The 59,069-nt window shown below is 42.0% G+C and overlaps 1 protein-coding gene across 1 annotated transcript; it reads left to right on the top strand.

The window, feature by feature from the left end:
* Positions 1-7,447: 7,447 nt before the first annotated feature.
* LOC132536454 (cyclin-dependent kinase 19-like) lies at positions 7,448-54,472 on the top strand. Its single transcript, XM_060184355.1, has 3 exons — positions 7,448-7,519; positions 53,252-53,362; positions 54,170-54,472. Exons 1-3 carry the CDS (start codon positions 7,496-7,498, stop codon positions 54,455-54,457), a joined length of 423 nt encoding a protein of 140 aa, XP_060040338.1. The 5' UTR covers positions 7,448-7,495; the 3' UTR covers positions 54,458-54,472.
* The last annotated feature ends 4,597 nt before the right edge of the window (positions 54,473-59,069 follow it).

Below are 59,069 nucleotides of genomic sequence, written 5' to 3'. Positions count from 1 at the left end.
GGGGGATAAAAATTTCGTTTTAGGACAGTGATGTCTACAATATGCAATCATATGTGTTTGTAATCTTTCTGTTTATAGAATTGCTTGCAACCAGAGTTTCTCAAAACACTTTCAGATGGAAAACATACTAGAATCAGTCTCTTGGCGATTTACTTTTGCTGTTTTTACTACATAATGTTCCTGCTGAACATTTGCTTTGCTTTGTTACTGCGGACTTGAGCTTGAAGTCTATATGGTTTTGGCACGCGTTAGAGACATAGAGGAGAAAGACCTTTTAAAAGTTATCTTCAGCACACATCCCTGTTTATCCTGCATCCAAGTGCTTTAAATTCATCTGTATTTATGTAGAAAACTCCCATCTTTTTAAAAAGTATTTAGTCCCTTTTGTTGCCCTTGTTGTAGTGATTATTGTTGTTACTGATGTCGTCATTGGATAGGACAGAGAGAAATGGAGAGAGAAGGGAAAGACGGGGAGAGAAAGACAGACACCTGCAGACCTGCTTCAACGGCTATGAAGCGACTCCCCTGCAGTTGGGGAGCCGGGGGCTCCAACCGGGATCCTTACGCCGGTCCCTGCGCTTGGCGCCACGTGCACTTGACCCACCATACTACCGCTGGACTCCCAACTTTGATCTTTTGACATGTAGCTCTTATCATTGGATCTGATGTGCTCTGAAGTTCAGAAAACATTTTCCTTGTCTATGGAATTGCTTTGTCAGGTTTTGTTACAGTAAGTGATGACTTTTATTTAGAAATACAATTTCTTTAAAGATAAAATGATTTAAAGAAAGAAATAAGAGCCAGGCTATTGCAGCAGTACCGACGATGTTCCTAAGCTTTTCTGCCTTGTTATGTAAGAAAACCAACGAAACTTTGTGATGCTTACTTCACATCATGTACTTCTGAGACATAAATGCTGAGGGGCATAATTTACCACTGCCACTTGTGGGGGCCCTCCTGGGCTGGGGCAATTATGTGGACTGTCAGCAGCAAAGTTTCCCTGCCTCGTGTACTAGTCAGAAATATGTGTGGACATTGTGGGAAAGGCTTGAGTCTTTAATTTTCGTCACTAAGGTGTTGGCACCTGCCCAGAGATTGACATTGGCAAAAGCAGAATCTCATTTCCCATCTGGAACTGTGTCACTTCTTCCTAAGGTGACCCTCAGAGGAGCCTTCTCTCCACTCATCTGACACGTTACTACAAAAGAGAGACGATAGTGACATGCTCTTGTTTTCATTCTCATTTCCCTTGCTGCAGGTAAATCTTAGCTTTGCAGATTTTTTTGTAGTGTTTTGCTAATTTAACAGATGGAAGTTATATTTAAACTTACTAAGTGAAATAATTACTGCATTTGTAGCCAGATCCTGTCCATATAATTCAGAAAAGACGTCTATGCTTCACTCTTTTCTGCCCAAGCTTTCAAATCTCTTTGACAGCCGGGATGTGAAATCCGAAAGCCATTAATGTGATGTGTTAATTTTGCACTTTTTAACTTAACGCAAGGATCTTACAGTTTCCATAGTGATGATAACCTATCCAGATTGTGTAATATTCTTTACCGTATTAAAAATAAAACTGCAATTACATGAGTTTCTGGAGCACTTCATTTAAGGAAGCTGGGAATGGAAACAGTTGTATAAAAAATAGATTTCATATGAAAAATTTGTCAGAAACCTTACATACTTTTGTCCCAAGAATTTATTAAGCTTATTTGGAACGAGACATCTGGCAGTTAATCTCATCATGAGATGTTTGAAGTTTACACTGTAAGCATGTGTTAAAATCATCTCAGACACTAGTGTTCTCGTCTACATGCTCAAACATACTCGTAAGGCAGGGAGAGGGTACTTTTGACACAGAGAAAAACACCAGAGCACTGCTCAGCTCTGGCTTATGGTCGTGCTGGGGGTTGACTCTGGGACATAAGAGCCTCAGGCATGAAAGTCTTCTGCATAACCATCATTTTGCCTCCCTACCCCTGTTTTTGCTTTTTAAAATATACCTAAGATACTGCTTTGAAAACAACTGAAAATTGTTTTAGTAGGCAGCTTTTCAGAATGTCAAATTCTTTTGGTTCTTTTCTCCTTTAATTTTAATTTCAAAGATAGTATAAGACAGCATTAAAGTTACTGAATGTAACTTCCTTCATTTTAACACGCAGTTCTTTATTTTTCTTTTCATTGTCAACCTATGTAATATGTGCTCCTATATAGTATAATTTGTAGGTTTTCTCAGTACCTGGTAATTTCCATTAATGTTCAGAAGTACTTTAATAATTATATAACAGTATGCATTCTGTTGGCATATCTGGTATGTTTGCTACTTATCCAAATGCTGCTTAGTTATTTCCTGAATGTCATCTATTGGCAGAAAATTGAATATAATTTTCAAACTGATGATGGGAGAAAGTAACCATCTCAGTCTGCCCAAACCACAAATGATTGTGCAAATCTTCAAAGGACAATTGGAATGATCCATGTTCCTTACAGCCTCTTAAACTGCTCTGTCTGCCAGTAAATAGTGGGGGAACATCAGAAATAGAGCAGTAGGAGGCGAGTGGTACTATGTAAGCACTATCATTTGACCTGGTGATGCTTTGGCAAGGCAAAATTCAGAGGTCTTGTATTATACCTCTTTTATAAGGACCCATTTGTTATTACATTTATCTGTTTATTACAGTGAGGGAGGGAGACAATGAGAGAGAGAGAGAGGGAGGGAAGGGGGAAGGGAGGGAGGGAGGGAGAGAGAGAGAGAGAGAGAGAGAGAGAGAGCTATTAGAGCACTTTTCCGCTCTGGTTTATAATGGTTCTGGAGATTGAGCCTAGGACTTCTAGGCCTCAGGAATTAAAATCTGGTGCAAAACTGCTGTGTTATCTCCACAGCCTCAAATCATATTTATTTATTTTTAATGAATTATTTATTTATTAGGGACAAATTGAGAAGGGAGGGGGAGATAGAGAAAGAAAGAGACAGAGAGACATCTGCAGCCCTGATTTCACCACTTGTGAAACTTTCACCCTGCAGGTGGGGACCAGGGGCTTGAACCCTAGTCCTTTGTGCACTGTAATGTGTGAGATTAACCAGGTACAGTACCACCTGGCCCCCTAAATCACATTTATTGCCGGGCTAGCGTGGGGGTGCCTCTTCTCGGGCATGTACTCTCTGGGTTGGAGAACACATCTGGAGCCAGCCTGGGCTGCTACTCACTCAGCGACGTGAGAGAGATGACCCAGGAACAGAGCTGGTGGTGGCGACGTGATTCAATTCTTTATTGATCTGAGAGCCCAGGCTTTTAAGAGTTGGACCCAGAAGTGGCAAGTCGCAAACGGGAATGGCTTGACATGATTTGGAAAGGGGTGGAGAACGGCAAAAGGGGCCGGGAAAGGTAGGAACTTCCTTAGCAACCGTTGTGAGTGTTTTAACTGATAGGATTAATAATACCCTGCAGGCAGGGGGGTCTTTAGGGTAGAAAGAAGATAGATCAAAGGAATGGAATGGGTGGGGATCTTTCAGGCAAAACAATGATTATGCAGATAATAAGGGAGCAGGCCATAGTATCAGGAATGCAGGGTGCTTTGTGAGGCGGGGAGTCTGATAAGACGAGTCAAACCTTGGGGATTCGTGTCCTTCCTTGCTTGACCTCTCATTAGAGAGAGAGAGAGACTGACAGGATGGACCTGGCCCTCAGATCAAGCCCTGCCAAACTCAACCACATCCTCACAATTTCCCTACAATTGATGACTTTAAGCTGAAACCTTGGACTCTGGTGGCTCATTCTTTTGGCAGTTCCCTGCGCTTACTGTGTTACAAAAGCAATTCACCTATTACTCAAGGATATTAGGAACTACATGAATCACACTTATAATATTAATATTTTTTTGGACACTATTGCCATTATTGAACTGTTGTCTTGATTGAGCATCCTTGGTATCTTCTGGTGTTTCCCAAAATTTCTAATCATGCCTCCATTATTTCCCATTATCAATCCTAGACTTTTCCTAGGATTCTTGAGCGTGAGATGTTTTGTGCCTAGAGTTCTGTAGTCATTCGGGTGAGATCCTGAGAACTCTTGAACGTCTTGTATTCTAGGTGGAAGCTTGGATGTTCAGTAAGTCAGCATTCTTCTGTTCTTGTGCTGTGAACCTACTTTAAATGAATACAGTCGCTTACACCTGCCCCTTATTTTTGTAGTTAATGTTTATAACAGTACTTTCATACAATCTAGATAATTAAGAGAGGAGTAGAGTGCTTGAATTTTTAAAAAAAAATATTTATAAAATGGAAATAATGACAAGACCATAGGATAAGAGGGGTACAATTCCACACAGTACCACCAGAACTCCATATCCCATCTCCTCCATTGGAAACTTTCCTATTCTTTATCTCTCGGGGAATAAGGACTTAGAGTTATTATGGGATGCAGAAAGTGGAAGGTCTGGCTTCTGTAATTGCTTCCCTGCTGTACATGGGCACTGGCTGGTCATTCCATACTCCTAGCCTGTTTCTCTCTTTCCCTAGTGTGGTAGGATTCTGGAGAGGTGGAATTCCAGGACCCATTGGTAAGGTTGTCTGCCCTGGGAAGTCAAATTGGCATCATGGTAGCATCTGCAACTTGTTGACTGAAAAAGCATTAAGATATAAAGCAGAACAAATTGTTTAATAATCAGGAACCTAAAGGCAGAAGTATAGCAGATGAGATTTGGGGTCTCCATTTTGGAAAAAATTAGTAGGTCTATTCTAGGTATATTCCAAGGGACCCATGACTTTTTTTTTTTCTGAGCTCAACAGTTAACATGCTGGTGAACCAAATGTATTGTCTGGGTAGATGGTGTCAGAGTTGGGAATAGGGCTAGAAAGCTGGGTCAGGGAAGACAGTAGCTCCCAAATATGAAAATAGTATATACATATTGTTAACTGTAAACCCCATCGATCTGATCTGGGGCCCATATTTGGCACAGGAGCCTATGTAACCTCTGCATCCCTGTAGATCTGAGCTGGCATACTGTGGTCATGGCTAGGAACACATTCTAGGCCACACTAATTTCAAGACCTGTCTTCCTTCAGTGGTAGGATATTTTGGCCCAACATCCCTTCAGCAAATGGGGCAGTTCCTACTGTTGTTGATCCACACTGAGGGTAAGGTCCTGTAGGGGCCCACCAAGAGGTCCATTAGTTGTTCCTGATGGAAATGACCAGTGATAGTGGAGAGAGGGATCTGTTCGAGGTCTAGGCTCATTAAGTCTGTGTGGGAATCCCAGGATTCCCTGACTAGGATCCTGGGGGATGGGGTAGCCTGGTAGTAACCAAAATAGCCATCATTAAAGTTGCTGGTCCCTTGCCCTTATTCAGCTTTTGTAATCCTTACTTTGTCTGCTTAGCCTTGGCGTGGTTGAGGGAAGTGAAATAGGAGGTAGAAACTAAGTAGAAACTAATTGGTATGCTTGACTTTGTATTTATACTCTTGGAAACTAGTGGTGTGTGTTTAGTATCCTGTTGTGTTTGAATTTTGTTTTTTGGCTTGGTCTGGTGTTTTTATTATGATAGGAATTTACTTTTTTTTAAGATTTATTTTTTTATATTTATTTTCCCTTTTGTTGCCCTTGTTTTTCATTGTTGTTGGATAGGATAGAGAGAAATGGAAAGAGGAGGGGAAGACAGAGGTGGGGAGAGAAAGAGAGACACCTGCAGACCTGCTTCACCACCTGTGAAGCGACTCCCTTGCAGGTGGGGAGCCAGGCCTCAAACCGGGATCCTTATGCAGGTCCTTGCGCTTTGCGCCACCTGCGCCTAACCGCTACACTACCGCCTACACTACCGCCTGACTCCCGGAATTTACTTTTTTTTTTTTTTTAATTTTTTATTTAAGAAAGGATTAGTGAACAAAAGCATAAGGTAGGAGGGGTACAACTCCACACAATTCCCACCACCCAATCCCCATAACCCACTCCCTCCCATGGTAGCTTTCCCATTCTCTAGCCCTCTGGGAGCATGGACCCAGGGTCGTTGAGGGTTGCAGAAGGTAGAAGGTCTGGCTTCTGTAGTTGCTTCCCCGCTGAACATGGGCGTTGACTGGTCGGTCCATACCCCCAGTCTGCCTCTCTCTTTCCCTAGTAGGGTGTGACTCTGGGGAAGCTGAGCTCCAGGACACATTGGTGGGGTCTTCAATCTAGGGAAGCCTAGCCAGCATCCTGGTGGCATCTGGAACCTGGTGATTGAAAAGAGAGTTAACATACGAAGCCAAACAATTTGTTGAGCAATCATGGATCCCAAGCTTGGAATAGTGGAGAGGAAGTGTTAGGGAGGTACTCACTGCAAACTCTAGTGTAATCCTGCTTTCAGGTATATATTTTGCAGTAGTTTATGGATACGTGTGCACATAAGCTCTCTCTCACAGAAACTGGTGTATATCTAGGTTATGGGACTTTGTCAGAAAGTGAACTACCTGAGATGAAATTAGAGTGTACTATTAAAGGAAAGGTCTCACCCGAGTAATGAAGCTGAAGGGTTGTCATTCCACACGTGAAGTCTCTGGATACAGTCTGAGGTGAAGCATGTTGAGATGGCAATCGTTGCTTTGGTTAGGTTGTGATCGGCAGATGCAATATTATTTGGTTTGGATTGGGAGATGTATACGGGAAAGTGGGCCCTATCCAAGGGTTCCAGGACTGGGGGAAGTAGGGGCTCTATAGTGAAGATGTGAGGTTCCTGCTGTCTTAGGGTTCAAAAAGACAATCAATAGTTAATATTATCATCACATTATTTGTTAATTGGGTTAACTTTGAAAAGTCCCTTTGTTATGGTTTGCTGTACAGTACCCAGTATCTTGTATATAGCTGTGCTATTGGAAGCTTCTAATCTACTTGGTCTAGGCTTTTGAGAGAGTCCGTATATCAAGTACATAGCCTATATATTAAAAAGATTCAGTTTGTGTTTTGAGAAACTTTGAGACATACAATTGATTCCCCCTCTCATATTAATTAACTACTGATTTATATGTCTACATTTTGCTAGGAGTGTACATAAACACCATTCCCACCACCAAAGGCGGAATTTACTTTTTTTAATGTAGGTTTTTTTTTTTTAAATCTTTATTTGATAGAGACAGAATTCGGGGGGGGGGGAGAGAGAGAGACATCTGCAGCCCTGCTTCACCACTCGCAAAGCTTTCCCCTTGCAGGTAGGGACTAGGGGCTCGAACCCAGGTCCTTGCACATTATCACATGTGCTCTCAACCAGGTGCACCACCACCTGGCCCCCCTATGAATTTCCTTTGATGTTTCATATTTCTTGTAGTTGAAATATAATGAAAAATGACCAGCAGTGGATGCAGTGAGAATCTTCACATACCACCGAGAGACGAGTATGTTTTCCTCTGATTTATAGAGCTGATTTCTGAACCTGAAAATAACTAGAAAAAATGTTTTGTTTTTGTTCATCTCCAGAAAAGATGAAAAGGAATATGCACTGAAGCAAATTGAAGGCACCGGAATATCCATGTCGGCTTGTAGAGAGATTGCAGTAAGTAGCTGTACAGACAGTTGATTATCTTGTTATTGATAATGCATGGTGATTGATATTAATATGAAATGGTTACAGTGCATAATTATTTCAAAGATGTTAATTAGCTTAAGAAGATTTTATAGAAGATGAAAGAAAGTGAAAAAAAAAACAAAAACCTAAGCATTTTTCAACTGGTTGATGGTGGTATTGGGGATTGAATCAGGGACGTTGGTGCCCCAGGCATGAAAGTCTTTTTGCATAACCAGTGTGCTGTCTTCTTGTGAATAAAAAAAAATTTTTTTTTAAAGATTTTATTTATTTATTCATGAGAAAGATAGGAGAGAGAGAAAGAACCAGACATCACTCTGGTACATGTGCTGCTGGGGGTTGAACTCAGGACCTCATGCTTGAGAGTCTAGTGCCTTAGCCACTGCGCCACCTCCCAGACCACGTGAATAAAAATTTTAATTAACTTTGAATTTTTCTTTCTTTCTTTTCTTTTTTTGCCCTCAGGGTTATTTCTGGGGCTCCATACCTGCACCACAAATCCACTGCTCCTGGAGGCTATTTTCTTTTTTCTTTATTGGGGAATTAGTGTTTTACATTCAACAGTAAATACAATAGTTTGTACATGCATAACATTCCCCAGTTTCCCCTTTAACAATACAACCCCCACTAGGTCCTCTGCCATCCTTTTTGGACTTGTATTCTCCCCACCCACCCACCCCAGAGTCTTTTACTTTGGTGCAATATGCCAATTCCAGTTCAGGTTCTACTTGTGTTTTCTCTTCTGATCTTGTTTTTCAGCTTCTGCGTGAGAGTGAGATCATCCCATATTCATCCTTCTGTTTCTGACTTATTTCACTTAACATGATTTTTTCAAGGTCCGTCCAAGATTGGCTGAAAACGGTGAAGTCACCATTTTTTACAGCTGAGTAGTATTCCATTGTGTATATATACCACAACTTGCTCAGCCACTCATCTGTTGTTGGACACCTGGGTTGCTTCCAGGTTTTGGCTATTACAAATTGTGCTGCCAAGAACATATGTGTACACAGATCTTTTTGGATGGGTGTGTTGGGTTCCTTAGGATATATTCCCAGGAGAGGACTTGCAGGATCATAGGGTAGGTCCATTTCTAGCCTTCTGAGAGTTCTCCAGACTTCTCCACAGAGGTCGGACCAATTGACATTCCCACCAGCAGTGTAGGAGAGTTCCTTTGACCCCACACCCTCTTGGAGGCTTATTTTTTTCCCTTTTGTTGCCTTTGTTGTCTTAGAGTTATTATTATTATTGCTGTTGTTATTGTTGTTGGGTAGGACAGAGAAATGGAGAGAGGAGGGGAAGACAGTAGATACCTGCAGACCTGCTTCACCGCTTGTGAAGCGACCCCCCCCCCCCCACAAGCGGGAAGCTGACAGCTCAAACTGGGATCCTTATGCCAGTCCTTGCACTTTGTGCCTTGTGTGCTTAACTGCTGTGCCTGACCCCCTGAATTTTTTCTTAATGCTATTTAGGATTAATTAATATTAGGAATTCTGAACTAAGTGACTTAATTGAATTGTTACTGTATGTAATTAGTGATTTAAGTCAATAATGCTTATCCCTGTTGGTTTAAGATTATTATTTGTTGTTGAGAAAAAGATTAGATTAATTTCTTTTTTTTTTTTTCTAGATTGTTTTTTTTACATCCTATGTTTAGTTGTTATAGCACTATTTATCAAACAAACTTGGTTCAGTCCCCCAAACCCCTTTACCTCCCCTACCCCCCCAAAAAAGATTTATGGGGCTTGGGGAGATAGCATAATGGTTGTGCAAAGAGCTTTCCATGACTGAGGCTTCAAGGTCTCAGGTTCGATCCCTAGTGCCACTAATAAGCCTGAGTGAACAGTGCTCTGGTTAAAAAAAAAAAAAAGAAAAAGATTTATTTATGAGAGAGAGAGAGCGAGATGGATGGAGAAATGTGAGATTGGTCTAGAGCATGGTGCCATGGATCTTACTCGGGACCTAGTCTTGCAAGGCCTGTGCTCTACCTTCATGCCACCTTTCCAGCAGCCGTGGTCTCTTTTTCAAAGATTAGTTGACTGGGAGTTGGGAGGTAGTGCAGCAGGTTAAGCACACCTGAAGTGCAGGGACCGATTTAAGGATCCTGGTTCGAGCCCCTGGCTCCCCAACTGCAGGGGAGTCGCTTCACAGGCGGTGAAGCAGGTCTGCAGGTGTCTGTCTTTTTCTCCCCCTCTCTGTCTTCCCTTCCTCTCTCCATTTCTCTCTGTCCTATTCAACAATGACGACAACAACAATAATTACCACAACAATAAAAAGCAAGGGCAACAAAAGGGAAAATAAATAAATAAATAAATAGACTAGTTGACTGTATTATATCGGTCTGTTTCTGAGTGCTTTATTTTGATGTACTGTCCTTTTGTCTGTTCTTGACTAAATACCACCCTGTCTAGTTCTGTTTGTTTCAATTCTTTATAATGTTTCTTTTTTGTCTTTCCCCCTTATCATTTGCCACCAGTAGGTAGGTTACTGTTCCGTGACTGTAGCTGTGTGAGTCCACAAAGACTGTACTTGTTCTGTTTTTTTTTCTTCATCTTTTTTCTCTATCTGCTCATCTATTATGTGACTGGTTTTAGGTTAATACTCAGAATTTCCCCAGCACCATAAGGAGATCCTTTATTACACAGTTGTTTAATCCACGTTGTTAATTATTTGAAATGCTTTTGTTTTTCTCCAAAGCAAAAATGAATTCAGTGGGCTTCAAATCACTGAGATTCTCATGTCTGTGGAGTCTTTGGGTTGTTAATCTAATAGCATTTTCCAAGTGTTTCTAGTATAGGTTTACTCTGCCTTCTTATGTTTTAAATCAGGGTTTATGATTGGTAGACACACACTCTTGAAGCTTTGAGATATCACTGATCCAGCGGTTAAACAAAGCTCTAATAATTATTGAGAAATTCAGTTGTTTATTTTAGTTTGTTATTTAGCCATATTGTCAACAGAAAATAGACTTTGGTACTTGTTTTGATAATGTTTTCTTAACACTGGAAAAACTTTAAACTTTCTACTTAAGGCAAATTATTATTTGAAATTTAAAGTTAAGCTTTGTGGACTATTTAAAAATTTATTTTTATTTCTAGGATTGAGACCTTCAGAAATCAGTGGCAATAGAGAGGCAGAGAGACACCTGCAGCCTTACTTCACCACTTGTGACGCTTCTTCCCTTGCGGGTTGTATCCAGGAGCTTGAACCTGGGATCTTGTGCACTGAAATGTGTGCACTTAACTAGGTGCGCCACCGCCTGGCCCCCTATGGACTATTATTAAAAAGTAATCTCTTACTATTCTTTTTTAGAAATATTTTTTAATTATTATTGGATAGACATAGAGAAATTGAGGAGGGGGAGATAGAAAGGGAGAGAGAGACAGAGAGATACCTGCAGCCCTGCTTCACTACTCATGAAGCTTTCCCCCTGCAGGTTGGGGACCTGGGGCTTGAACCCAGGTTCTTGTCCACTGTAATGTGAACACTTAACCAGATGTGCCACCGCCTGGCCCTCTTCTTCTCCTCCTCCTCCTCCTCCTCCTCCTTCTTCTTCCCCTCCTCCTCCTTCTCCTCCTCCTCCTCCTCCTTTTCCTCTTCCTCCTCCCTCCATATATATATGTTTTTTTCCCCCCTAGATCCCTGCTCAACTCTGGCTTAAGGTAGTGCAGAGAATTGAACCTGGGATTTTGAAGCCCAGACATGAGAATCTTTTATTTTACCATTATATTATCTCCCAGTCCAGAATCTTTGTCTTTACTATCTAAAATTTTGGATCCCCTCTAATTGCCTTCTTATAACCATGCATGACTAATGGATAAGGCAGAAAATATTTATGTGAGTTATAACTTAGATAACTTAATTTCTGTTTATGAAATATTTGTGCCTATGCTATCACCTAGGCATTGTGCTAAGGAGACCGTAAGTCAATGTAGCTTTTCTCTTTCCCTCAAGAAGTTCACAGTTTTGGAGGAGACAAGTAAGCACACACGATTGTGAGACTGTAAATAAAGCCGCCTGGCAGATTTAACCAAAGGCTGCTCCCACATTAGGAAATAGGGAGCATTCTTTAGGGTTTTATATTAACGTAAGTCTGAAAAGCAAATGGAAACTGACTGGGTAATGGAAATCAGAGGGAGTAGGGAAGGGCATTTGACCTGTAGAAGGAAACAAAAGGAGTAGCAGAGGTGAGAGAAGGCTTCTAGTCTTCTGGAGAACCATGGAGGAGGTGTGCATTGCTCCTGTAGCTGCCAAGTTTGCCTTCACCAGTGTGTGAAGAATATTGCTGCTAAGTTTACCTTCACCAGTGTGTGAAGAATTCTGCTAAAGGTTGAAAGGGCGGGGCTGCTGGTGGTGGTGGCGCACCTGGTTGAGTGCACAGTGCTTATGGTACAGTGTGCAAGGATCCAGGTTCGAGCCCCTGGTCCCCACCTGCAGGGGGAAAGCTTCAGGAGTGGTGAAGCAGGGCTGCAGGTATCTCTCTGTTACCCACTCTGTTACTCACTTCCCTCTCCATTTTTGTCTATCTAATAAAGATTAAAAAAAAAAAAATCCTTATCACAAGAAAAAAACCATGTAGAAAAGTAGCTGCTGATTTATTGTAGTACATTTTGCAATATATTAACATCACATCCACTGTGTTGCACACCGGAAACCAGTGTAATGGTTTTGTCATTAAACCTCACTAAAAATGAGTAAAGAAATATTATTGATACCACCTTTTGTTTCAACTTTTTTGTTTTTTATTTGTTTTTATTATCTTTATTTATTGAATAGAAATAGCCAGAAATTGAGAGGAGAGAGGGAGAGAGAGGGAGAGGAAGAGAGAGAGAGAGAGAGACCTGCAGCGCTTGTGAAGACTCTTGTGAAGCTTTCCCCCTGCAGGTGGGGACCAGGGGCTTAAACCTGGGTCCTTGCACACTGCAATGTGGATGTTGAACTAGTACTTTTAAAATGTATTATTCTTTGCAATTTTCTTTATGAATCTACTGCTCCTGGAGGCCATTTTTCCCATTTTTGTTGCCCTTGTTATTGTTGTCATTGCTGTTGTTGTTGGATAGGATAGAGAGAAATGGAGAGAGGAGGGGGAGAGAAAGATAGACACCTGCAGACCTGCTTCACTGCCTGTGAATCGCCCCCCCCTCCCCCCCCCCCCCCGCAGGTGGGGATCTTTACACTGGTCCTTGAGTTTTGTGCTGTGTGCACTTAACTCACTGTGCTACTGCCCGGCCCCCAGCAGTTTTCAAATACACAGTATGTCTGTAGTCATGTGGTACACACTGTATCTCGATGCTAATTTATAACTGGAAGTTTGCACCTTTGACTCTTCACCCATTTTGCATTTGTAAGGAATACTCATAACAACCTTCCACACAATAGCCCTGAATAATAAATGAGGAATGGAAAAGCAATTAATGGTATTTAAGAATAGACGGAAATATCTGATGTGATAGAAATCAAAATGGGGCGGGGGAAGGATCAAGAAAGAAGAAAGGAGGGCAGGGGAGCTTATGGAATGACAAATGTATGTTTTGATTCAGTTGATGGTTATATATGTGTGTGTATATATATATATGATACCTGTCAATTTGTCAACATTCAGGTTGGCCTCTTCAGACTTGCACATTTTATTATTAGTAAGTCATAACTGAATAAAGCACTACTTGTATGAAATAAACAAAATTAAGGCTGGAAAGCTTGGTGCAAACTGTTGGGTTCAGATGAAAGGTCGGGGGTAGAAATGTTAAGGTGCTGGGGTATGGCCACCTTGAATGACTGTGAATTGTTAAGGATGACACTAAGAATATGAAGAAATCATTAAAGGTTTTAAAGAGATAAAGTATTAATTGTTAATATTAAAACCATCTTTGCCTTGTGAGTAAATTGGAGAGGGACGAGAACAGACGTAGTGAAATCCGGTGAGAAGCTTTTGCAGAAGTCGAAGTGAATGATAGGGGTTTGAGTCCGAGCTCAACAGTTAAAAGGAAGTGCTTGAGACTTGCAGGGTTTAATGAGGGTTGGGTCATACCTGGCAGAGCACACACCTTGCCACTTGAGATGTACCCAGGTTTAAGTCCCAGGTCACCATGTGGGAGCACCCTGGAAAGAGGCAGCTTCACTAGTGGTGGAGTGCTGCTGTTGTCTCTTCCTCTCTGTTCCTCAGCCTTCATCTGGTAAAAAACAATGAGTCTGCAGAGTGTGGTAGAGGACGGAAGTTCTAGCAGAGCCCTGGTGATGGGGGCTGGGGGGCTGGGGGGCTGGGGCAGGAGGAGACAGAGACAGATGCACATACTTAGGAAGCATCATCAGAGTTGAAGACAGAGAGGGTTCACCATAAAATTTCTCATCACTAGGCACAGGGAGAGCAAGGTGGGTGGATGGGTGGATTCGGTAAAGAGAGTCACCTGAGTGTCCTTATAGATATAGTACATAGTATATAGATTTGATAGCTTAGTTTTGGGAAAGTTAATTTTTTTAATATTTATTTTCCCTTTTGTTGCCCTTGTTGATTTTCATTGTTATTATAGTTATTATTGCTGTTGTTATTGATGTCATCATTGTTTGATAGGACAGAGAGAAATGGAGAGAGGAGGGGAAGACAGAGAGGGGGAGAGAAAGAGAGACACCTGCAGTCTTGCTGGACCACCTGTCAAGCGGCGACTCCCCTGCAGGTGGGGAGCCCGAGGCTCGAACAGTTTAACACCCAGTTAAACATTCCACTTAAGTACCAATACTTAGGCATGGAATATTTTTAGACCTTCTTGGTATCGATTATTAATTAATCAGTCAATTTTCTCTCCCATACTTACTCCAAGCTTGAGCTGAAAGAACACTTACACTTTGATTCCTAGGGTTTCCAAGGATTATGAGTCGGAGTGACCCTGTGGAACGCTTTCTTTCCCGTTTGGGAGTAGGGCCTAATTACATCTGTATGCTCTTAATCAAAACAGCTGATACTAATTTACATTTACAAATACTCTTCTGTTCTCAACCAGAGAATCTCCTAATATTTCCCTCTTCGAGTACTGGAAGAAAAAAAGTGCGTGAAGCTCTGTTGAGTAGGTGAAGCTCTGTTGAAGTTCTGGTTTACACCATGAAATACAGGATTATTTTTTCCCACCCTCTCTTTTTCTTTAGCTTTGCTTGCCTTACTGCTTTTCAAATTTCTGATCTTTAAAAGTGGTGATAGTGGCCTGGGAGGCAGCGTAGTGGATAAAGTACTGGATTCTCAACCATGATGTCCTGAGTTCGATCCCCGGCAGCACATGTACCAGAGTCATGTCTGCTTCTTTCTCTCCTCCTGTCTTTCTCATGAGTAAATAAAGAAATTCTTAAAAAAAAAAGTGGTGATAAAAATATCAAAAATATCAAAGTTGCATTATCAGGATTGAAACATTTTACTTATTTATTTTTTGGCAAATGCTGTCTCTGTTACAAGTCGGCTTGAAAAAAGAGAAGTGCTTTCTGAAAGTGTTTATAAACTCGCACCAGGAGAACTTGCTGTCTGTATTTTTTTAAAAGCACTTTTAAGCAGACTGTAACAGAGGGTATTATAAATTATTGTAAAGCGAGCCTCCCAGTAGGTTTCTTGTTTATTTAAAAGTGTATCTTTGTATTAAATCAAAGTGGAACTTTGTATTAAATTTCCTTCTAGTTGAATAGTTTAAGTAAAATCTTAGAGAGTGTCAAATTTCAGTTGAATAATTTCTAAGTTTCCTTCAAAGATGCTTATTACCCAAACCCAGAAGTTTATAAACTGTTTCTGAGAGTCATTAGAACAATGTTATAATACCTTTGCAATGGTTTTCTGATGTCTAAGATCGGCTGTATAGTGGATCTTGTTTAGGATTTGATTTTTTAAATCTACTAATTTTGCACAATCAAATTAGAAAACTTAAAATCTTTGCATTTAACTTCTATAAATTAAAAAAGAAGAGTTATATAAATTAAAATATTCATTTAAAGCTGTATCTGCCTATGTGTTGCTCTTAATATCGTTTTTATCTCAGCGTTTAACTTGTGTGTTTTTAAAAAAAAGTTTCAAGAAGACATTATCAAAATTTATTAATCCCATATTTCCCTCTTCAATTTACTTATTTTTCCCCTCTCAAAATTTAGTTTAGTTTCTGTCAATTTGTGGACTTTCCCAACATTTCAGCAGCATGAACTGATTCCATATGCACTAGTTTGGCTGCTGTTCCTTCTCCTTCCCATTCTCTTCTCGTTGGAAGGTTTGAAAGCTATGGATCCCTATGAAGTCTGTTAAAAAGGCCATAGATTTCGGTTTATGGAGGATATATTGAATGCACTTTAATTATGTGTTCATTCAGTAAATTCCAGATGCTGGAGTTGTAATAGTGAAAAGCACATAGACAACAATGTGTCTGTCTGTCTTGGATATCAACTTATCTGGAAACTTAACTGTTTTGAATGCTTTTGTGAACACATTTTGTATTTCATTACCTTTTACATTATTATCTCTATTCATTTCTATATTCACAGGACCACTTTTAAATGACTCCACTGGCTAATACCTCCCTCATCTCTGTGTAAGTTAGAATTTTGGGTGATTTTGCTCACTTACTTTTTCTTGTTTATATTTTTATTGGTTTACTCACTTTGGATAGAGACAGAAGTTGAGGGGGGAGGGAGGATAGAGAGAGAGACAAACACACACACACACACACACACACACACACACCTACATTACTAACTACTTGGCCATTCATGGAGCTTCCTCCTTGCAGATGGGGGCCGGGGACTTGAACCCGAGACCTTGTGCACTCACGTGGCTTGCTTCTTTCTGTACAACATGGTGGCCACAGAGAAGTTAGACAGAACTTTGGTGTTAACTTGAATAAGGAGGATGTCACACTTTTTGTTCTTCTGTTAATTTTTTGTCTTTTAAAGATAATGTTTCCTTGATAATGTTCCCGGAGGCATCGTTACTCCCACTGCGCTCAGTTGACTACAAGTGAATTAAATGCAAACCCAGGGAGGTTTCACTCCTTGCAGGAACACTGTGTGATGATAGTAGATATGCAGTGTTGGGGTCATCTCTGGGAAGCACATTCTGCCATAATAGTTCATTCGAGTCCTTCAGCACTTCCCCTCCCTTCAAACTCCATATTTTATAGTGACTTTAGATCAGGAATTCTCTACCTGATCTAAAGTCACTATAAAATATGGAGTTGATTATGACCTTAGGGAGAAGCTATGGACTAGAAGTTGAAAACTGTGAGAGAAGACTACTAAAGCTTTTCTTTCTATTTTGAAAGTGGCTTTACCCATGTCTTCCACAGTAGAAGTTGCTGACATATTGTTGCTGTCCCCAGCTTCAAGCAAGAATAGGATGTTAATGGATCATTAGGGCATTCTTAGACTATGTGTAGTTTTCATTGTTGCTATACAGAGAGAGTTTGTGTAAGAGGCCTTCTGTTTAGCCAGAGTGTAGTTTAAATTGAAGAACATTGCAATAAAATAGATTAGGAGAGAAAAAAATAATAAAAGGACAAACCTCTATATCCTTTAGTCTTATGGATTGAGTGGATCTAGAGAGACACAAAGTTGTTCTTTTTCTTATCTGGCAAGCTTCTTGCTGGTTGAAGCTGGGAGTCAACAAAGCTGAAGAAACTGTCTTGTCCTGCCAGAAAACACTGGATAGAGTGAATTTTTTTTGTTCTTGTTTTGCTTTTCTTTCTAATTTCTGTTAGATAGGATAAAGAGAAATGGAGAGAGGATGGAGAGATAGATAGAGGGAGAGAAAGGTAAGACTCTTGCAGACCTGGCGACAGGTGTTAAACTTCCATAGATTTTACACTTCAGTTCATTTTTCTGGCTCTGGTTTGATTTCTGTCTTTGTTCCTGGAATCTGGAAATCTCCATTTGTTTTCAAAAGTGGAAAATTTCCCATTTAAAACATGTTTAATGGGATTTATTAATAAACCAAAGAGTCTTGATGTAACCATGTGACAAGAACGGTACTGTAAGCCATTAATCCCTCAATAAAATGAAAACAAAAAGAGAATTAGGAGAATTATGAAAATAAGAGTTATTTTTAGTGGAATCGTAGATATTTGGAGCAAGATTTCTTTTTTATTTTTCTTTTTATGATTATATTTATTTATTTATGAGAAAGTAGGAGAGAGAAAGAACCAGACATAACTCTGGCACATGTACTGCCAGGGGTCAAACTCAGAACCTCATGCTTGAGAGTCCAAAGTCACTGCCACCTCCCAGACCACGGAAGATTTCTTTTTCTTTCCTTTCCTTTCCTTTCCTTTCCTTTCCTTTCCTTTCCTTTCCTTTCCTTTCCTTCTCTTAGAATTTATTTATTTATTCATGAGAAAGATAGGAGGAGAGAAAGAACCAGCCATCACTCTGGTACATGTGCTGCCGGGGCTCGAACTCAGGACCCCATGCTTGAGAGTCTAGTGCCTTAGCCACTGAGCCACCTCCCAGATCACAAGATTTATTTTTCTATCTCAGAAATTTTTCAGAATACTATCAACAACTAGTTGAAATGTATAATGTGTATCCAGAGCTCTAAGTTGTTACTGTCTGTTTTTTACCACCCAAGGTATTAAAAGTGCTGTTCTGCTATGTGTGTAACCTTTGTAGAGTGATACACTTGTGCCCATTTTATGTTTAACTTGAGTCATTTATTTATTTATTTATTGGATAGAGACAGTCAGAAATCATGAGGGAAGGGGGAGATAAATAGGAAGAGAGACAGAGACACCTGCAGCACTGCTTCACCACTTGCAAAGCTCCCCCCATGCATATGGGGACCCGGGGCTTGAACCCAAGTCCTTGTGCATTGTAACATGTGCGTTCAGTCAGGTGTGCCACCACCCCCCTCCCCCAGCCCCTTAACTGGAATCTTTTCAAGGCTAAGAGCACTGCAGCACGCTCAGGTAGTACCTGACTTTTCTAGAAATATACTTCTTTGAAATTTAAAGATACTTCTCTATTTCTATTTTAGTTTACTTTTATTTATTATTGGATAGAGACAGATAAAAACTGAAAGGGGAGGGGGAGATTAGATAGAGAGGAAAAGAAACAGAGAGATACCTGCAGCCCTGCTTTACCACTTGTGAAGCTTTCCCCCTGTGGGTGGGGGAACAGGGGCTTGAACCTGGGTCCTGGCACACTGTGATGTGTGTGTTTATCCAGGTGCACCACTTCCTGACCCCAAAAATACTTCTTCCTAACAGTCAGTTAGATAGAAAGGCTCTCCATGATCTAAGGTTCTCAGCAAGCGGCTCTTAAGCTCTCAGCTCTAGCATTACCTGATATCACTGTTCTCAGGTCATTCATTCGACATTTCCTTATTTGGTCCTGGGTTTTAAAATAGAATCTGATAAAATCTTTTGAACTCTTGGTTACTTCAATGATAGGTACTCCCCTGCAGGTGGGGAGCCAGGGGCTTGAATCGGGATCCTTACGAGGGTCCTTGCGCTTTGCGCCACCTGTGCTTAACCCCACTGCATTACCACCCAGCCCCCCCCCCATAGGTACTTTTTATAAATAGCTAAAGTACAAGTTTTTAAGCATTTATTTAAAAAGAAGGGAACCAGAATGTCCCTTTGGCAAATGTGGTACTTGGTGGGGGTGGGGATTGAATTCAGGAACGTACACACTCAAGTCCAGTCCTCCACTCTCTGCTAACTCCTCCCAGGCCACTGCCATGTGAGTTTTGTGGTTTGATTTCTTTTTGAAAATGAAATGAAAATGTTTACTCAATGGTATACTATGCTAAATTCTGCTATCAAACTATATATATGTGCTAATAATATACTTATGACATATGCTTGAGAATTCTTTTTTTATTATTATTACCTTTATTTATTTATTGGATCTCTATCAGCCAGAAATTGAGAGGGAAGGGGGCGATAGAGAGGAAGAGAGATAGAGAGACACCTGCAGCTCCGCTTCACCACTCGTGAAGCTTCTTCCCTGCAGATGGGGACCTGGGGTTTGAACCTGGGTCCTTGCACACAGTAGCATGTGCGCTCAACCAGGCGCACCACCACCTGGCCCTGAGAGTTCTTTATTTTAAAAAGAAATTTTCTTAAAAGCCAAATGTTAGATGTGGAATTAAAGAAATGCCTTACATCTGTAAATTACTTGACTTTTTTTCCCCACAATCTGCTCAACAGAAGAAAATCTATATTATTATTATTATTTAAAGAATTTATTTATTTATTCATGAGAAAGAACAGAGAGAGAGAGAACCAGACATCACTGTGGTACATGTGCTGCCAGGGACTGAACTTGGGACCTCATGGTTGAGAGTCCACTGTGCCTCCTCCTGGGCCACACTGTATAGTATTATTTATGAAACTCCCCATGGACTAAAAACAAACAAACAAAAACCAACCAATTAGCATTGTCACACTTCCTTCCATAGAAAAAAATATATGCTTTCTTAATGAATGTAATATATTTTTGTTCATGAAAAATGTTGCTAATGCTACGTATTTTGGGATGCTAGAATAAAAATATTTACAACTCCAAAATACTTTAAAATTACTCTTACAAAAGAAAGATGTTCTATTGTTTTTGGTTTATTGCTTAATCGTCTAAAATGCTATGAAAAGCAAACAGCTTGACATTTGAGAGATTTGGCAATCATTTAAATAAAGCTCTTGCCAAGAACACCACCATAAAATATAGCACCACCATAAAAACATTATAGGCAGGGAGTTGAGTGATAGCATAGCGGGTTAAGTGCAGGTGGTGCAAAGCACAAGGACCTTTGTAAGGATCCCGGTTCGAGCCCCCGGCTCCCCACCTGCAGGGGAGTCGCTTCACAGGTGGTGAAGCAGGTCTGCAGGAGTCTTATCTTTCTCTCCCCCTCTCTGTCTTCCCCTCCTCTCTCCATTTCTCTCTGTCCTATCCAACAATGATGACATCAATAACAATAAGAACTACAGCAACAATAAAAAACAAGGGCAACAAAAGGAAATAAATAAAAGAATCATGATTGTTGTTAAGGTCAGGTCCACGTGGGCGCCATTTGTTGTTAAGTTTCGGAGGCTCCAGCTGGCCAGGCTAGCGTCGCGGTGGTAGAGAGACTCGGGGACACACGGCTGGGCTGAGAAGCTGCAGTTTAATCTTTATTCACGAACGGGCAAATCACCACACCATGTGCTTCCCAATCATTCTTCCTCCGTTGCTGCTGCTGCTGCTGGGATACTGGATGTCCTTAGCCTACTGGGCGGGCGGGGAGCAAACTAGCAAGGACCAAACCATTTCTCTCAGAGGTAGGGGGAATACCAACACATGATAACGAAAGTTATCATCTTCTTATAGAATTCCCTTTATCAGTGACTATCTGCTTTTTTCTGGCAGCTTTCAGAATAATCATAGTCATTGATCAGAATAATCACTGATCATTGTCATTTTAACTACTATGTCATTGGGTTAGGATTTGTTTTTTTCCCCCTGAGGATCTTTAAAGATTTTTGAATCTTGGGGGGGGGGTGTTGGGGACTTCCCTTCTTTAATTTGGGGACATTATCAACAAGAATGTCATCAGCTGTGAATTCTATCCCTACTTCTCTCTTCTTCTTTCACTCCTATGACACAAATGTTGTTTCTCTCGACGCTGCCCCATAGTTCTTACCCCCCCCCCATAGTTCTCTTTCTCCCCCCATAGTTCTCTTGTATTATCTTATTTGTTTTCCTTATGACTGTCTTTGGGTGGCTTCTTTTAGTTGAGCTTCTCCCTTTTGTCTTTGCTGTCTGTTGTTTTGCAGATGTTCGTGTGTGTGTGTGTGTGTGTGTGTGTGTTCACTCTTCATTGTTCCAGTGCTACTATGAATTCATCAGTAAATTGCCTCACCATTGCTCTGAATTTGTTGTGCTCCTTCCTGTTTCATCTTAGTTTGATAAACATCTCTAGGACCACAGCTTTGAGGTTGTCATTGGGGGTTTCTGTCTTTCTGTGAGTTTGGAATTTCCCTTGAGCTGTTTTTATGGCCCAGCATTGCAGGCAAGTCACATTGTTTTGACTCTTAGCAAAGGTGATTTAAGACAGTAGGGTCCTGATGGAATCCGGATGGCAATCAGAGAAGCTGGGTGCTTGGCTGGGACCTGACAAACTGGACCAGGTGCAGGCTGGGTCAGCAGCAGGGGGACCCAGTTGGAGCTGGAGCCAGGCAAGGTGTGCCAGGCACAGGCTGAGCAGGGCTAGGATGAACTGACAGCACCGGCCTAGCTAGAGGACACAGCTCTGGAGCGGGACCTTGCTGAATGTACCCTTTGAGGGGTTGAACCAGAGAGCAGGGGCCTAGCAGGGAGGCCGTGGGCTGGGAACAGACAAACCCAACAGCTACCTCAGGTCAGCCAGACCTCAGTGGTGGGTGCTTGTGACCCAGGCAATGCCTGCTTGGGCCTCGGTGGTGGAAGCAGCCGAAGCCTTGGGAGCAAGAGCACTGCAGTGCTGATCACAGCAGCGAGATACCATAGCTGGAGACCTCAGAAGGGAGCAAATTACGACCTCTGTTCTGAGTCCCTCTGTCCTCACTGCCTGGATTCTGGCCTGTTACTAGTTCATCTGGGCTCCCAGCTCATTTCTGCCTCCCCCCCCATATATGTTGTTGTTTTTGCTGTGTTGATCACCGAGAAAGCTGCCAGGCATCTAGTAAATCGCCATCTTTACTGGAAGTCTCTGTGGCTTTTTAAAGTGGTTGGTCCTCTTTAGACATAAAAAGTCTGTCTGAACCTTTTATTGTTTTGCAAATTTATATTTATTTATTTATTGTTTAGAGACAGAGAGAAATTGAGAGGGATGGGGGAGACAGAGGAGAAAGAAAAGCACCCCCCACACTACTTTGCCACTCATGAAGCTTCCCCCCCCCCCCCCCGCAAGTGAAGAGTCCTAATCTTTTAAACTTTCCATGCCGTTTTATTCTTGATATGCTTGACTTTTTACTGTCGAGCTTCATGTTTGTTTTTCTGACACAGAACTATATTGTGCTGGATTAAGACCAGTCCTTAACTTCCTTTCTTTAACCAGTTTCTTTTATTACACTGGTTTCAGTCACTGGTTAAAAAACAAAACAAAACAAAAAAAAAACTTCGGAGCCGGGTGGTAGTGCAGCGGGCTAAGCGCAAGTGGCACCAAGCGCAAGGACCGGGGAAGGATCCCGGTTGGAGCCCCCGGCTCCCCACCTGCAGGGGAGTCACTTCTCAGGCGGTGAAGCAGGTCTGCAAGTGTTTATCTTTCTCTCCCCCTTTCTGTCTTCCCTTCCTCTCTCCATTTCTCTCTGTCCTATCTAACAATGATGATATCAATAACAATAACTACAACAATAAAACAAGGGCAAAAAAGGGGGGAAATAAATAAGTAAATACAAAAAATTAATAAAAACCTTTATCTTTCTTTTTCATAATCCTGTTATTTTGGCAGCTAGATTAAAAAATATGTACACACACACACACACGCTGGGGGGACTGCTAAAAAGTTTCATGCTTGAGGCTCTGAGGTCCCAGCACCACGATCAGCCAGAGCTTAGCCATACTCTGGTCTCTCTGTATCATTTCATCTCTGTCTCATTTCTTCTTCTTCTAGCGTTTGCCCTTCTTCCGTAGCCAGTCAACAGCGTCAGGTTGAGCCTGATGTAAAGTTTCGAGACCTCCTTTGAATCTGGAGAGGTGGCAGTCGTTGACTATGTGGGTCATAGTCTGTCTGGAGCTGCAGGGGCAGTTCGGATCGTCTCTGGCTCCCCAGCGATGGAACATAGCGGTGCACCGGCCATGGCCTGTTCCATAGCGATTGAGGAGGGCCCGATCATAACGCGCTAGGTCAAAGCCGGGTTGACGCTTGCAGGGGTCTGTGATGAGGTGTTTGTTCTTGACCTCAGCTGACTGCCAACTCTGTTTCCAAGAGACTGGAACAGAGAAGTTCAGTGTAGGCGTAGGGGACCAGATTGGGTGACGAGACGTCAAGTGTTGGACAGGGTGGGTGAAGATATCCGCGTAGATTGGCAGGTCTGGTTGAGCGTAGACGTGGGAAATGAACTTAGATGATGCCGCATCCCAACGAATATCTGGCGGGGCGATGTTGCTGAGAACTGGCAGCCATGGAACCGGGATGGAATGGATGGTTCCAGAAATGATCCTCATGGAGGAATATAATTTGGAATCGACCAAGTGGACATGGGGGCTACGGAACCATACTGGGGCACAGTATTCTGCAGTTGAATAGCATAATGCCAGAGATGATGATCGTAGTGTGGAAGCGCTCGCGCCCCATGAATGTAATAAATAAGTGCTCTGGGAGGTGGTGCAGTGGATAAAGCATTGGATTCTCAACCATGAGGTCCTGAGTTCTATCCCTAACAGCACATGTACCAGAGTGATATCTGGTTCTTTCTCTCCTCCTGTCTTTCTCATGAATAAATAATTTAAAAAAATAAATAAAACATTAATATATATATATATATATTCATAATACTTCTTACCAAAGGAACATAGACAGCAAAGACCCATAAAGCTATCAAGGGATGGAATGGGATGGGATACGGAGTTCTGGTGATAGGAATTGTGTGGAGTTGTACACTTCTTATCCTATGGTTTTGTCAGTGTTTCCTTTTTATAAATAAATAATAAAAAAAAATTGAAAAAAGAGTATGGGAGGAATAAGAACTAACAAGACAAAGGCCCTAACTTCTTTGTGAAAATTGTAAGAAGTCATCCATAGCCGTTAGTGCAGTGCTTCTGTGGTACGTATGCTATTTCCAGAGTTCAGACTTTCTTTAACATTTATTGTATGGTTCATTCAATATATATATTCAACATAATGTGTAGGCTATCTTCAGAGGAGTATTTCTTTTGTTAAAATATCTTTTAATGCAAAAATTGTTTTTATAGTTTGTATGTGTTTCTGGGGATTGAACCTAGTACCTTACTCTATCATTGAGCTGCCTCTTGGGCCCTTGGGTAATCTTTCTTCCCCAGACTATGTTCTCTAGAGTCCTAGGACATGAAAATATTCACAGACGTTAACTTTGGAAGGGGGAGGGTTCCATGACCTAATATAAATTTAGGAAAGGCAGATTATCTCTTTTTGGAGATGCAGAGTGTGTACCTTAGTCTATTACAAGCTCTGTGATATCTCCAAGCAACCTTTTTGATTTTGCATTTTAAAACATGTTTGAGTTCAGAACAGTTTTGGGAGGAGGGAGCAGAAAGCCTAGCTAATATATCACACAATATCACCGGGGGAGAGATTGTCTTGGAGAATTGTTGATGTGTGCAACTGTAGTTAAAGAAAAAAAAGTAGCTCCCCTTACAGCCAGTGCCAAAATCTTTACCTGTGGTTCGTATGATTTAGTATAATTTTTTAAAAAACATTTATTTATTCCCTTTTGTTGCCCTTGTTTTATTGTTGTAGTTATTATTGATGTTGTTGTTGTCGGATAGGACAGAGAAAAATGGAGAGGAGGGGAAGACACAGGGAGAGAGAAAGATACCTACAGACCTGTTTCACCGCTTGTGAAGTGACACCCTTGCAGGTGGGGAGCCTGGGGCTCGAACGGGGATCCTTACACCTGTCCTTGCACTTCGGGCTATGTGCGCTTAACCTGCTGCGCTACCGCCCGACTCCCATAAGACATTCCCCAGTTTTTGTTTGTTTGTTTGTTTTAATAAAAAGGAAACACTGACAAAACCACAGGATAAGAGAGGTACAACTCCACACAATTCCCACCACCAGAACTCTGTATCCCACCCACTCCCTTGATAGCTTTCCTATTCTTTATCCCTCTGGGAGTATGGACCCAAGGAAGGTTATTGTGGGATGCAGAAGGTGGAAGGTCTGGCTTCTGTAGTTGCTTCCCCACTGAACATAGGCATTGACAGGTTGATCCATACTCCCAACCTGCCTCTCTCTTTCCCTAGTGGGGCAGGTTCTGGGGAAGCGGAGCTCCAGGACACATTGGTAGGGTTGTCTGTCCAGGGAAGTCCAGTTGGCATCATGCTGGCATATGGAACCTGGTGGCTGAAAAGAGAGTTAACGTATAAAGCCAAACAAGTTGTTGACTAATCATGAACCTAAAGGCTAGAGTAGTGCAGATGAAGAGTTGGGAGGGGGGGCGTTCTCTGTTCTGTAGATAGCTAGTAGGCATATTTTAGTTATATTCCAAAGGACCTGTGGCTATACTAGTTTTTTTTTTTTTCCCCTGAGCCTGAAATCTGATTATGCAGGTGAATCCTAGTTATTGTCTGGGGAGATGATGTCATGGCTGCAGAAAGGACCAGAAAGCTGGATCAGGGAATAGAGTAGCTCCCAAATATGGGAAAGGTGTATAAATATTGTTGACTGTAAACCCTATCGATTTGATCTGATCTGGGGCCCATATTCAGCTTAGGAGCCTATGTGACCTCTGCATCCCTGTAGATCCGACCTCACATTCTATGATCATGAGTAGGTACCTTCTAAGCTCCCCCAGTATTAGGACCCATCTTCCTCGGGTGTAGCATAGAGTATGTTGTCCAGCCTCCCTTTGGAGGATAGAACATTCTCTACCATTGTTGATCCAAGTTGAGGGCAAGGTCCTATGGGGGCCCACAAAGGAGTCTGTTTTGTTGTTCCTGATAGAGATGACTGGTAACAATGGAAAGAGGGATTTATTCGAGATCTAGGCCCATCATGTCTGTTTGGGAATCTCAGGACTCCCTGACTAGGGCCCCAGCTGATGGGGTGGCCTGATAGTGACTAAGGAGTCAGCGTTAAAGTAGGCCAGTCTCTTGCCCTTATTCAGCTAGTGCAGACTTTGCTTTGATAAGGAGAGCTTAGGAGTGAGTGAGGGAAGTATAATAGGAGGTAGGTGAGGAGGGTATCTAAGTCTAAGTGGACACTATTTCATTATGAACTTCATACTGACTCACTGTAGACGAGTGTGTACTTTTGCTTTCAGGTACATATTTTGCCCTAGTTTATGGATACATGTGAACATATGCCCTATCTCATGGGACCTGGTCTATATCTAGGTTTTGGGACTTTGTTAGGTAGTGAACCTCCTGGAATGGAATCAGAGAATCCCGTGAAAGGAAAGGTCTCAACCGAGTGATGAGGGTGAAGGGTTGACGTCCATGCTTGACGTCTCTGGACACAGTCTGAAGTGAAGCATGCCAAGGTGGCCCTCAATGCGTTGACTAAGTTGGGATCAGCAGATGTGAGGACATCCCCGGTTTTAATTGACGAGTAAATTTGCCTACCTCTGTTAAAGCCACTGTTCATAAAAGTGTGTTTGCTGAGCCTAGTATAAAATGTAGAATTTATATAACTCAAACGCCCCTCTGAAATGCAAATCGTGTTTTCATTTACTCAGCATTTTTGTCCAGACAAGTCCTTCCTTAAAAAACGTAATTAGCCTTGGATGCAGAAAGCGTGGTAGAGAGCACCACTCATTCCTCCACTAGTCATTCTCCACACAATATTTGTCAGTGCTGGTCTACTACTAGCTCACAGACATGTAGACCTGCACTCAGTGCATAGAACAGTCGCCTCCTCAGAAATCTCTCGTAGGTATTATTACTCTTCCTTTTAGTAAATTTAATTAGTGTATTTATAAAATGCCTTTCACTTATTATCTTGCTTGCTTTTGAGAACTAGACAATGGCTATCTCCAATGCTAGTAAATGGCTTTATAAACTCTCTTATTACAGATAAGACTGGATGAGTGGTAGCTTGTCTTCTTTTTTCCCTGTGTGTGTGTCTGTGTGTTTGTTTTGGATGTACAACTTAAATCTAATGAGAACATGAAGTTCCACTGTAGATTAGGTTTCTATTTTATTTTGTGTATTCACTTGTTTTATTGTTGTAATTATTAGTGTTGTTGTTCTCATTGTTGGATAGGACAGAGAGAAATGGAGAGAGGAGGGGAAGACAGAGAGGGGGAGGGAAAGACAGACACCTGCAGACCTGCTTCACCGCCTGTGAAGCGACTCCCCTGCAGGTGGGAAGCCAGGGGCTCGAACTGGGATCCTTATGCCGGTCCTTGTGCTTTGCGCCACCTGCGCTTAGCCCGCTGTGCTACCACCCGACTCCCTTAGATTAGATTTCTTACGTGTGTTCTTAAGGGTATATAATATTTCCTTTTAAAACTGCTCTTTGATGACCCAGTATGTGATCAGTTGTTTCTGTGTGGTTGCTTCCTAATACTGTCGGCCAGCCAAGGAGCTTTGGCAGTGACAGAACACACAGGACCTTTCCCAGATGAGACAGAAACGACTCCCAGGCAGGTTGCTGAAGAGTCGGAAGAGATCTCTCACAAGGCGGTCTTGGCACTAGAGCCAGAGCATGGGGCCAGAGTCCATGTAGCAGAGCCGCCTTTGTTTGAGTCAACTTTCAGGCCAGTTTTGATTGTTTAGAAACAAATGCTTTTCTGCTGTTTTCACATTTCCTAGTCACGAATATCCACCCTTCTCAGGTGGTATCTAGTAGTTCATTTTTGTTATATGTGATCTACTTGGGTCATGTAATTTTCAGCTCTGAGCATGAAATTAAAACTGACACTATAATCTTTTTGCGTGTGTGTGTGCGTGCGTGCGTGCGTGCGTGCGTGCGTGTGTGTGTGTGTGTGTGTGTGTGATGATAGATTCCTAGCGTCAAAATCCAATTCTATCTAGACGTCTGTCACTGCTAAATAGATGCTTTGCACATGAGTTTTTTTTATCTTTAATATTATTTTGGTCAGACTTTATTTGTGTATGTGTAGTCGGATGATGTGTAAGAAATTCAAAAATGATACAGCTTTTTAAAGAGTAGATTTTCTTTTTTCTTTTTTTAAATTTATTTCTTTATTGGGGAATTAATGTTTTACATTCAGCAATAAATAAAATAGTTTGTACATGCGTAACATTCCCCAGTTTCCCATTTAACAATACAAGCCCCACTAGGTCCTCTGTCATCCTTCTTAGACCTGTATTCTCCCCACGCACCCACCCCAGAGTCTTTTACTTGGGGGCAATATGCCAATTCCATTTCAGGTTCTACTTGTGTTTTCTTTTCTAATCTTGTTTTTCAACTTCTGCCTGAGAATGAGATCATCCCATATTCATCCTTCTGTTTCTGACTTATTTCAAGAGTAGATTTTCTAACACAACAGTGAATTAGAGTTAGATATATGAATTCCTGTCTTTTAATCTTTGACTGTATGTGGACTGATATTTACTTTCTTACATAGAACATTGGAAAATGACTTTTTCTTTCTTTCTTTTTTTTTTTTTTTTTTCTGGAACCTGGTGACTGAAAAGAGAGTTAACATACAAAGCCAAACAAATTGTTGAGCAATCATGGACCCAAAGCTTGGAAAAGTGGAGAGGAAGTATTAGGGAGGTACTCACTGCAAACTCTAGTGTACCTCTGCTTTCTTACTTTGGTGCCATACTCCAAACTCAGTCAATTTCTGCTTTGCGTTTCTACTTCTTCTTTTTTTTTTTTTTTTTACATGCATAACATTCCCCAGATTCCCATTTAACAATACAACCCCCACTATTTCATTCATCATTTTTCATGGACCTGTATTCACCCCACCCACCCACCCACCCCAGAGTCTTTTGCTTTGGTGTAATACTCCAATTCCATTTCAGGTTTGACTTGTGTTTTCTTTTCTAATCTTGTTTTTCAACTTCGGCCTGAGAGTGAGATCATCCCATATTCATCCTTCTGTTTCTGACTTATTTCACTCAACATGATTTTTTCAAGGTCCATCCAAGATCGGCTGAAAACGGTGAAGTCACCATTTTTTACAGCTGAGTAGTATTCCATTGTGTATATATACCACAACTTGCTCTGAATGACTCTGAAAATGTCCAATAGTTCTAGGTTATCTATCTCTTCATTTAGCTCCCTTATGTCTTTACTGATTTTCTTCCTGGATGATCTGTCAAGTTGAGATAGTGGGGTGTTGAAGTCCCCTACTATGATTGTGTTACTGTTAATATATTGCTGTATGTAGCTCTTTCAGTAGAAGTTTGATGTATTTAGATGGCTTCTCATTGGGTGCATAGATATTAATAATTGTTAAGTCCTCTTGATTGACTGATCCTCTGAGCATTAAGTAGTGTCCATTCCTATCTTTTTTAATCTTATCTATTTTAAAGTCTATCATGTCAGATATGAGAATAGCTGTTCCTGCCCTTTTTTGTGGGCCATTGGCTTGAATGATAGTTTTCCATCCTTTCACTTTAAGTCTGTGTTTGTCTTGTTACGTTAGGTGAGTTTCCTGTAGACAACATATTGTTGGGTTGTGTTTTCTGATCCATCTTCCTACTCTGTGTCTTTTAATAGGTGAATTCAGGCCATTCACATTTATTGATATCAAAGATTGAAGATATTTTAACGCCATTCTTGTAGAGTTTTAGAGTGTTTTGATATATGTTCTATTTGTGGTGGTCTGGTTGTTTATAGGAAACCTTTCAGAGCTTCTTTCAAGGCAGGCTTGGTGATGGTTGCTTCCTTCAACTGTTGCTTGTCTGAGAAGGTTTTGATGCTTCCATCTAGTCTGAATGACAATCTAGCAGGATATAGTATTCTTGGCTGAAAGCCTTTCTCATTGAGCACTCGATAGATATCTTGCCATTCTCTTCTGGCCTGTAGTGTTTGTATGGAGAAGTCTGCTGCTAATCTTATGGGTTTTCCTTTGTAGGTGACTCTTTGTTTTTCTCTTGCAGCCTTGAGGATCCTTTCTTTATCCTTATTCCTTTCCAATCTAAGTATGACATGTCTTGGTGTCTTTAGGTCTAGGTTAATTCTGTTTGGGACCCTCTGGGCTTCTTGAATCTTTATGTCTTTGGTGTTGTCTAGACTAGAGAAATTTTCAGCTATTATGGCCTAGAGAACGCTTTCTTCCTCCCCTTCTCTTTCTTCCTCTGGTAAGCCAATAATGCATATATTGTTTCTTTTGAAGTCATCCCATAGGACTCTGTTGTTGTTTTCAGCATCTCTTAATCTCTTTTTGAGATCTCTTACTTCTTTTTTAGTTGTCTCTAATTCATCCTCAATCTTGCTAATTCTGTCTTCAGCTTCATAGATGCTATTCTCTCTGCCCTCTACTGCTTTCTGGAGTTCATCTATTTTGTTGCCCTGCTGTGATACTGTTTTAGCTTGTTCAGCTAGTTGCCTTCTTAGCTCAGCGATTTCAGCTTTCAGCTCTCTAATAACCATGAGATTATTAGAATTTTCTTCCATATTCTCATTTGTTGTTCCTGCATTTCTGATTACAATTTTTTCAAATTCTTTACTCACTCCTGTTATTATTTCCTTGGCTAATGTTTGGATGTTGAACTCGTTGTTTTGTGCTTCACCCTCTGGAGGACTTTTAGCTGGACTCTTGTCCTGGTTCGAGTCTCCAATATTTTTTCTTGTTGTTTTAACCATTTTATATAAGTTAACAGTTTTTTCAATCACTGAGTTGGAGTTCAGTGGTGTAAAAGCCTTTTTTTTTTTCCCCCTGTAGGCTATGGGAGCCTGAGGGCTTTTAAACTATCAATAGGCTTCTTTGTTTAATCACTGACTCCTGACCAAGAAATAAAGCAGGGTGTGGCATAGATAATCCAGTGGTTATGCAAAGAGACTTTCACAGCCCCTCAGCTATGCCACAGAGGTATAGGTCTTCTCCTGAGTTTCCCGGTTAGATCTCTGTGCCCTGGTGTCCCTCCCTGTTGCTGCTCCAGATTCTGAGGGTAGTAGCAATGGAGACTCAGAGTTGCACTTGGTGAGTCTCTGGGGAGTCCTTTCCTCCCTTCAGCTGTCCCCTTGTTGGTGGAGCAGACTGGAGGTGGTGTCTCCACTGACAAACTGTTGAACTGTGAGCAGTCACTTAATCTCTCCTTAGGCCCCTGTCTCCTCTCTGTCACCAGCCACGCGTGTTTGTACTCACGGGTGATTTACTGGGTTCCTGTGGTCATTGTAGTCCTGTCTTGTTTCGGTCCCGAGTGGTCTCCTTTGGTATTCCTAGTTGATCCGGGAGAGGAGAGGAGAGGAGAGAAAGCGATCTGCTGCTCCGGAAAATGACTTTTTCTTTCTACTGCAAAGAGATTGCATTTTTTTTTTTTTATGAATAAAGTTCCTGTATATGAGATGACTCTGTGCTTTGGTGGTAGAGTGCATGCTTTATGGGTGTGATTTGATCTCTCGCACCCCTACTCCCCCCACCCCCCAAAAAAAACTCATGTGCAGCCCAGATGTTGTTTGCATAATGCCTTTGTGACAGCCTGCTACTTCTTGCTTATTATATTCTTACTTTTTGTCTGTTTTGATACTTTAAAAATATCTGACACTTTTTTTATATTTGACACTTTTTGCAGGTAAAGTTTTTTTAAAAGATAAGGCCAGAGAGGGAGAGAGGGATGGAGGGTGAGAGCGAGAGCGAGAGAGCGAGAGAGCGAGAGCGAGAGAGCGAGAGCGAGAGAGCGAGAGCGAGAGAGCGAGAGAGCGAGAGAGCGAGAGCGAGAGAGCGAGAGAGCGAGAGAGCGAGAGCGAGAGAGCGAGAGCGAGAGAGCGAGAGAGCGAGAGAGCGAGAGAGCGAGAGAGCGAGAGAGCGAGAGCGAGAGAGCGAGAGAGCGAGAGCGAGAGCGAGAGCGAGAGAGCGAGAGAGCGAGAGAGCGAGAGAGCGAGAGCGAGAGAGCGAGAGCGAGAGAGCGAGAGCGAGAGAGCGAGAGAGCGAGAGAGCGAGAGCGAGAGAGCGAGAGAGCGAGAGAGCGAGAGCGAGAGAGCGAGAGCGAGAGAGCGAGAGAGCGAGAGAGCGCGAGAGCGAGAGCGAGAGCGAGAGAGCGAGAGCGAGAGAGCGAGAGCGAGAGAGCGAGAGAGCGAGAGCGAGAGAGCGAGAGCGAGAGCGAGAGAGCGAGAGCGAGAGAGCGAGAGCGAGAGAGCGAGAGAGCGAGAGCGAGAGAGCGAGAGCGAGAGAGCGAGAGCGAGAGAGCGAGAGAGCGAGAGCGAGAGCGAGAGCGAGAGCGCGAGAGAGCGAGAGAGCGAGAGAGCGAGAGAGCGAGAGAGCGAGAGCGCGAGAGCGAGAGAGCGAGAGCGAGAGAACACAATACTGAAAGAGCTCACAACACTGAGGCTTCCTTCAGGGGTGCGGGCAAGGCTCAAACTTGGGTCACGCACTTGACAGAGCGACACAGGCGGGTAGGTGGGGAGTCTTAGCTTTTTTTTTTTTTTTTTAAGATTTTATTTTCTTTAAATATTTTATTTATTTATTTCCTTTTGTTGCCCTTGTTTTATTGTTGTAGTTATTATTGTTGTTGATGTCGTTGTTGGATAGGACAGAGAGAAATGGAGAGAGGAGGGGAAGACAGAAGGGGAGAGAAAGACAGACACCTGCAGACCTGCTTCACCACCTGTGAAGAGACTCCCTTGCAGGTGAAGCAGGCCTTCAGGTGTCTGTCTTTCTCTCCTCCTCTCTGTCTTCCTCTCCTCTCTCCATTTCTCTCTGTCCTGTCCAACAATGAAGACATCAATAACAAGGATAATAACCACCACCACAACAAAAACAAACAAACAAAAAAACAAGGGCAACAAAAGGGAAAATAAATAAAATAATTTAAAAAAATTCTTTATTGGGGGATTAATGTTTTACATTTGACAGTAAATACAATAGTTTGTACATGGATAACACTTCTCAGTTTTCCACATTACAATACAACCCCACTAGGTCCTCTGTCATCCTTTTCCAGGACCTGGACTCTCCCACCCACCCCAGAATCTTTTACTTTGGTGCAATACACCCACTCCAGCCCAAATAAGAAAACACTAAACAGCCCCTGTTTAGTGTTTTCTTATTTTTCAACTTAAAAAAAATTGTCATTAGTAATTTAATAATGATTAACAAGATTGTGGGGTAAGAGGGATACGGTTCCCACCACCAGAGTTCCCATCCCCTTCATTGGAAGCTTCCCTATTCTTTATCCCTCTGGGAGTGTGGACCAAAGCTCTCTATCGGGTGCAGAAGGTTGGAGGTCTGGCTCCTGTAGTTGCTTCTCCGCTGGACATGGGTGTTGACAGGTCCGTCCATATGTCCAGACTGAGCTTTGAGGTTTTCTGAGTCTTGCCTTATATTTAAAGAAATACTACCATATAATTTTAAAATGTTAGTAACTTTGTTTCTGTGTCTGATGGCAACACACACACACACACACACTCAGCACAAAAAATGACTCATGATAAATGGATGAAAGATTGATGACTTCTAGTAGAGATGTTTAACACCCTGTTCAGAACTGCAGAACAATTTCACGGCTGTTGAGCATTTTTTAGAACTAAGTTCAGTGGAGATGGGGTAATGTGACTGAGACACATCCTTGAATGTAGAACTATAGTTGTATATATTTACACATGGCAAGATAGCATAGTGCACATGCATTGTGTTTTTAACTTGGCTTCCATCATAATCTTGGCCAAAATAATAAATTTATATTTACTTGGAAATAGTTCCATTTTTGTCTCTATCCTATCCGCCCCCCCACAAGTCTTTACATTTTTATCTTGCTTAGAGTGCACATTATGTGTTATGTTTTGTTGTAGTTCCTGGGGCAGAAGGTTAATGAAAAGGAGAGTTTCTGGGAGTCGGGTGGTGGCGCAGTGGGTTAAGCGCATGTTGCGCAAAGCACAAGGACCGGTGTAAGGATCCTGGTTCGAGTCCTCGGCTCCCCACCTGCAGTGGAGTCGCTTCACAGACGGTGAAGCAGGTCTGCTGGTGTCTGTCTTTCTCTCCCCCCTCTCTGTCTTCCCCTCCTCTCTCCATTTCTCTGTGTCCTATCCAACAGCAGCGACATCAATAACCACAACAAGGGCAGCAACAGGGAAAATAAATAAATATTAATTTTTTTTTTTTTAAAGGAGAGTTTCTGTCTGAATCAGTGCAGTAGTCTGGACAGGTAGACAATCAAATAGCAAAGACAGCGGAATGTTGCCAGTGATACATGTGGTAGAAGAGAGTGGGTCCAGTGGCATGCCAATGTAGGAGTGGCCAACTATATATATATTTTTTTGACTCCAGGGTTATTGCCAGGGCTCAGTCGAATCCACTGCTCCTGGAAGCTATTTTTTCCCCTTTCGTTGCCCTGGTTGTTTTATCGTTGTTGTGGTTATTGTTATTGATATCATTGTTGGATAGGACAGAGAGAAATGGAGAGAGGAGGGGGAAACGGGGAGAGAAAGACAGACACCTGCAGACCTGCTTTACCACTTGTAAAGTGACAACCCCCCCCCCCAACTGATATGAATCAGGATCCCTATGCCGGTCCTTGCACTTTGTGCCATATGTGCTTCATCTGTTGCCCTACTGCCTCCCCCCCCCCCCAACTATGTTTTGAGAGAAGCTGGATATCAGGCAGAAAAAAAGGTGAAAAGGCTCCATAAAGGACAGGAAATTTAATAGCTAGTTGCAGATTGGGATGAATGCCTTTCCGGGATTGAGGCAGCCTGGTATGTTGGCTAGCCTGGAGATGCTTTGGTAAGCTCAGAGCTAGGTTGCAAAGTGAGAGAGTTAGGGGCCGGGTGGTGGCGCACCTGGTTGCATGCACATGTTACAGTGCACAAGGACCTGGGTTTGAGCCCCCGATCCCACCTGGCTCCCACCTGGCTCCCACCTGGCTCCCACCTGGCTCCCACCTGGCTCCCACCTGGCTCCCACCTGGCTCCCACCTGCACAGGGAAAGCTTCACAAGTGGTGAAGCAGTGCTGCAGGTGTCTCTCCGTCTCTCTCCCTCTCTGTCACCCTCTTCCCTCTCAATTTCTGAATGCACTATCTTATAAATAAAGAATAAAATTTTTAAAAAGTATTTATTTATTCCCTTTTGTTGCCCTTGTTGTTTTATTGTTGTAGTTATTCTTGTTGGATAGGACAGAGAGAAATGGAGAGAGGAGGGGAAGACAGAGAGGGGGAGAGAAAGACAGACACCCGCAGACCTGCTTCACCGCCTGTGAAGCAACTCCCCTGTAGGCGGGGAGCTCGAACAGGGATCCTTACGCCGGTCCATGAGCTTCGCACCACTAACCCGCTGTGCTACTGTCTGACTCACCAAAAAAAGAAAAAAAATTTTTCTAAGTGAGAGAGTTAGAGGCCTGCCAGTGAGAGAGCTGGAGAAACTGGCTTAGGAACATACTTTTTAGAAATATTTTTCAGGATAAGGGAAAATGCTGATATAGTATATCCCTGTTTTGTTTGCTCAGATCTTAAAAAAAAAAACAAAAAAAAAAAACTGCTGACACTCAGTAGGTTCCATAGATGTAGAACTGAAGTGTCCTGAGTCATGTTTAGGTGAGATCATGCTTTTGTTTTCTTTTTCTTAATGATGTGAAACTTACCACAACTCTGTACTGACAACTGAAACTGTGTTGGTATTCCCTGATTTTAAAATACCCATTTGGAAGGAACTGGTTCCAGCCCCCTTCTTTTTTCTCCCTGACTTGCTTAATTCTGTCCCTCCCCCTTTCTTATCAAGCTCTGACTCCCACAAGACCTTGTTGCTGCTGCTGTAGAGACATCTCTAAAGATTCCTCACTTTACAAGTGAAGGAGGGGGGAGAGCTGGGAAAAATCACTGTGGTTCTGTATGGTGGCTGGTTTTACCTTACTTACTTGCTTAGAAGACCATTCTGTTCTGAATTGTATAATTTAATTTCCCCACTCATTTTTTTAAATTTCATATCTTCAATTGGGTATTCATCTGGGATAAAATTAGCAAATAATTCTAGGAAGGATCATATGTGAAATCTGTGCATGTTTACTTTCTCTTCCTAACTTATTAAAAGAAAAATAGGTTGAAATCTCTCTTCGTATACAAGGTAAGACAGCATAAAACTGTGTCTGAAAAAAAGAAAGGAATAGTCCCCACCTCTGTGAGCCCTTGTTGCCCACCACCTTCTTATCATTCACTGCGAAGGACAGGCTGGGCTTGGTTGCAGTCTGTTGTTTTTTTTTTTTTTTTTTTTTAATTTCTTTATTGAGAATAAATGGTTTACAGTTGACAGTAAAATGCAATAGTTTGTACATGCAGAACATTTCCTGGTTTTCCAAATAACAGTACAAGCCCCACTAGGTTTCTCCTCTGCCATCATGATCCAAGACCTAAACCACCCCACCCCCCCACCCCCAGAGTCTTTTTATTTCGCAACACACCAACTCCAGTCCAAGTTCTTCTGGTGGTGTTTTTACTTTCAGTTTTGGTTCAAAACACATTTCTTGAGGACCATTGACTGACTTTATTTTATTTTATTTTATTTTATTTTATTTTATTTTATTTTGCCTCCAAGATTATCACTGGGGCTTGGTGCCTGCACCACGAATCCACTGCTCCTGGAGGCTGTTTTTCCCATTTTGTTGCCCTTGTTGTTGTAGTTATTGCTGTTGTGGTTGTTGGATAGGACAGAGAGAAATGGAGAGGGGGAAGAAAAAGATAGACACCTGCAGACCTGCTTCACCGCTTGTGAAGCGACCCTCCCTGTAGGTGGGGAGCTGGGGGCTCAAACTGGGGGGCTCCTTACACTGGTCCTTGTGCTTTGTGCCATGTGCGCTTAACCCACTGTGCTAAAGAATAAGACCTATCTGTGATCTTTCCACGTGAATGTACAGTTTCAGTGAAGATTCCTGTTCTGTCTGAGCTCCATAAATCCCTTTCCATAGGGGCTGACATAGCCAGCAGTCACTTCTCTCAAAACTTGAAATCATTAACTGCTTTCCTTCTTGATTTTTAAAAAATTTTTATTTACAAAATGGAAATATTTACAAGACTATAGGATAAGATGGGTATATTTCCACGGAATGCCCACCCCCAGAACTCTGTACCCCACCCTTCCTTGATAGCTTCCTTATTCTTTATCCCTCTGGGAGTATGGACCCAGGGTCATTATGGGGTACAGAAGATGGAAGGTCTGGCTTCTATAATTGCTTTTCTGCTGAACATGGGTTTTGGCAGGTGGATCCATACTCCCAGCCTGTCTCTCTTTCCCTAGTGGGGCAGGGATCTGGGGAGGCAGGGCTCCAGGGCACATGATGAGGACATCTGCCCAGGGTCAGGTTGGCATCATGGTAGCATCTGGACCCTGGTGACTGAAAAAGAGTTAAGATATAAAGCAGAAAAAATGGTTGACTAAAGGTTGTAAAGGCAAGAATATTGCAGATGAAGATTTGGGGTCTCTGTTTTGGAAAAAGCTAGCACGTCTATTTTAGACATATTCCAAAGGGCCTATGACTTTACTAGTTTTTGCCTGTGCCTGGCATCTAATATGCAGGTAGACCCAGGTTATTGTTGGGGAGATGTCATAGCTGGAAAAAGGACTAGAAAGCTGCATCAGGGAAGAGAGTAGCTCCCAAATATAGGGAAAGTATATAAATATTTGTAACTGTAAACACCATCAATTTGATCTGGGGCCCATATGGGCAACATACTCTACCTACTACCTGAGGAAGATGGGTCCTGAAATTAGGGCAGCCTAGCATGTTCCTAGCCATGACCACAGAATGCGAGCTCAGACCTCCAGGGGTGCAGAAGTTACATAAGCCCCTTTTTGATTTTTATTACTATGTCCTTTGCTGGGAGGAAGAGGGTTGTGTAAGCATACATTATATGTAGGTCTTTATGTGGTCCTCTTTCTCTCGAATGTCTCCTTTTTAGATCTGTAACTGTTTTTATTTCCACAGATAGCTCTCAACTGATTGCCTTTCTCCTCTGTTCATGTAAACTATTTTCTGGGCAATATAGTTGCTGTGCTGATGACTCTCTTGTTTTTTGTTTTGCCTTCAGTGGACCATTCAGTTCTGTGTTCAAGGTAGATCTAACCAGGCTGGGGAGATAATGTGCGGTGGAGGTGCACTTGGCTTGCATGCTTGAGGCCCCCAGAAGTCCCAGTTTCAATCCCCAACACCACCACACGCTATAGTTAAGCTGTGCTCTGGTGTCTTTTTTTTTTTTTTTAATTTTTAAAAATATTTACTTTCCCTTTTGTTGCCCTTTTTTATTGTTGTAGTTATTATTGTTGTTACTGTTGGATAGGACAGAGAGAAATGGAGAGAGGAGGGGGAGACAAAAAGGGGAGAGAAAGACAGGCACATGCAGACCTGCTTCACTGCCTGTGAAGTGACTCCTCTGCAGGTGGGGAGCCGGGGGCTTCAACCGGAATCCTTATGCTGGTCCTTGCGCTTAACCCACTGTGCTACCACCCGCCACCCGACTCCCTCTGGTGTCTCTTTCTCACGAAAAACAAAACCACAAAGACCACCTTCTGTATTGCTCCATGACTACCTTAAACTCATGATGTTTATAAATTTAATTTAATTTTACCATTGGGTCTTCATCACCTCAGACTGACTTTCTCAGATGGAGAGACAGAGAAGAGAGACAAAGACACCACGGTACCAGTTTCCTCCAACTCAGTGAGCTCCAGCTTAGGCTGTGTGAATAACAGAGTAAGTGCACCTTTCAGGTGCGCTGTGCTGCCAAACTTCCGGGCCCCTTTCTTGACTAACAGTACTCATTGCTCCCAGAATTAGCCTTGGCCCATAATCCCGGATACCTGTGGCATATGTCAGCCACCTTAGTCATGGAACCCAAACCCAGGAAAACTTTTGATACATGAGAACTTAAAAAAAAAAAAATGGCTGAAAGGACTTACTGATACTGACTGCACTTACAATAGGAGATTAACCATGCAGCTAACTAGATAGCTAATGTAAGCATGTTGTATGTTTTTATAGAGAAGCATTATGCTATGTATAAATGTATGAGTTATTACAAGAGGTTATTGATTTAATCCTACATGTGACTATCCAATAGTTTAGGAAGAACAAGAAGTCATCACTTGTAAAGCCCTGTGAGTGGAAAGAACAATAGAAGTAAAAAGCCAGCAAGCCAACGTTGATGGGGAGAGGGAGTTTGAGAAAGTTGAGAGAGGAGAATATAAACTGGGCAGGAAAGATAACACAGAGGTGAAATTAGTGAAGAGGAAAGTAAGGGCAAGGGTGCTTTGCATAGCAAACGTGACTTGGTCATACTTTAGTGAAAACCCTGTTGGTTTTTGCCCCTGTGCAGTTTATGTTAGTGTCTGTGCTATGCTCCCAAGCCTGTCTAATCATTTGTGAGTGATCTGTTCCCATCAGACAGGTGGTTGGGTAATACTAACATTGTGCTTGTAATGAAAGCAGACACATCCTCTGACGGGGAGAAAGAAGCTGCAAATTGACATGAAAGCAACCTTCATGATTTATCTGGTGTACATGTGTTTGAACTATGTGGGACATCTATCAGTATCCTGAAATTCTCGGGCAGCCTAGCATTGAATAAAGAATATGTCTTCCTAGATAAACAAGTTTAACAAACTAATTTTGGTCTTGTCAACTTCAGACACTATTAATGTATAAAATTATAGTATGGGGTTATTCCAAATATATGCATGAGGATTCCAAATATATGTATCACTTGAAACTAACCATCTCTCTCTCTCTATCTTTCTCTCTCTTCCTCAAGATTTTATTTATTGATTGATGAGAAAGATAGGAGAGGGAAGGAAAGAACCAGACATCACTCTGTTACATGTGCCACCAGGGATCCAACTCAAGACATCATGCTTGAGAGTCTAATGCTTTAGTCATTGCGCCACCTCCCAGACCACCAATATATCTCCTTAAAATACTTACACAGGAGGTTGAGCGGTATCGCAACGGGTTAAGCACACATGGCACAAAGGATTCTGGTTCGAGACCCTGGCTCCCTCCCCTGTAGGGGGGGGGGGGTCTCTTCATAAGCGGTGAAGCAGGTCTGCAGGTGTCTTTCTCTCCCCCTCTCTCCCCTCCTCTCTCGATTTCTCTCTGTCTGGTCCCAACAACAATAACAACGGCAACAACAAGCCAACAAAATGGGAAAGAATGACCTCCAGGAGAGGTGGATTTGTGGTGCAGGTACCGAACCCCAGCAATAATTCTAGAGGCAAAAAAAAAAAAAGACACTGCAGCTGGGTGTTGGCACACCTGCTAGAACACAACATTATGGCGCTCAAGAACCCAGATTCAAGCCCCTGATACCCACCTGCAGGAGGGAAGCTGAATGAGCAGTGAAATAGTGCTGCAGCTCTCTCCCTGTCTCTCTCTCTCTTTCCCCACACCCCCTCCCCCTTTCCTCTAAATTTCTGTCTCTATCCAAAATAAATAAATTAATACTTATCTTTAAAAAAATTTAAACAATTGACATGCTTGGTAGAAAAATGGGATTTGTTGACTAAATCTAGTAGATGTTCAGTATAAAAAGAATTATTTATTTATGTATTTTGTTTTGACAGGACAGAGAGAAATTGAGAGGGGAGGAGAAATAAAGAGAGAGAGAGAAAGATACCTGCAGACCTGCTGTACTGTTCATGAAGCATCCTAAAAAGGAATTATTTATATCATTGTGAAAATTCACCCACCTCCATGTTTTTTTCATAATTACATGTAAAAGTTTCTTTGCAACCCCACCAATGTGTCCTGGAGCTCCGCTTCCCCAGAGCCCCACCCTACTAGGGAAAGAGAGAGGCAGACTGGGACTATGGATCGATCAGTCAACGCCCATGTTCAGCGGGGAAGCAATTACAGAAGCCAGACCTTCCACCTTCTGCAACCCACAACGACCCTGGGTCCATGCTCCCAGAGGGATGGAGAATGGGAAAGCTGTCAGGGGAGGGGATGGGATAGGGAGATTGGGTGGTGGGAATTGTGTGAAGTCGTACCCCTCCTATCCTACGATTTTGTCAGTGTCTCCTTTCTTAAATTAAAAAAAAAAAGTTTCTTTGCAGAGTCGGAAGGAAATGGATTTTTTATGTAATGACAACCATACAGCAGACATTTTCCAACTTGTATTTTGGTCAGGTAGCTTACTAGCTTTCCTTATTACTACTGTTAAAAATTCCCATGAGGTCTTTAGGAAGTGTAAATGATTAATTTCTTTGAGCCTTGACTTCACTGTGTTTATCTTCTCTAGAAGAAGTATATTTATCTGAAATGTACTGACTTACTGGGACTGGTAATGTAGCCATCAAAAATTAATCAAAATTCCTAGCTATAAATTGTAAACGTTCACTGGAAGACACAGTCTGTGCACTCTAGGATCATATAATCTTGTTGAGGGGGTAGATAATTAGATAATGTCATGATTTAATTTAATTGGTGGGCTGTTAAGGCAAGTGCAGTGTGGGTGGAAGCAGAAGAAAGACACCATTGCTGACTAAGAGTTTCAGGGAAGCAGTGATAAAGTCATCCTTTCTAAAAAGCATGTAGGTAGTCATTGTTCAGAGGGCAGGGGAGCTCTTTCCAGGAAGAGAGCAGTGTGTAATACTAGTCAAGGGCTTACTTTAATTATCAAGGTGAGTGATTTTAAAAGGCAGAATATCTTAAGACTTGTTCAGTGACTACACACTGGCTAATTATAAGCTTCCGGGCCTGTCTTGGTGAATTGGAAATACTGGGTTGTGGGAATAGTGGACGGACTGAGCCAGTGGTAGTCACTTTTTAAAAAAAAAATTATTTATTTTCCCTTTTGTTGCCCTTGTTTTTTTATTGTTGTTGTAGTTATTATTATTGTTGTTGTTGTTATTGATGTCATCATTGTTAGGACAGAGAGAGATGGAGAGAGGAGAAGGAGAAGACGGGAGTGAGAAAGACATCTGCAGACCTGCTTCACCGCCTGTGAAGCGACTCCCCTGCAGGTGGGGAGCCAGGGGGCTCGAACCAGGATCCTTACACACACACACACACACACACACACACACACACACACACACACACTGGGTAGGGGGTGATGTCAGAGGCTAAGAGTGAGATTAGGGCTAGAGATTTAGATTTGGAATTTTCTATAGAAATGGTAGCTAGACTTCAGGCATTGGGTAAGATATCAGAAGAGACTGCAAATAGAGAAGAGTGGAGGACTAGAGACAGTTTCTGAAAGCTAAGGCAGTACTTTGATTTTTTTTCTTTCTTTCCCTTTTAAAGACAATCTAAGTACATAGTATAAAGATAGTTGTTTCTCCCTTATTTTACTTCAAGAAAAAAAAAGGAAAAAACAAAGGATTAGGAGCTTATTTATTGAAAACTCAAGGCTCTAAATATATATATGGAGTCGGGCGGTAGCTCAGCGGGGTAAGTGCATGTGGGGCAAAGCGCAAGGACCGCCATAAGCATCCTGGTTCGAGCCCCCGGCTCCCCACCTACAGGAGAGTCGATTCACAAGTAGCGAAGCAGGTCTGCAGGTGTCTATCTTTCTCTCCTCCTCTCTGTCTTCCCCTCCTCTCTCCATTTCTCTCTGTCCTATCCAACAATGATGACATCAGTAACAACAACAATAAAACAACAAGGGCAACAAAAGGGAACAAATAAATTAAAAAAAAATTTTTTTAATCGCCCACAGTCAAAGATAAATTTGAGTTTGTTTATTGTGAATGTAGAGGTCTTCAGCAAGGCCCTCTGAAATGAGAGGTCTTCTGATTATCTCACAGGGAATTAGAAACACCCTGAAAATAATTTAGGTTCTACTTTGTAAACTCCCTATTTTGATTTGCACATGTCTCATTTTTTTTTTGAAGATTTTATTTATTTATGAGAAATGATAGGAGAGAGAGAAAGAGCCAGACGTCACTCTGGTACATGTGCTGCCGGGGATTGAACTCAGGACTTCATGCTTGAGAGTCCAAAGCCTTATCCTCTGCGCCACCTCCCGGACCACGTGTCTCATTTGTTTTACAGATGAATTTTTTATGAGGGGAAGAAAGAGGTCAAACTCTGGTATACGCGGTGCCCATGATTGGACCCCAAGTGTCCTGCATGAGGGCGGGGCCCCGTTCTACTGAGCCACCTCCCTGGCTGCTGTCCATTTCTCACTTTGACGCTGTAGATTCTGAGCGCCATTGTTTTCTAAGAAGCACACCTAGTATTCTCATACCTAGTATGTTATATAAAAGAATAAACATTTGTAGTTTTTAAAGAATATATATACTGTCATAGTGGAGCAGAGGTAGACTTTATTTTTATACCCCTCACTTGCTTTCAACTACTTCTCTCAGAAAAAAAAGGCCTGCAGTAGTTAGAAAGTTAGAAAGGGAAATCGATTATTTGTTACAAATCAGAAAAGGAAATCAATTTTATGTCTGTCTGTCTGTATGTATGTATGTATACATACATGCCTGTATTTCACCAGAGCACTGCTCAACTTTGATTTATAGTGGTGCTGGGGTTTGAACCTGGGACCTTTGATGCCTCACTCTTGAAAGGCCTTTTAAAAAATTTATTTGTTCCTGGAGCTCAGCTTCCCCAGAGACCCACCCTACTAGGGAAAGAGAGAGGCAGACTGGGAGTATGGACTGACCAGTCAACGCCCATGTTCAGCGGGGAAGCAATTACAGAAGCCAGACCTTCTACCTTCTGCAACCCACAATGACCCTGGGTCCATGCTCCCAGAGGGATGGAGAATGGGAAAGCTACTGGGGAGGGGGTAGTATATGGAGATTGGGCGGGGAGAATTGTGTGGAGTTGTACCCCTCCTACCCTATGGTTTTGTTAATTAATCCTTTCTTAAATTAAAAAAAAAATTTTTTTTAATTTATTTGTTTGTTTTTTGCATGAAAGGCCGTCTCACATAACCATTATGCTATCTCCCCAGCCCAAAAATATCTGCTAGCCATAGTGTCCATGTAGAATTTATTAAAGAAAGTGTTCCTGACACCTTGGTAAGGAAGCACTATACACTCCCGGTCTTGTCATCGCACAAACACATTTTCTCTGACTGCTTGGAGTAGTTAAGCCTTTTCCACTTAGGACAGTAATAGCTACTATTTGTGAGTAAGGCACTTGTAATATGCCAGGCATTCTGCACTGGGGCAGAGGAGGTCAGGGACCAAGCCCAGGGCCTCATACACGCAGAGCGTGCTGTCAGCCTCTGAGCTGCACCCTCAGCCCCCACATACTTCATCTCATTTAAAATGGCCGTGTCGACAATGAAAAACGGTACGCCGAATTTGTCAAGTACTCAATATGTTGCAAGCATTGTACTATATGTACAGTTAATATACTTAGATCCGTTTGTGTAGAAACTGGCTATATTTTTACCTACTTTAGTTCATGAAGCTTCAGAGGGTGAGTGCCACCTGCTGGAATGTTACAGTCTCCGTGCTTGCAAAGACCAGCTTCTGAATGGACTGTCGCAGGTGGCAAAATAATTGGGTTTCGAAAGCTAATGCTTAAATTTCAGTTTAGGAATATTGGACATTTTTGAGCTCTCTGGATCTCCTATTTGTCATGTAACATTCCACTTCACTTTATTTTGCCTCCAGGGTTATCACTGGGGCTCGGAGCCTACACTACAAATCCACTGCTCCTGGAGGCCATTCCCCCCACCCCCATTTTGTTGCCCTTTTGTTGTATTTATTGTTACTGTCATTGCTGTTGTTGTTGGATAAGATAGAGAGAAATCGAGAGATGAGGGGAAGACGGGGAGAGAGAGATAGACACCTGCAGACCTGCTTCACTGCCTGTGAAGTGACTCCTCCCTTGCTGTTGGGGAGCTGGGGGCTCGAACCAGGATCCTTACACCGGTCCTTGCGCCACGTGTGCTTAGCCCACTGTGCCACCGCATGACTTGCCAAACAGTTACTTTCAATGGATCAAATAGAAGATTAGATATACTTTGAGATCATTGGTTATTGAAGTTTATCCACCCATTCAGATGCTCTGAACAAAGAATCTGGAACCCATGGGTCGGGGCCCATGGGTGATTTAGAGAATAGAGAGTAGGGATGAAGACCAAGGCGATCGATCACACGTTGGTTGTGTAAAACACTCGCGTGCAAGAGGCCCTAGGTGCAGTCTTTGGCCCCACCAGTAGCCAGAGCTGTGCTCTGGTTAAAATAGACAGTGGGAGTAAAAGAGGAAGACGTGTAGGTGAAGATACAGTGGGGTTCTGTCATTGCTATTCTAGCACCAGCCTTTCCCACATGAGTCAGGGTCCCTGAACAGTACTTTAGAGAAAGAAGTTGAGGTTGTAAGGATTGCGGCTTAGCAATAAATAGACCACCCACCTTGGATGTGTGAAGTCCTGGGCTTGACCCCCAGCACTGGGGTAAAAAAAAATAAAGGAAGGAAAAGAAAGGACAAAAACAAGACATCAGAAATGGCGGGGCAACGCTCTTGTCTCTCAGTATAATTTAGGATCATACCGTACTTACTCGCCCTTGGCGGGGGATCAGATGAAACCTGGCTGGCGTAGCCATTTGTGTGGTCTTCATTCGTCTCCTCCGAGGTCCCGTGGGCACTCTACCTGGCACGGGAGATGTTACCATTCAGTGTGGGACTTTCACGGGAAAGTGTGCCACACTAACTGCTGTTGGGATGTGACTAACGTATATTTATAGTTTCATGATGTCACCTTGAACACGTGGTTGTGTGACAAGAGACTCAAGTCTGCTAGTAAAATCTGACACTGTTAAGAATTTCGGAAATTGATTGTGTGCCCTGTCTGCTCAATCCCGTGAGAAGCTGTGAAGGTTGATCCTGTCACCGCAGGAAGATGTTTGGGAAGGGCTAGCTTGTGGGGTGTGCATGCTAATTGGAAGAGTGATTCTTACTGTAGAATCCTCGTAAAATAGAAACAGGAGAGAGGGCAGGGAGCTGGCCTAGCAGCAGAACACCGCTTTGCCAGCATGAGACTTGGGTTCAATCCTTAGCTTCAGCTGAGAGCTACAAAGACAGAACCCGCAGAACTTGCTGACGGACAGTGCTGAGCAGTGACTTGCGCATTCATTCTTCTACCTGGCTCTACCTAACTGTCTCATGACAAAGAAAAACGAAAAATTGGCCCAGTGAGGTGGCTTAACAGTGGAACTCATGTCTGTGTTTGATTTCCAGCTTTGCATTAAAACACACACACACGCACACACACACGCACACACACACGCACACACACGCACACCTTTGGTTTCTGCTTTGATCCCTGGTGCTGCAGTAGTAGTGCTCTGGTGTGTGTGTAATGTGTGTGTGTCTCATGTGAAACTCTCATGTATTAAATTATTTAAAAAATAATAATAAACAGGGAACCTGCAAAATAGCTCACTTAGAAGGGTGCTGTAAAAACTAGCTCCCACCAAATTAAGGAAACTTCGGTGCTGTGGTCTCTTCCACTGTCTTTTTGCCTTTCTGTTTCTATCAAGTAAAATAATAATAATAATAAAATTTAAATGGAACAAAATAAAAATCACACATAATCACACCGTGCAGATATAATTTTATCAATGCTTTGGTATATTTCCAGTTAAACTTTTATTTTACAGCCTTTAAATATTACTTTATAATATTTGAGCATAACAGTGTTATATAGCACACATGAATAGTGCATTGTCTTATAAAGTCTTATGTACTTAAACCTCACAGCATATATTTGAGGCTACAGTATGTAGATGTATTATAATTTACTCATCAGTTTTCTATCTTCCTGCCTTTTTTTTCTTTAAGATCTTATTTACTTATTCTTGAGAAATATAGGAGGAGAGAGAGAGAACCAGACATCACTCTAGTCCATGTGCTGTTGGGGATTGAACTCGGGACCTCATGCTTGAGAGTCCATTGCTTTATCCACTGCACCATATACTGGACCGACCTTCCTCTCTTCCTTCCTTCCTCCCTCCCCCCATCTTTTTTTTTCTTTTTTTCTTTCTAGAGAAAGAAATTGAGAGGAAGGAAGAGACAGGGGCACAGACACATGTAGCGCTTCACCACTCATGAAGTCCCCCCCACAGGTGGGGGCCAGGGGCTTGAACCCAGCTCCGTGTCCGTGTGCAGCGTGTGTACACACTCTGCCAAATGCACTGTCCAGTGCCTCTTAATCACTTTTTCTTTTGGGGGGAAGTTGATGCCTATTTTTATTCACTTTTTTTTTTAAATTTCTTTATTGGGGATTAATGTTTTACAGTTGACAGTAAGCAAGTTTGTACACACTCTTCCAAATGCACTCACTGTCCAGTGGCTTTCATCATTTTTTTCTTCTTAGACATTTATATTATTTTTTGTTTCTTTAATAGTTGTAGAGAAATTTTTGCTTCAGAAAATAGGGCAAAGAGCACACTTTTGTGTAGCCTAACATTCAGACGCTTTAGTTTCTCAGTCCTGTCCACCTTCCTGACCTGTTCCTGTGTAGCTTTAAAACTCTAGCGTATATGGTATTCACAGCTCTTTCAGAAAAACACCCTTTGTTTTTTGGGTCCTGCACCAGGTTAAAAATGTTTCTGCTCTAATCTGACTAACTTTCTCATAATTCTAGAGAAATATTCCTTTTAAAGGTTAAAGTAAATATAGCTTGTGGGAAGTTGATGTGCCTAGAATAACTTTTAAATATAGTCTATTCAATTTGTTATAAATAAAATCAGAGGATTATGGGGAAAGTTTGGAGCACAGAAATTACATGCTTGAGGCTCGTCTAGGTTCAGTTCCTGGTACCACCATATGCCAGAGCTGAGCAATGCTCTGGGCATCTCCCCCGCCCCCCCCCCCCCACTTCATATGAAAAGAAACTAATTTAAAAAAAAAATCATTCAGAACACCTTTTGAAAGGATGGAAATGTGTGCTGTCATAAGCTGTCTACTTGTTTTGCTAGTGAATGAGAACCAGGTAAAGTTCAGTAAGTTTAATTTTTGGAAGGGGTAAATATTTACTGGAAGCTTGCTATGTGCTTTGTGCCATTTTTTTAAATACTGGGGGTTTAGAGACAAAGCTTAGCCTTTGTGAAGCTGCTGAATTAATGGGGATAGATGATAAACAAGATAAAAGCCACAATACAAAGGCCCGGAATTCCTTAAATAAAGCTTGGGGAACAGATGTGTTTTGCCTTTATTTTTTTATTTTAGAAAGGTTTTTTTTTTTTTTTTAACAGAGCACTGCTCAGCTCTGGCAAGGAATTGAACCTGGGCCTTAGGAGCCTCAGACATTGAGAGACTCTTTGCATAACCACTATGCTATCTACCCCCTCTCCCCACCTGCCCAGTAATATGTTTATGTTATGCATTTCCTATTGCCCTTGTGGATGGAAACTGTCTTCTCCAAGGAGAGAGGCAAATCAGTGAAAGCTATATTAGGGGAAAATTGGCATGTGTGTGAACGAGAGAGGAATAACTGTAGTTATCAGCATCTGTAATGTACAGAGTTGTAAGATAGCGCCCACAGAATCAGAACCTGAGAGGCTCAGCCCTTGACAGTGTGTTTCTTGCCCCCCTCCCCCCATTAAAATGTAATCTGTTTTCCTTCTAGAAAATGCTTACTAGAAAGCATTTGGTTTTCCAAGTACTTGAGAAGTATAGGCAAGGGCTATAAGTACTCTAAGATGCCTGATACTGTTACTGATATTGATACTGCTGGTTAAAATTTTTAAGTAGAAGGCTGGAGAATACCCACTCCGAATAAGGGTGGTGGTGTTTGGGTTTGTTGTTTTCCCTCGTGTTTTTTCCCCCAGTAACTAGAACAGTAGAGTCACTGTTTATTGAGGTGGGGGGGGAGGGGGAAGGACACTTAGAGGGCAAGAAAAGTGGAGATCTCCCTGAAGTTACACAGTACAGTATTTTAGGCACTGATCAAATACTGTCACATGTGACATACCCTTTTCCCGAGACAAGCAGGGTCAGCGGTTAGGAGTACCTGGTTTAGGGCCCAAAGATGTTGGTATGCTTCTAATTCTGCTTCTAAAAACCCCTTCTGTTTCATTTGGTTTAATCCCCCCTGCTTAACACTGCATTCTATTTACATAACCATTGTATTCTATTTACATAACCACTGCCTGGCATTGGTTTAATCCCCACTGGTTCATGATGTCTTTTTGCTCCGCCCCCTCTCCTTGTCACACCCTGATTTTCACCAGTCACTTTTCTCTCCACCCTCTCTACGTCACATTCTGTTCCCACCCTATTTGGCAAGTTTATATAAAGACAGCATTGTGAGTTTTAAGTTAGTTAGTTTAGTTCGGTTTAGATTGCGCTGCGTCATGCATGAATAAAGAGATACTGCCTACAGCTCAACCATGAGTCCCGGGTGGTCTGTCTCCTCTTGCGAAGCCAGCCCGACACAAAGGTTTACTTTCCCTCTCACTGCAAGCAGCAGAGAGAGAGTATTTGGGATAAGGAGTCAGTAAACAAAGGCAAATTCATCAGCTCCACCCTTTACTAGGGTTGAAGGGCTTGAAGATTGACCATGGTGAGTGAGGCCATTAAACTCTATTGGGTCAGGGAGCCAAAAGCAGAGAATGGTGTGGATATAACTGCAGTGGTCAAAATCGCCACCTGCTCTGATTCCATCAATGAGGACTATATTCTGCCTAATGTTCCCACCTGAGCCAGAAACAGGGATGCCTAGTATTTCTTTAAGCAGTGGGACCAGCGATGGATAACAGCTGACAACTAAACTCCCACTTAATTGCTCTCTTCCCCCTCTAAGGAGTAGGCGTTTTATGTCATCCGTGGACACTTCCCTCCCAGATCCCAGAGGAAACACAGACAGAATTCAGAGGCAAACTGAAATGTGGAAGGCTGGCTGGAAGTAGGCCTGCCTTCTTGATTCTTCACTGTATCTTGGGCATTTAGGTTGGAGGTGAAGTGCAGGGAGCCATATCCAGATATCATGCCCAACTTAGAGCTGTTCGAACACTTCTGTAGGTGAAGAGACAGAGCTTAGTTAAAGAACCAAAATTAAAGAATTGAGTAACTGACTATTTTTAAAAGTAGTAAGAACATAGGTAACCCAAGAAGTGATCTATAAAAATTACAGAGATGGAGTTCAGGCCAAGCCATTTTTATATGATTCTAGAATAAGCATAAAAGGTACATTTTACGCATTTGAACTTATTAAAATGGGTAAACATTTATTTTTCTCTGCTTCACTGATCTGTTTGTACAGCCGTTCCCCCAAAAGTATGTTCACTGTATGAGAAAAAAATTTGGACTTTGGAATCACTCAGATCTGTTTTCCCTTTAGCTATTGACTTTGTTTTTTTGTTGTTGTTAGCTTCACTGAGCCTCAATTCTGTGTGCAGCATAGGGTTATTGTAAGGTTTAAGCAAGAGAAAAAGAAAATATATATATATAGTCTTGTACATAAAAAGCATTCACTAGAATAGGTGCAAAAAAAAAAATTCAGTAGTTTTGCCTCCTTTTCTGTATCTTCCAGAGTTTCACATTTAAAATATATTCTAGCGCTGGGTAGATAGCGTAATGGTTATGCAGAGAGTATTTCATGCCTGAAGCACCAAAGGCTCCAGGTTTAATCCGAAGTACCACTATACGCCAGAACTGAATATGTTTTTCTCTATTAAATACGAATACGGTTAAGGACAACCTGTGGCTGGCATATTTAGAAGGCTTCTTAACTTGAGCAGCTGGTGTTGTTATTGCTAATGACTTACTCAGGCAGCTGCTTGTAATTTACTAGTGCTCAGTTTTTCCTCACTACTTACTGGTCTTTACACTTTATTAGCAAAATCCAGCTTGAAGTTTCTACTTTGTGAAGGTCAATTTTTCTCTCTTTTCAAAAAAGATTTTTTTATTTGTGATTATAGCGGGTTACTAGATAATGGGGTGACAGAGGATAGTTCGAGGCCACACGCAGCACCAGAGTTCTGTGTCCCCACCCCGCTAGCCGTCTCTCAGAGCTAACCATCCTAGTTCTCACAAGCCTTAGAAACAGTTTGCTTGCCTCTGGGTGTTGGTTTGCTTGTTTTTCCCCAACTTCATGTGTATCAGTTCTCTGGGTTCCACATCTGGTGGTTATCTTTCATCTCTTTAGTTATTTTGCTAAACACCATCACCTCCTTTTCCCTTTTTTTTTTTCTTCAGGATTATTGCTGGGGCTCTGTGCCTGCACCACAAATGCACTGTTCCTGGAAACTAATTTTTTACCTTTTGTTGCCCTTGTTGTTGCTATTATTGTTGTTGTTGTTATTGATGTTGTTGTTGTTGGATAGGACACAGAGAAATGGAGAGAGGAGGGGAAGACAGAGGGGGAGAGAAAGACACCTGCAGACCTGCTTCACCACTTGTGAAACGACCCCCCTGCAGGTGGGGAGCCAGCCAGGGGCTCAAACCGGGTCCTTGCGCTTTGCGCCATGTGCGCTTAACCCACTGTGCTACTGCCCTATACCGCCCACCCCCCCCAACCCTTTTCCCTCTTTACAAAAACTCTACACACCAGTATTTATCAGTGGGTGTGAGAGTAATTTCCGTATACTCACAACTCCTCTAAAAGCCTTCAACCACACACTTTAGGTATAGAGATTGTGAAATGTCTTTTAATTTTTTTTTTATAATGGGGCACCTCTCATCTCTATTGGTGCTGCTGTGTATCCGACCTGGGACTTCTCACATGCCAGCCCAACTTAGTTTGGCTGTCTCTCTAGCCCCCAAATATGTTCCTCCTCTTGTCAGTATCTACTGAGCACATATGGTATGAAGGTCGGTATAAATAGAATTAACGCATGATTTATACCTCCCAAGAAGCTTTTCTTTAGTTAAAAAAAAAAAAAAAAAGGTGTGCACACGGGCTGGGAGGTGGTGCCCCTGGTTGAGTGCGCACGTTACAGTGCGTGCGCAAAGACCCAGGTTCAGGCCGCCAGACCCCACCTGCAGGGAGGAGGCTTTGCAAGTGGTGAGACAGTGTTTCAGGTGTCTCTCTCCTCTGTCCCCTCTCCCTTCTTGATTTCTGGCTGTCTCTATCCAATAAATAAATAAAGACAATAAAAAAATTTAAAACAGGTGTGCACATACTAAAGTATATTTATCTAGTGATTATTATGTACCATTTAAAATGATCTCACTAAACACATGCGCGCGCACACACACACACACACACACACACACACAAGCATGGGGGGGTGGTGGCACAGCTGGTTGAGTGCACGTTACAGTGCTCAAGGACCCGGGTTTGAGCCCCCAGTCCCCATCTGCAGTGGGGAAGCTTTTTGAGTGGTGAAGCAGTGTTGCAGGTGTCCCTCTGTCTCTCTCCCTCCCTATCACCCCCTTCCCTCTTGATTTCTGGCTGTCTCTCTCTAGCCAATAAATAAATATAATTAAAAAACTAAGAAAAGAAAAAGCATTGGGTAGGTACACAGTACAATGTTGACAGAGCTTATCTCTCGGGTTTTTTTTTTTTCCATTTAAAGATTTTATTTATTAATGAGATAGACAGGAGGAGAGAGAAAGAACCAGACATCCCTCTGGTGCATGTGCTGCCGGGGATTGAACTCGGGACCTCATGCTTGAGAGAGTGCACCTTCCATCGCACCGTCTCCCGGACCACCGCACCTTATCTCCCAACTGTTAGTATTTTGGTGACATTTGTTTTTCTGTTCAGTTCTCACCTGACCTTTCTAATTTTTCATTTTTTTAAAAACATTTATTTATTCCCTTTTGTTGCCCTTGTTGTTTTATTGTAGTCATTAATGTCATTGTTGTTGGATAGGACAGAGGGAAATGAGAGAGGAGGGGAAGACAGAGAGGAGGAGAGAAAGACACCTGCAGATCTGCTTCACCACTTGTGAAGCGACTCCCCTCCAGGTGGGGAGCCGGGGCCTTGAACCAGGATCTTTACTCTGGTCCTTGCGTTTTGTGCCACGTGCGCTTTAATTTTCCATTTCACCATCATAGAAAATTCCTCCTTCACTCTTCCCTGGTAACAGAATAGTGACACTTGTCTGCTTGTATTTTAGCTTTTGCGAGAATTGAAGCACCCAAATGTGATTGCACTGCAGAAGGTGTTCCTTTCTCATAGTGACAGGAAGGTGTGGCTGCTGTTTGATTATGCAGAACATGACCTGTGGGTAAGTCTCAACACACTGTTTTAGGATAACGTTTACAGGCATGGAGATATGTATGTCCTGCATATTACTAATGCCCAGAAAGGGACATGTGCCCTTTTGAGCAGAGTTCAAAATCTATATAGTAATTGTCGATGCTGATTGAAAAGAATTCAAGCAATAGACATTAATGTCTTGTTTTACTGAGAGGGGAGTATTAGTAATATTCAGAAATGACCCTGCAGAAAATGTTGATGAGAGAGGCCAGGCAGTGGCACCCCTCCTGGGCTTCTAATCTCCCCCCACCCCTTTTTTTCTCTCTATCCTAGTGATTTCCCACTTAATGTTAATCACTAGTAACATAACCATTTTATTCTGTGCCAAAGTCAGAGAGAGCTTAAGTGAGGAATTCAGCTTGTCCACCTAGTCAGTGAGGCTACTTAAGTGCACTAAGCGACACGTTTCTGATACTAGCCAGGTCAGAACTCTTTTTCTCATTTTTAATCTTTCATCACGTCAATAAACAGCGAGACTCATATTGCTTTTAGGTAGCCTTTTAAATAACTCTTCACGTTTGGGTTCCAGTTAAAATCTTGAGAATCTCAGTAAACTTAGTCATTCTGTACCCATACCAGCCAGGCTGTTTACCCTGCAATATAGATTCTGTCTTGGTTGACCTTAATATGCAAAATATCTATCTCTGGTCACTGTTGACCCTTCACAAGTAATTTTAAAATGTAGAGGATTTATTGCAGTTGTGTTTGTCTTTTATTGGTATAGCTCTTATCAGAGACTGTTTTATTATCATTGTATTTCTGCTTTAATTTGTAGCATATCATTAAATTTCATCGTGCATCAAAAGCAAATAAAAAGCCCATGCAGCTGCCGCGCTCTATGGTTAAATCATTACTTTACCAGATTCTTGACGGGATTCATTACCTCCATGCAAACTGGGTGCTTCACCGAGACTTGGTAAGTCTTCACTTCAAATTGATCCAGATTTCTGGCCTTCTCTTTATTATTATCATCATCATTTTAATTCTTTTATATTTTCTTTCTTTCTGTCTTGTAAAGATTTTTTTTCTGAGTACAGTTGTGCTAAATATTGACTGTAGATAAATGTGACAAAAATAGAAGCGAAAGGAGACATAAGTTTTACCCACACAAAAGATGAAAAATGATCAAAAGATGAACTGTTATTAACATTTGGTATATATTTTCTGCCATTATATTTTTGCATCACTATACATGTCATTGTGGTTCTCAGCAGATGGTTGAAAATCATGAATTATTCTGGAAAGGGTGTGCAGATCTGGCTGGCGCAAGTAGGGAGGAACTTCTTTTTTTTTTTACCAGTGCACTGATCAGCTCTGGTTTATAGTGGTGCAGGGGATAGAATCTGGGATTTCAGAGTCCCAGGCATGCCAGGTTGTTTTGGATTTTTCTTTTTACAAGTTTATGAGAAGACTTGCAGTTTTAATCCTGTGTGTGTGCGTGTGCGTGTGCGTGTGTGTAGAGCCAGGGCCTCACACATACATGACTTTAGTGTTGCGGCGTCACTTTTTCATTTGAGATGGGCATTGGCTAGGGGGAGAGCACTGTATTGGAGCTTCCTGTTGCCACAGCACTCCTACACTCCCCTGTGGCATTGGGGTTCCATCCTGGACTGCACACATGGCAAGATAAGAGCTCTGCCCAGAGAGTTCTCTCTCCAGGCTTCAGTAGGTTTCTCTCCCCAATGCCCCCCAGATTAATTTTACTTGAGAGAGAGTGACACACACACACACACACACACACAGAGAGAGAGAGAGGGAGAGAGGGAGAGAGAGAGAGAGAGACCCCAGAGCACCGCTTGACCACATATGGTGCCTGGATTGAACCAAGGTCCTCATGCATGCCAGGCACTTGCTATACAGGTTGATCCCTGGCAACTTCCTCCCCTGCCCTCCCCGCCCCTCTCTTTCCTTTTCTTCTCTTCCTTAACCCCACCCCTTTAAAAAAATATATATATATATTTATTTTCCCTTTTGTTGCCCTTGTTGTTTTTCATTGTTGTTGTTATTGATGTCATCGTTGTTGGGTAGGACAGAGAGAAATGGAGAGAGGAGGGGAAGACAGAGGGGGGGAGAGAAAGACAGACACCTGCAGACCTGCTTCACCACCTGTGAAGGGACTCCCCTGCAGGTGGGGAGCCAGGGACTCGACCTGGGATCCTTATGCCGGTCCTTGTGTTTTGTGCCACCTGCGCTTAACCCGCTGTGCTGCCGCCCGACTCCCAACCCCCCAACCCCCGTTTTTAAAGATTTTATTTTTATTCTTGAGATAGGAGGTGTTAGAGAAAGAGAACCAGACATCACTCGATCCATGCTCTGAAGAGCTCAGATTTGGGACCTCATACCCGAGAGTCCAATCCATCCTGCTCCCTCCACGATGAGACCATTGGTTTTTATTTTTGAAAACATATGTTGGGGCAGCAAAATAGTTCACTTGGATAGTGCGCTGCTTTGCCATGTGCATCACCAGGTTTGTGCCTGGCCCCCAGCCACATTGAAGGAGGCTTCAGTGCCGTATGTAGTGTCTACCCCCCTCCTGTCTGTCTCTGTCTTTCTGTCCGAAAAAGCCCAAAGTGTTGACGCCCAGTGTTGACAACAACAACAAATATTTTATGTGTGTTTCTTTAATGATTTGCTTCCCGTTGGTATAAGAATTACAATACACTGTTTGATAATCAACTATTTCACAATGTGAACCATCTCCAAATTTTTATTACATGCGACAAAGCTGGAGTATCTGTATAACTAAAGGTGTTAGAGTCGATAAAAAATTTTTAAAAATATTTTATTTATTTTAATGAGAGAGGGAGGGAGGGAGAGGGAGTCAGCAGAGCATTATTCAGCTTTGGTTTATGGTGGTACTGGGGATTGAACCTGGGACCTCAGAGTCTCAAGCATGAAAATATTTTACATCACCATTGTGCTATCTCCTCAGCCTGAGTCAATACAAATTTACACTGTGATAGTAGATAGAACCCCAGCCATTTAAAAAATAAACAAAAGCCTGAGTTTTGAACTTTGCACACAGAAGCATTACATCATCAAGGAGTATGGTCTTTGGTCTTTTTCACTGTGATCGATGTCACATGTGGATTAGTATTTTAATTATGTCACTTGAATCCTAGATTTAATATAGAGCTAAAGAATTTAAATACAGCCCCCAACAAGATTACTGATATTGAGGAATTGCTTTAAAAGGAAAGGAGGAAAGAAGCTAAATATATTCATCTTGGCTGAGAGATAGTTAAGTAGAGACAAAGTCTGTAAATATTTGGAACTTGGAAACACCAAGGAAGAAAAAGATGTATTTTAATCTTACAGCAGGAGCTAGCTAAGAGTAAGAAGATGAAATACAGGCTGACTCGTTTTTATGCGATTACTATTCTGGTAATTGGAAGACTATCAAAATAGAGTTTATCTCTGTTTCAAAATTATGGCCTTCTTGAGAGCAAGGATCATCTCTCAGTAATTTTTGTATTTCTACTTTTGGCATATTGTCTGTGTTCATAACTTACTTGAATTTCAGCAAAGCATCTGGGCAGTCACTCGTTACTCTCTAGGAAAGGCAGAGAAATGTTTGCTAAATTATGGTATTCTTAAATGGATTTATGACTCTAGTTACAGAACAATGCTACTGGATCAGTGGCATGAACTGAACTATAAGTTAATTAATTAATTTATTTTTTGCTTCCAGGGTTATCGTTAGGGCTTGGTGCCTGCACTGTAAATCCACTGCTCCTTGGCAGTTATTTCTCCCAATTTTTGTTGCCTTTGTTGCCCTTGCTGTTGTTGTTATTGGATAGGACAGAGAAAAATTGAGAGAGGAGGGGAAGACAGAGGGAGAGAAAGACAGACACCTGCAGATCTGCTTCACCGACAGACACCTGCAGATCTGCTTCACCGGCTGTGAGGCAACCCCTCTGCAGGTGGAGAGCCGGGGGCTCGAACCAGGATCCTTATGCTGGTCCTTGTGCTTTGCACCATGTGTGCTTAACCTGCTGCACTACCGCCTGGCCCCCTAATTTATCTTTTTATTTTCACTTTAATATTTCAGAATTTAACGTTACCAATGCTAAACTGTTGTTGAATGAGTGCTGCCGACCCCTGCCTCCAGCTCTGTCTTAAGATTATTTGTAGAGGTACCATCTCAAAATTCTGTCTTAAATTTTTGAGTAACAACTGTTCACGATAGTAGGTACATCTAGTTTTTTGAAGTTCTCTAGGCACAAATAGCCATATGTCTGCAAACACGATAAAGTACATGGAATTCCTGAGAGCAAACTGAGAAAGAACATAATTGTCTATCCAGTAATCTTCTGACAGACTTAGTAGATGCCTGCTAGAATATTAGTAATGATGATAATAGTAATGAAGCTTGCCAATAGAGTCAGAGAGAAAGGGAATTGTGTGATCTGTACTCTAGCTACAGAGAAATGTGTGACACATGACTCTTAATACTTCGTTATACTATTTAATTTGAACTTGTTGATACTTTTTTCCGCCTTAAGACACTTGCTTATTCATTCACTGGATTCCAGTGGCATCCTACAAGTCTGTGACTTTTACATATTAGACAATCTGCATTGCTTATTTGTTTCAGTGTAATAAGTTACCCCCAAATTTGATTATTTTAAACAGTAGTTGTCAAATAATAAATGGGTCAGAAATCAGATGCTGTTTATCTTGGGCCTTCCGTTTCAAGTCATTGCAAAAGAGAGAATTCATCTCAAGTCTTGAAAAGAATCCACTTCCTGGTTGGAGAACTGTCTGGAAGTCTGTACACTGCAGTTTCTCGCCATACTTTTTAGTAAAGAGATACATCAAATCTTTAATTTAGTCTAGGCAAACGTTATATCTCAGAGCAGTTTGTAAACTCACACTGCAGACCTGGGGGTAGTGACTTGTCCTGCTTCCTCTGTTTCAAGATAATGTTTCTTGCAATCCTCTGGTAAGGCAAGGCACACCGTACAAACGCAAGAGCTGTTATTGAAGGATCTTCTAGATAATGAGCTGTGGTGTTTTTTTTTTTGTGTGTGTGTGTGTTTTTGCACAGTGCGCATTTTCTATCAGCCACTCACAGAACCCAGCAATTGGAGCCTTCGTAGAGTCCTGTACCTCTGTGAGTTTATTAAAGATAGTGCTCTATTGTCCATCTGACCCGTAAGCAGTCAATAAACATTAAGAACCAGACTATCAAGAGGGCGAACTTTTAAAATGTTGTTTATATTTGACTCTAATGAGAGCACAAGACATAGAAAGACCAGAGCACCACTCAGCTCTGGCTCATGTTGGTGCTGGGGGCTGAGCCGGGGACCTTTGGGCTTCTGGCATGAAAGCCTGTTGCATAACCAGTATGCTGTCTCCCCAGCCCTAGGAGGACCAACTTCTAAAGGGAATGTGATGCCTCTTAAAGCTTAGCTCAGGGACAGTGCTTTTTTTGATAACCCTAATTTTACCACAAAAAAAAATTTTTTTTAGTTTCAACTTGCATTTATTTTTAAAATTTTATTAGTGACAATATTGATTCACAAAATTATAAGGAGACTATAATTCCACACCATTCCCATCATCAAAGTTCTGTGTCCCCATTCCTTCCATTGGAAGCTACAGTAGTTCTCCCAGGGCTGCAGATATGGTTTGACTATTATTTCTCTGTCTGTATTTATATGTAATTGCCC

The sequence above is a fragment of the Erinaceus europaeus genome, unplaced genomic scaffold, assembly GCF_950295315.1.
Source record: "Erinaceus europaeus unplaced genomic scaffold, mEriEur2.1 scaffold_804, whole genome shotgun sequence".
Classification (NCBI taxonomy): Eukaryota; Metazoa; Chordata; class Mammalia; order Eulipotyphla; family Erinaceidae; genus Erinaceus; species Erinaceus europaeus.
The sequence above is the reverse complement of the archived record's forward strand: the minus strand, read 5'-3'. Positions and strand labels throughout refer to the sequence as shown.

Bases quoted from the DNA above. Each gene is read 5' to 3' on its own strand.
- LOC132536454 (XM_060184355.1), top strand. From the start codon at position 7,496: ATGTCGGCTTGTAGAGAGATTGCA. The intron at 7,520-53,251 runs GTAAGTAGCTGT...CTTGTATTTTAG, and splicing joins CGGCTTGTAGAGAGATTGCA to CTTTTGCGAGAATTGAAGCA. The intron at 53,363-54,169 runs GTAAGTCTCAAC...TTTAATTTGTAG, and splicing joins ATGCAGAACATGACCTGTGG to CATATCATTAAATTTCATCG.